Source organism: Nannobrachium achirus (genome assembly GCF_963921795.1).
Source record: "Nannobrachium achirus genome assembly, chromosome: 4".
Classification (NCBI taxonomy): Eukaryota; Metazoa; Chordata; class Actinopteri; order Myctophiformes; family Myctophidae; genus Nannobrachium; species Nannobrachium achirus.
Window position 1 is genome coordinate 8,638,810 of NC_137813.1, and position 72,089 is coordinate 8,710,898.

Genomic DNA, 72,089 nt, shown 5'->3' on the forward strand with positions numbered 1-72,089 from the left:
AAAACAAAGCATGTAAGCGTGATAAGAAGCTGCCACAAGCTCTCGCTTTGTGCTCCAAATAGTTTTGGACAGAGACTGACCGACTAGAGACTTATACGAGCTGCAAGGTCGCAGCTAAAAATAAATACAATATATTCTCTGACTCTGGTGGAATGCTCTTTTGAATACACAGTACTCAGTATCTATAAAAGCCACAATGTATACAAGGCACACTTAAACATCCTAACTCGTACACAAACTACGGCAAAACGGGTCGTGACATCTCGCCTACCTGCTGTGTCGCGAAATAGTCTTTAACCAGAGAACCCATCATCTGCTGTGGGGAGCGGGTGGAGCTGATGTACGGCAGGATGAAGTCACCGTGGGTCTTCTCAGCGTAGCAGATCCAACCTGAGAACACACACACACACACACACACACACACACACACACACACACACACACACACACACACACACACACACACACACACACACACACACACACACACACACACACACACACACACACACACACACACACACACACAATGAGAAAATGTTCAACAAAACATGCACTTGAGTTGTTTGTTGTCTAGAAATCTGGCCACTGACTCAAACGCTTCTGTGTTGTGATAATGTAGGCTCCTAGGGTGCTGCGTTGCCACCCGCCAGCGAGCCTGGCTCTTTGGCTGACTGGTTAACGTACACACGCCCTGTTATAGTAGTAACGGCCCGGGTTCGCCTCGCGGTTTGTTGCCTCGCGGTCACGCTACAATAAGGTCCTTTATGTGTGAGAACTAACTAGTTTAAAACCCATTTAGGCCTAGAGTTATTGAATGCTTTAACCAGTGACAAATAGCAGATATACATGCTCACAGCGCGGCACAGAGTGCCGAAAAAGTTGTGAAAACGTGTGCAACTCTTTGAATATATGTATTTTCAAAGCAAACGTTTGTAACTCAAATTTTGCTTCTGGGTGGTCCCTGGAACTAGATATTTTGAGATGGGGGTCCGTGGCCAAATAAATATCATTTTGGGGGTTCTTCACATGAAAAGGTTTGAGAACCACTGACATAGTAGTCTGACTAACTGAGCTCCAGTTAAGTGAAATGGACCTTTTCTTTGACGATGGCTGGCCAGATTGCTGAAATAGAAACATAGGTTTAAAAAAAAGAAAAAAACCTTAGAAGAATTCAAAAGACACTTATAGAATCGGGTCAAAATTCTTTAATTTCCACGATTTTTCAAAAATAGCAGATCTACAATCTCGCAGCGCAGCACTCTATTTTTCACTGGTTAGAACATTCAATAATTCTAGGCCTAAATGGGTTTACCAGGATGAAACCTAAGTGTCCATGTGGAGTACCTGGGCAGGCAGAGGTGAGCATGGGCAGGGCCTTCTTGTCCTGCTCCTTGCTGTGGAAGCGCTGGATGAACTCTCTCTGGCTCTCCAGCAGGCTGAAGGTGCGACTGAAGCCCGTGTCAAACACGTGGCGGACGCCTGGAACGGGAGCGTCCCGTTAAACCGCTGTCATTAATATTATCTCCTTACAGCAAAGCTTCCAAAAGCATTCATGTGACGTTCAGTAGTTCAAAACCAATGAAACAAGCCTTTCTCAGTCACAATTATGACATTTTACTTGACCATTAATTTGTCACGCAAATAACTGTGATTAACGATGTAATAGCGCTGTTGTTCCTTAAAGGAGTAGTTCACCCCCAAAATGACTTTTTTTCTATTGATTACTCCTGCTATGGAGAGTAGAGTTCAATAATATGTTTTGGTTTTTTGTCACATTCCTAAGACAATTATTTTATTCGAGTAAATTTACCCCCATTGATTCCGGATTGTGACCCGTTTCGAAACGGGTCCCCATCCGGAACGAATGGGGGTAAATTTATTGTCATCACATTTTTGTCTTAGGAATGCGACAAAAAACTAAAAATATTATTGAACTCTACTCTCCATTGCGTGAGTAATCAATAGAAAAAAAGTCATTTTGGGGGTGAACTACTCCTTTAACAATGGAACATTATGTTAATACAGATTACATTTGTTTGACTTTTAGGCTTTGAAATTGCACATGGCAGATATGACAAAAGACCCTAAATATACAAATAAATTACATAATACAAATAGTGGAAACAGCCGATCTACATAGCTCACGGGCCGGCGAGGATGCGTCGCTCGTATACCGACATGATGAGCGATTGATTGCGCATCCCCCCCAACTGTATCATGCTCTAATGATTTGCACCCACCCAGGCCTTTGAGGAAGGAAGCCAGCCTCCTGCCCGTCTCACTGCTGCTGAGGCCGTAGTGAGCAGCCAGAGAGGCTCTGGACTGAGGAGACACAGACACCACCACCACCTTCTGGTCTGAGGCTGTGGCCAGCTGGGAGGAGAGAAACACAATGAGATAAATACAGAGACACCACCTTCTGGTCTGAGGCTGTGGCCAGCTGGGAGGAGAGAGACACAATGAGATAAATACAGAGACACCACCTTCTGGTCTGAGGCCTTGGCCAGCTAGGAGGAGAGAGACACAATGAGATAAATACAGAGACACCACCTTCTGGTCTGAGGCCTTGGCCAGCTAGGAGGAGAGAGAGGCACAATGAGATAAATACAGAGACACCACCTTCTGGTCTGAAACTGTGGCCAGCTGGGAGGACTGAGAGGCACAAGGGCACAGAAACATGCAAATTCACTCTCAAAAGAAACACATCATGTTTAGCCATACATTACTAGAGCCAGACTCATCTCAACAAGCTTATGGGGCTTTTAAGCCGTGACATCATTTTGTAGTCACACCTCCTAGCAGATTTATTGTCAATATCTGTCCCTCGCTATTTCAACAGATCCGAGACAAAAATAACGACTAAAGTATAATTCTACCACTTTCCTTTCAACAACAAAGAGAAGAAAAAATAGCAAATAGTAAAAATAGTAAAAAGATTCGCTTTTTTGGGGGCAGAATTTCTCCTCTGCCTACAAAATGATGTCAGACTTAACAGCCCCATAGATCTGCTATTTGTGAGATGTTTTCTTATTTTTTTTACTTTTAAAAACTGAAAATGCTCACCTATAACAACATGCATGGAATGGGGACACATGGTTTAAAGGTAGGGACAGTGATTTTCTTTGGTTATAAAAATTAAGCTGATGAATGGATTGGATACTACTCTCTCCTGATTTTGAATTTTGAAACCCACCGGAAAATATATTTTCTGTTTATTTAAGAGCTGTGGAGATGGGTGGACCCGTTACTGAACAAACACTCATAGTATATAGCAATGATTATGATGATTATTACACCTTTAAAGTGATAAAAAAAAATCTTAACTGCCGATACAAATGTCAAGAAAGTCAGCTATCTTCCCAAGAGCACATTGACAATGTTTACTACATTTTGTGTATTATTTGGGACTATACCTTGTTGTTGAGCAGCACCCTGAGGATCTCCTCGTGGCTCTGCTGGGCGATCAGGACGCTCTCAGCGGAGGTGACGCAGCCACTGCAGGCCAGACAGTCGTTCAGGGTGATCTTTGCTTTCTCCAGCTTCTGCCTGGTACCGTCCTACACAACCAACATGAGTCATACAGTCACTCTGGTTCCATCCTACACAACCAACATGAGTCATACAGTCACACTACAGTAGCTCAAGGTTCCCACACATTTTTACCAATTAATTTCCCAAACTTTTCCAAAACCTTTCCAGAATATTTAACCCAATTTCCAGGACTATATAACAATAATTCAGCTCAATAACAGGTCGCTTACTCCTATGCGCAATGCCCAAAGAAAGGTAGTGTATGGCAGTGGTTCTCAACTTTTCAGGCCGTGACCGCCGAAATAATCATGTTTTAACTGGGGACCCGGCCGGCACCCTGACAAGCAGTAAGAGTTGAGAACACGGTTCTACGCGAGGCGTTGTGAGCATGTAGATCGGCTATTTTCACAATGTCTGCCTCTATATATTTGACAATTTGGCCCATGTTTAATTTCTCATTTTAGAGGTATTAACAAAATCAATAACCAAAACTTTTCCGGTACTGGAAAAATATTTTTCTATTTTCAAAATATTTCCAGGAATTTCATGACCGTGGGAACCCTGGTAGCTTCCGTCACAGAGACACCACCAACATGAGTCATACATACAGTCACACTACTGTAGCTCCCATCACAGAGACACCACCACAACCACAGGCCAACATGACATGAGTCACACATACTGCTTCAGCCCAAATGCATGTTACTTTTACCATTTATTTATGTTTTTGTCCAGTGACTCAACACAGTCTATGGAAGCCAGTTTACGCCAGGCAGTGAGTAGAAATAACTCTTGCTCACTGTCTGTCTTTATATCGCAGGATTCAATTCAAATTAGCTTTATTGGCATGAGAAAGCATACAATTACATTGTCAAAGCAAGTGTCAAAATAAAATAAAAACTGTGAAACATATACATATATACAGTTGGAGGGGGTGCAGCAGTGTAAACAGAGCTATGTCACATTGCATCATTAAATACATATATATATATATATATATATATATATATATATATATAGAGAGAGAGAGAGAGAGAGAGAGAGAGAGAGAGATAGAGAGAGAGAGAGAGAGGTATCAAGCTCACAACTGTGAGAAACTTCTAAACTTCTAAAGCAACGTATAAAGAATTTCTACGAGCTCACAATGGCCATTGCGAGCTCATCAACAGATAGTTACAGTTATGCTACAGTTTTTCAAATGATGAATTCAGTGATCCTTAGGTTATAGATCATAAACACACTAACCCACCTGTTCCACTTGGAAGTAGTTTCCATCTTCTATCTGAATCTTGGCCACAGATTTTCCAGCTTTCTTCTCTAATTTAACAGGTTTAACACATTCCTACGAGGAAGACACAGAGAACACAAACTTAAATATGGCATTTATGATTTAGGTTTGACTATAGATTTATGGTTTATTGGTTTTACAGATGTTTCAATGAATATGACCTAACCTAACCCTAACCTTTCAGGCTGGGACCCCCTAAAATAATCATATTTGAAGTTGAACTGGGGACCCCCCACCCTGACAAGCACTTGGAATGCAGGAGTTGATAGGCATTACATTAGTTTGACTCGGTTCCACAGACAAAATTGTGAAAATAGCAGATCTACAAGCTTGTAGATCAGCTAGTTTGACAATTTGGCCAATGTTTGTCAAGTTTTTATAGTGCAGTTTGTTGATTAATTTTGAATTTTGATGCAGTATAATGGTATTAAAAAGGTCTCATAAGTCCTTAAATTGTCACTTCACTGCCCCCAAAAATCACGTGGGTCGAGAACTACTGGCCTATCCAACCCTTAACGTTAAAACATTGTCTCAGTATAAAGGTATCCATTATTTGGATTAGATTTATTGGAAATGCAATGTTGCATCAGTTCAAGGATAAACAACGATAAAGTCCTTAAAGACTTATAATTTCCTTTGTGGTTCCTCTCACAAGCAACAATTAATATGTTAAAAACACTTTACAATACAAAATAAACGACAGTAACAAAATCATAAATGGGGTTCTTGAGGGGGGATATTTTCTTCAAATGAAGTCAAATTATGGGGGTCCCTGACTCCCTGCCTGGCACACATGGGTGTCCTCTGGCCAAATACACAATCAATAGTTACTCAACGTTAAAGGTAAGGTCAGTAGTAGCTAGAATAGATAGAGAAGTTATCTGGTCTGGTGATCTACATTTTGACCGATCGTCGCTGAAACGTGATGAATGGAGATGACAGTGACTCTGAAGGAAGACTGATGCTGTTGTTAATAAATATAATTCCATTCATAAACAGTTACTGGTGTCTCTGACCTGAGAAGGAGTGATGAAATCATCCAGGTCGGTCAGCTGCAACACACTGCTGAACCTAGACGCCATGTTCAGCACTACTGCCGGAAAGTAACGTGTAGTCTTGTTTGTTTACACTTGGTGTCGTAAAACTATACATATAGAGCCGTAAACCCGTGTGCTGCAAAGCAGAGTTCACTTCCTTCCCTGCTGCTGCTAACCTCTGCAAGACGCAGGTAAAGAAAATAAAAACGAATGAACGCAAATGTTCAACTAGCGGTTTGAATTTAGGCGTCAAACGCTCACAATATGCATCGTTTTAATCTTCTGTCTGTCCGCTGTTATCTCATGTAAGGTTTGGCTGTCGGCATGAAAAGGCAAGCCCTATATTGTGTTTGACAAAGAAACGTGATCACGGGGGGTAGGTTGTGCCGAGCCTTTAGACTAGAGGCTAGAGCAGTGGTTCTCAAACTTTTAAAATGTCATGGTCTCCCCTTAACTCTCACAGTGTACAAATGGAACCAAATGAACTGGTTCCATTTGTACACTCAGAGTTACAGACTTGTATGGGTCAATTAATTTAGAGTAGACCCCCCTAAGGTACCCAAAGAAGAGTCCCTGGAATCCACTTTGAGAACCACTGGACTAGAGCACTGGTTCCAAAACAGTGGGTCAGGACCTGTTTGTGGGTCTCTGACCAATTTTTATGGGTCACTAGTCACTACTCAAGTAAAAATCTAAATTTATTTTCCGACAAAAAATTAAGTATATTCAGTATTTCAAAAGATGGAAAATATATCATTTTATTTTTAAAGAACAAACAAGCAAACACATCTAATACATTCCATAATATCTATCTATAAATGCGAGAAGTCTCTGCGTGTGTGTTTGTAATCCGCGTATCTCGAGAACCGTTCGTCCCACCGGCTTCAGATTCGGCACGCGCGTTCCCCGCCGCGGCACGGAGTGCAGTGCCGGGCCTCGACCCGACCCGACGCGCGGTTTTCCCTAACCGGCGCGAAACGTTCGGAATCTCCTTATGCGGAAATCGGCGCAAAATCGGCGCAATCGCTGACTCATTGTGACATCACTGCAGTGCCGGGCGCAAGCGCTGAGTCATTGTGACATCACTGCAGGCAGATACAGGGGCCTAGCCTCGACCCGACAGATATCTCCGTATATGGGCATAAAAGGGACACAGACAGATATATGGGCATAAAAGGGACACAGACTGAGATCTCCATGACAGATATCTCCGTATATGGGCGCCTCGACCCGACAGATATCTCTGTATATGGACATAAAAGGGACACAGACAGATATATGGGCATAAAAGGGACACAGACTGAGATCTCCATGACAGATATCTCCGTATATGGGCATAAAAGGGACACAGACTGATACAGAGAATGGGCATATGGGCAGATACAGAGATCTCCATATATGGGCATATGGGCATAAAATGGACGCAGATATATGGGCATAAAAGGGACACAGACTGAGATCTCCATATATGGGCATATGGGCAGATACAGAGATCTCCATATATGGGCATATGGGCATAAAATATGGACACAGATAGAGTATATGGGCATAAAAGGGACACAGACAGATACAGAGATCTCCATATAATGGGGTTTGCATTAAAGGGTGGGGCATTCATTCCCTATTTACATCGTTCCCGAGTTGGCCAGGTCGCAAACTCCATATATGGGCATAAATGGGCACAGGCAAACAGATGGTCAAACCAGGTCCTACAGAGATCTCCATAATAATAATAATAGTAATAATAGATAATAATTCCTGCAATGCATGTGAAAATAAAACACAACTTAATACTTATATAAGGTTAATATGAGCATAAAAAAAGCACTTGATAGACCACACATCGACAAATATGGCATCATCAACTTGCGACAAGCATTTCCCCTATTGAGTGAAAGATTTGCTATTTATAGAATACGTAACATATTTATATTTACATTGTAGTTAAAAGGGGCAATTCCAATTATAATGTATTAAGGCATATTTGGCTTATTAAGGGTCATTCACACCAGGCAGGATAAAGATAAAGATAACAAATGTCTTGCCCGGGGGAATGACTCTTTAGCCAGGCATCCTTTTAGCAGAATGTTTCTTTTCAAACAGAAATGCCGCGAACAAGACCCAGGACGACGACGAGAGGCAGCGTCTCGGCGGAGGTCCTGGCCCGGGCCTCGGAGGAGGTGGAGCGTGGGGACAGCGTGAAGGCGGTGTCCCGGGCGTTTGGCGTCTGCCACATGACCCTGAGGAGGTTCCTGAAGAAGAAGCGTGCCCTGGAGGCGCTGGGCGCCACCCAGCTGCCCAGCATCGGGTACCGGAGCCACACGCAGGTCTTCTCCCAGGAACAGGAGGCCACGCTGGTCACCTACCTGGAGAGAGCAGCCCAGCTGCACTACGGCCTCAGTGGCACAGAGGTAAGACCGTTATGTTCAGACCCGAGTCCAGACCTGTAGTCGTGCGAACTGGAAGTCTGGAATGCTCGCCCCAAAACACACTCGCCCCCAGCGGTTAAGGTTAGGACTACGTTTTGTGTTAAGGTTGGGAATAAGTTTAGGGCTAGCCATAGTTTTACTGAGGTTTTTGCCTGGCGTTGCCAGCCTCTATCACACACTTCGTTTTGGGAAGAGAGTCTTGGATTTCAGGAAGAGTTTTCATTTCTGGGGTTTGCCCCAAACCACTTGCCCCAAACCTACAGAAACCACGTGCCCCAAGCATACAACCCTGATTGGCCAACCCTTGAAGCTGGTTGAGGAAATAGAATCTCAATGGATCGGTGCCAGACCGGACTACAACACCACTACCGCCAGGGGGTGTTGTTGTGTTCGGTCTGGTTTATTAACCAGGCAAGTATAGTTTAGGACTAAAGTTAGGTTTAAGCATAGTTTTTCTGTTGTTACGTTTAGGAATAAGGTTAGGTTTAAGCATAGTTTTACTGAGGTTACGTTTAGAAATAAGGTCAGGATAAGTTGAGCATCAGTGCCCACACCCTAGGACAGGTGGGGGTGGACACCCAGGGTTTGGAGTTTGCATGTTCTCCCCATGTCCCCTAGGGACTAGGGTAGGTAAAACGATGCAGTAATCCTGGTTTCTATACTGCCTCCCCCTGGTCAGCCGGGGCACCTGATGGAGAGGAAAGGAATAAAGTTAGGTTAAGGCATAGTTTTACTGAGGTTACGGTTAGGAGTTTAGGAGTTTGCAGGAATTGCACCCAGGGCGACTGTGTTTTGAGGTGAGTGTTTTGGTATTCAAAAAGTTCAGACCTGACCTGTAGTGTGAATCGGAACGCTTGCACCCAAAACACACTTTCCTTTTTTTTTGCTGACCACTCACCCCCAGCGGTTCTTATTCTTCTATTTGTTTTACTGTGGTTAGGAATAAGTGTTGGGCATAGTTTTACTGAGGTTACATTTAGGAATGGTTAGGCTAAGAGCCTTCAGCTGAGACCTGGTGAAGGCTCATAGCCAAAACGTGTAAGCGTTCATTTATTGGTGTGTGCCAATAAAATGTGAGTACTTTTTAAATCCCTACTTTTGACATGTACAGTATACTGGATTTTGGGGTCCTGCACTCCACTGAGAAGACCCATTTTTGATGAGCAACCTCTTTTTCTAAATATTTCATATCTCATTTATGTTTCAGATCCGCAGGCTGGCCTACGAACTGGCCAAAACACACAAACTGAAGTATCACAAGGCGTGGGATGAAGCCGGTCTGGCTGGCAAAGACTGGTTGACAGCATTCCTGAAGCGCCATCCTGCCCTGTCCTTAAGGACACTTCAACAAGCCTCCAGAAGACAGCCTGCCCTGTGTGTGAGCACACCCCAACAACCTGCCCTGTGTGTGAGCACACCCCAACAACCTGCCCTGTCTGTGAGGACACCCCAACAACCTGCCCTGTCTGTGAGGTAGGGATCACAGGACGCTAATCGTTACTATCGTTTATCGTGATAAAAATAAATTTAAAAAATGCTCGCAATAATCATAATTGTGGACTCTTTACTAAAGAGTCCACAATTATGATTATTGCGAGCATTTTTAGAGTCTTTAGTGTATGGTGAAATTGTCCTCCATCATATACTAGGATGAATTAGCTTTTGTTGAGCTGCAAATTCAGCACCACTTGAACCCTCTCTACCTGCATTGTACTGTAATAAAAGGGACCTGTAAAGAGTGCATTTGGTACGCTCTTTTTACACAAATTGATTCGGCAAAAATAGCCGATCTACAAGCTGAGCTTGTAGATCTACTGGCCCCCATAAGTCACACTTGTCCATGAAAGATTGCAGTGCATCTAAAAAGACATATTTAGCCACTTGTACGCATGCCCCCCTCCACTGAAATCCAAATCATTTAACGCTCATCTTTTCTTTTCTCTCATTACAATCTAAAATATGAACCCTTGTTGTAAAAAAAAAAAAGGTTGTCCATTTAATATCGTTAATCACAATAATTTCTGTCGCAATTATCGTGACATGTAATCTTCATATCTTCCCATCCCTAGTGTGAGGACACCCCACCAACCCACCAGCCATGCCAGAGCTGAGGCATCCAACGAGAGCGACGTTGGCGACTTCTTTGCCAATTTGGCCTGTGTGTTGCAGAGTTACGTGCTGACCGCAGACCGCATCTATTGCATGGATGAAATCACCATCTCCACGGTGCAGGTATTGACATGTCATTTTAGCGTAACACCCTGAATTTCCCCTGGGGGCGATTAATGAACTGTTATCCATGGATTGAAGGTCTCAGTCGCCACAACTGATTTCAGTCATTTGAATTCTATAGAAGCCAGCATGTCTTTGATTGTCTTCTATGGAAGCATATTGTTGCGCAGGGAAAATAGCCTCATCTACAAGCTCTCAATGCATCTTACATGTGTTAATTGTTTAGGGAAGAGCACTAGTGAGGGGAGGCTCCCTTTACTTTTTATACAAATCACACTTTAGGACTTGGTCATACAAATAGTGTATTTACAGCCATGAGATGTTATTTTGCTTTAATCCAGGGGTCAGCAACCTTTTTGAAATGAAGTGCCATGTTTTCATTTTCTAGATAGTCCGAGTGCCATGTCAACATTGTTATAACAATCATTATACTCTCCCCCCCGACTCCCTCCCCAGTCAAAGTTCAGAATTTTAATGAATGTAGAATTATGTGCAGGATGAAATCTCTCTCTCTCACACTTCTGCCAGTGTGCCTGTGATCACACTCCCCTGTGCCCCCGTGTGAAAGGTTGCCTACCCCTGCTTTAATCCAGGCATTATCCTATCCTATCCTAGGAACCAGAAGATGGGGTAGCGGGGCGTGGAGTGAAGCAGGTGCATGCTGTGACCTCGGCTACACATGACCACAACACGGTAACCATGGCCTTGGCCGTCAGTGCCGCGGGTGCCAGCGTCCCCCCGCATTTCATCTTCCCGCGGAAGAAGTTCCACCCGTACTTCCTTCGCGGCGGGCCTCCCGGCTGCGTGGGCACGGCTAACGCCGGCGGACGGATGCGAGAGGACGACTTCCTCTTCTTCCTGCGTCACTTCGCCGAAACCGCCCGGCCGGCGCCCAAGAGGAACGTGTTGCTCCTGTTGGACAACCACAGCTCCCACGTCTCCTTGAGGTCCATGGACTACTGCAGCCAGAACCACATGGTTCTGCTCACCTTCCCCCCCCACGGCACACACCGGCTGCAGCCACTGGACACTAGTGTGTTTGGGCCTTTCAAGAGGTATTCATTTCATTGTTTAAAATTCACAATAAATGTATTGCACCAGAGCTCATTTATATCCGTCATCCATAGGGTGGGCATTGTTGGCAGCACATACATTCTGAGCATACTGTATTTTCAAATTGACTAGAAAGTCATTAACTCATGAAGATCAGAGGTTGATTCTACAAATGAGTTCGCAAATATTTTGTGTCAAGGACCCCCAAAATATGTATTTGGCCACTGTAGCCCCATCTGAAAGTGTTTTGTTCTAGGGACCCCCCTGAGAAGAGAAGATTTGTGTTGTTAAAATCTTTTCAATCACACAATAAAATTCAATTGTATACACACTGTTCCTCGGTAGGTTCTATGCTACCAGGCTGGCTGAGTGGCTGAAGGCCAACCCTGGCCATGCAGCGACCATCTACGACGTCCCCGGGTTGGTGACAGAGTCCCTGCCTCTGGCTGCCACGCCCTCAAACATCCTGGCTGGCTTTCTGTGCACAGGGGTGTGGCCTCTGCGTTCAGGGGTGTGGCCTCTGCCTACAGGGGTGTGGCCTCTGCCTACAGGGGTGTGGCCTCTGCCTACAGGGCCGAGCAACGCAGCTCAACAGCTCCCAGCCGAGGTCACTGTCACGGTCACGCCTGCTTTGACTTCCGAGGAACATGCTGCACAGGTAGGAGACATTAGCACACAGTTAAATCCTGAAGTGTTAGGTTTTACCCTTTTCCACCAGGGTCGAAGCGCTTCCGTTCTTTCCTTCCGCCTAATGTTGCACCAGTTCAGAGTGTTTCCACTAAAAAAGAATTGGTTCAGACCCCTAAAAGTTCTAAAAGTTGGTTAGGAACTAGCGTGGAAACCTGACCTGGCTGAAACAATTGCCCAGGGGGAACCTCAGTTTTCAGCTTCTAGTTAGGGGAAGTTTGCTGAGAAATGCTTACCAATAGCTTTATTCACAAATTTGTTCATAATCACCTCTGAACTCTTTCAAACCCAACTCCCTTGGGACTTGGGTTTTTCATGATTCTGAATCCAATGCAAGCCTTTGTTTTGCTCGAAAAACATTCCTTGGGCTAAAGATGTCCCCCACAAAAATGTGAATCACTAAACCAGTTTTGTGCCGGCCATTTTTTGCCCAAGGAAATGTTTTTTGTGCAAAACAAAACCCCTATTTTGAGTTGACTCCTCAAACGCTACTCAAAGCAGATTCATTGTTTGTGTTACTTTCCTGTCATTCTCTCGAGACAGTCACGAGTGGTCGTTCCCCTTTCTTTGACGATGGCTTGCCAGATTGCTTTCCTGTATATTAAAGTCAACGAGACCCTAACTTTGATTGGCTCCCACAAAGTGTCCCAAGAGAGTTGGGTGATAGTAGACACCTTTATGAACACATTTGTGAAGAAAGCTATTGGTAAGCATTTAGTTCCCAGATTGGTCAAAGACTTGGCTAACTTTCCCTAACTATTCAGCCAGCTGAGTGCTGCCCACAGAGGAATGCGGAGGGGGGAGCAATTAGGAGTTATATAGGTGTCTTGCTCAGGGACACTTCCACACATTGCTGGCCTGGCCTGGAATCAAATCTTCAACAACGAGGGGCTCTGGTTCCCCAGGCCAGCTCACTAACCATTCTCCTGGTTTTCAGGGAGATGACTCTTCTCCAGAGACCACTTCATCCAGCACACAAGGCCCCACAGACACCACTCAAACTAGGCATGGAAGAGAGGTCAAAAAACCAAAGAGATGGGGTCGGTGAATGCTATTCTGTCTGAGGAAAGTAGGGGTTTCGTTATTATTATTGACTGCACTTTTGACACTTCATAAGACAAGTTACTTATTGATCTTTATTTTTGTATGAATGTTTTCCTTACTTTTTTTCATTGATGTTTTTGTAACTCCCTGCAATTCTAGTGAAGAATGTGAAAACGTCTAAAGATACGTGTGCCTTTTTGTATAAGGTGAGTGTAAATGTCCCTGAAGTGGAAAACAATTAAAGAATGTTTCTAAGTTTGTCTCTCGTTCTCTTGCTCTCTCTCTCTGTTAATCAATGCAGAAAAAAAACGACCCAGGCAACTCCTGTACAGTATGTTATCTAGTTATAAACTATCATTCAGCTGGGGACCCCCTGGAACCCCCTCAAGGACCCCTGGGGATCCCCAGAACCACTGATCTACACAAATTCTATTTACTGTACATGCCAACATAAGAACTAACGAGAGATACCAAATATGGAGATATGCATCTGGTGACAGTATTGTTAGCCTAAGCAGTATTTGCACAGCGTCTGCACAAAATGTTGCACTGAATATCGTATTAATATATTGTTGAACTTAAATGAGCATGAGTTTAATTCTTGACCTACTGTATTTTACAGACCAGGAGAGCATCTGTATCAGTTTACATTTATTTTGCCATTCAAAAATAGCAGATATACAAGCTCATAGCTTGTAGATCTTAAAGCGAACATGTTTTATTAAAATCTTTCTTCTTGGGGTCCCTCCCTGGAACAAAAGATGTTGACATGGGGCTCTGCACATTGGGGGTCCTTGTCCTTGAAGTGAAAAAGTTTGACCACCTGTCCACCTCTGATATAAAACTGTCAATAGCCGATCTACAAGCTCACTCGATGCCTGTCATTGTGAGCTTTATTCCAAAGGGCCTCCGAACACAATTTAATTTGTGGGTCCTTGGCATGAAAATGTTTGATTACCACCTTGAATAGAATACAAAGTGTGACAAAATATGTCCATACAGTTAGGCTGCTATGGTTAAAGTGGATTAAAGGCTGGTGTCGATTGCAGAATTGTGCAGTTTTTAATTTGGAAAATAATGTTCTATTGTGCTACTGATCCAAAGATATTCTTCATATTTTCAAAAATATAAATATAATATAAATATATATACATATTAACATCCAACAGTGCCTAGTGTGCCTACATATCTACCAGTCTTGATATGAAGGCCAAGTACTGTATGCCAACTCTGATATGTGCAAATAAGGATTGCTTCTTTTTTGACTTTCTTCTTTTTTGACAGGTTATAACATAGTTAACTTTTTCTCTGCCATTTTAAACATAGCTGTAGTAAGCAGCTGCCAAATTGTCCTTACCTTTTAACGTGGGCACGCACACGCATCGTGCACAATCTGTGCGCGACTCATCTAGTAGACGTGTAGACTCGGTGACAAGCTTTCGAATACAAAAAACCCCATTGAAAAAGACATATCCGTTGCCACGCTGTATCTCTGCTTATCAGCCAGTGTTTACATGAAAAAGCATTGAAAAAAGCCAACTGTGCGCTATGGTAACACGTGGACACGTTCGCGCACAAAACGCACGATATGTGCGGGGATCATAATCCAGGCGTGTAGAGACTGGATCAAAGTTTCCAAACGCAAAATTCAGATTGAAAAACGAGCGTTCCATCGCCCAGTAGCTTCCACTTCTGTTACACAGTAAACCAATGGAGGCGGGACTATGGCCCAGGCTCAGACTGGATACGGAAAGCTGGATCCGGTCCAGACCGGAAATGACCGGATACAGTTAGGGGGGCGGGCCTAAAGAGCCAGAATCAGCGAAAATCTGCGCTAATACTTTTAATCCTTTCATAATGATTAAAGCTAATTAAACTATGCGGGCTCTACGGGCATGGCAGCGCGGTACAGCGGGAAATCTACGGGCTCTACGGGGATCGCGAGGTATGAGTTAAGTACCGGTACATAACGTTCTGGACCATAAACATGCTTTATCTCACACTATGTGCGGAGCATGGGTTTATATCCAATGTACAGTTAGTTACTCAAGTACTGTACTCTGCTAAAATGTAGTTACTTAGTCTTGTACTGATTATTTCCCTTTCATGCTACTTTATACGTAGCTTGTATTCCACTGTACAGAGAGAAGTATTGTGGTTGTACATCTGTACATTATTTGATACTTTTAGTTACTAGTCATTTGCAGGATTACATTAATAGATATTTAAATGAACAAGTACATTATTACATCTTTTATAGGTTAAGCTCCCCTGCAGTTATACTCTGTGTCATTGGTATCAGTTTTGTATGGTTTAATCATATCATTTATACATTTCTTGATGATACATGACCCCCATGCCAGTCCTGTTCCTTAAAATAAATCATAAACTGTGTTTTTCAAATCCAGATGTTCTTTATTAACCACGATTCAAACCGTAATACAAGTCACATCATCTGGGATTTACCTCCCCTGACTGCCATGTTGCACATCTTTACCTCCCCTGAATTGTGCATCTTTAAAGATGCACAATTGCTGACAGCTTGTGGCCAAAGGTAATAATACCATCCAATCATCATTAACTCCCTCTCTTTGAGACACAAGTTAAGTAAACAAATGATCACATAAAAGCTTATCACATAAGAACATCATTCATTCAGTATAATAATAGACAGCATAAAGTTATATCAAATTAAAAAAATAAACATCCTCAACCCTTTTTTAATTTAGTTCTTTCAATGAGAAACGAAATAAAGACTAAACTATGATGAAGCCATGTGTTTGGGGGAGGGAAGCCGGGTGGGGAGGAGGTTGTCCCTGCATGTATAGAGGGTATGCATGTGACATCATACCCGGAAGTTATGAGGGAGCACCTACTGAGTGGGAAAAACGAATTTCTGGCCTTGACAGTCAGTCCACACATCCAAACAAAAGTCCTATCTGATTGCGTTAAACAACGTTAAACTCAATTTGCCACTGGATTTGCCATTCACTTTATGCATGCCCTCTATTCCTACGCAGCTGGGCCCTGGGTACAAGGATTCACTGTGGGCCCCCTATGAATGTTCTTCAAAAGGGGAAGGGGGTTCCAAGAACCCTAGTAACTCAGTCCCACTTTTCAACCCCTTGTGACGTCCCTGTTCCTACAGGGGGGGGGGACCTGTCAGCTGGGAGTGTTGGGCGGGAGGAGTGTGTCGAAGCAAGGCTCTACGTCCTCCCGGTGGGGGCTCCTCACTGGCAGGTGATTCAGTAAAGGATACGACAGCAGCGACAACACACACGTGTATGGGGAGGAATCAACTGGCATAACGAACACATTGTGGACAAAAAAGGGGTAAAATATTTTTATAACAATAACAAAATAAAATCAACACTGTCCTGGGCTGTGGAAAGTGGTCAGACATAGGTTATCGGGCATGGTATCGATGTACCAGGTTTCTCTGTGTTCATCGTCCAGATAGTTCTGGTTCCACCCGCCTTGGGCCACCATGGTTCTGTCTTCACGCTGGTCCTCAGGGTCCTCCGCTGCGTCCTCGCCCACCTCTACAGCTTCCTGCGTCCTCCGTCTCTTGGCGTTCCCTCCCGAGGAGCCGGGCTGTGTCACCGTTATGACATGTGATTGAAAACCATTAATTGTCACACAAATAATTGCGAATAACGACTTACACTTCTTAAAGGAGTAGTTCTTTCTATCAAATGGTCCATTTGGTTTCATTTTACGCTCCCAAGAGTTAAATTATTGTTAAACATCTGCATTGCTTAATTTACAAGAAGTCTAGACAATAAGGGAATGTAGAAGAATTGTTATTTTGATTGAACTGTTATCTCTCCTATGGCACCAACATCAATACGGCATGGAATTGTGGACAAGATCTTATCCAACAATAACAAAATGTTCTACGTTTTTGGGTTCTGAGAGGCTAAATCTCATCAAATGGTGGACTGTGGCTCAAATGCAGAATAAATAATGGACCTTGATGATGAAAAGGGTTGAAAACCACCGTTGTGAATGACTGCGACGGGCCTTACCGAGACAGAGCAGCAGCGTTGGGCGGGGTGGTGGTGGTCGTCGCATTTCGTGCACTGCTGCTCGTGCTCGTTGGAGGCGGGACACTCGCCAACTGACGGCGCGTGCAGCGAGCCGCAGCGCGTGCAGTCGCCGCCGTCAGCGGAGTCGCGGCTGCCATTTGTCGCCGCTGCCAGCTTAGCCGCTGCCCGCTTCTCCGCCTCCCTCTCGCGCTGACGCAGTCGTTTCCTCTTCCCCTTTGTGAGCGGAATCTCCGCCGCGGCGCTATTGACCGCTCCCCCTGCTGCCGCTATCTTTCTGGATGTCGTGTTCACCCCCTACACAGGGTTAGATTTGTAAAAGGGAAAAAAAGGCAGGGACATTATCGTAACCATAATAGTATATAATACAGTGGTTCTCGTTCCGACCACCAGTGGTCCTTGAGGGGGTTCCAGTTGGTTCCCAGAGTTGGTAACCAAATGGACCCTTATAGATCTTTAACTCTTAAGAGTGTAAAATGAAACCAACGATCTTCCACCCCATGTTAGAACTTCTAAAACCCTGTGTTTAAATCACTTTTGAAAACGCGATGATTTTTTAGTTTTTGCTTGCTTGGCTTTTATGAAAATTATCCAAGACGATTAGGGTTTTAGATGCTTCTGAATGTAATTGATAGTTTGACAACATCAAATGCTCTACAAAAATAGCCAATGGGGCTTTTAAGCCGTGACATCATTTTGTAGTCAGACCTCCAAGCAGATTTATTGTCAATATCTGTCCCTCCCTATTTCAACAGATCCGAGACAAAAATAACGACTAAAGTATAATTCTACCACTTTCCTTTCAACAACAAAGAGAAGAAAAATGTGTAAATAGTAAAAAAGATTCGCTTTTTTGGGGGGCAAAAGTTCTCCTCTGCCTACAAAATGATGTCAGACTTAACAGCTGCTCTCTCCCCTAGACAGTGCTCACCTGCTGCTGCCCGCCACAGATCCTCACGGCTGCCTCCAGCGTCAGCTCCTCCGCCCTCAGCAGAGCCTCCCTGGCGGCCTGGTCCAGTACGCCGAACACCACCTGGTCGCGCACCATGGAGTCCCTCTGGGCGCCGTAGTCGCACGCCTGCACTTTGAGCCGCAGGTCGGCCAGGAAGCTGTCGAAGGACTCGCCGGGCTGCTGAGTCCGGGAGAGGAACACGTACCTCCAGTACGCCTGGTTCTCTTGCAGCGAGCAGTGGGAGTCGAACTTGGCCAGGACCACGTCCAGGGACCACCTGTCTTCTGGACGGTCAAACATGAAGGTGTTGAACACATTCACGGCCTGCAGGGGAGGTGGGTAGGGTAAGGGTTGTCAGTCACCATCATCATATTATTAGTTATTAGTTGCGATTAATGATTCTTTTTACTTTTTCACACATTAATAAAAAACAAGTGCATTTCAGTTTGCCAAATGGAACCTCTTTATGTCCAAAAGTGTGAAATGGCTGACGATGACCGGTACCAATAATCCAAATACTGTACATACATCTCAACATTGAAGCTACCTTCCAGTGGTCTGGCTGCCTGATTACGATTAATAAAGTGCCCACTCTTCCGAGGTCTGGTGGTGCCCACTCCGTTTTGGTGCCCATGTTTCCCTAGGCAAGTAGTGCAGTGTGCCCACTCCATTTTGGTGCCCAGAATCCAGATTTCCCTAGTGCCCAGTATTATGGGTTTGATTGATTGATTGGATACTTTATTAACAGTTTGCACTGGAAAGCACAGGACAGAACAGTTCAGACACAAGGTCTACCAGTACCAATATGATTCCCAACATTGGGATCCTTTTGTACTCAATTGATAGTAGCCTAGGTGCCCAGATTTCTCTATTGCCCAGTGCCCACTCTGTTTTGGTGCCCAGATTTCCCTAGTGCCCACTCTTCCTCCATAGCTGGCTAACCAGTTTTCCCTAGTGGTCAGAATGTTTTGATGCCCACTCGTCCTGTTACCATTTTAGTCCAGTATATTATTATCATGTTGTACCTGTGGTCCAGCGATCTTGAGCAGCTTGGTGACCTCTCCACGGCCCACGTTCCCCTGCACGGCCCGATAATAGAGCAGGAACTGCTGCTTGAAGCGCTGCCAGTTGCTCTCCACGTCCCCCGACAGCTGCAGCCTCTCCGGGGCTTTCAGCTGGAGATGCATCGTTAAATTTAAAGAACAAAGAACGTAGACTAGTACGTTTCTCACTATTGTTCTGTTGGTTTAAATTTAAAATTAAAACAATGGTTTCCTTTAGGCTAGACTGAGAGACAAGAACAAGTTACTGCGGAGTGCGGTGGTGTTGTTAAATGTTGAGTGGCTGAAACTGAACGAGACTTCCTCTCTTTCCTTATTGGACTGAACGAGAGTCTTGTCCGTGTGTGAGCCGATCATATCCGGTCTAAAGCGGATACGGAAACAGCCCGCGTGATTGCATGTGTATGTGGTGAATATACTCTATGGAAATGACCGGATACGGTAGGCGGGCTCTAAGCGCTGAACAGTAAATAGGAACTATAGTTGCAGCGGCTGATCCTGGCGGTGTGTATCTATTCTGCATCTAGCTTGAGGCAAGAGTGAAATTTCAGGCAAATCTTTGTTTCTGGCTGGGGGGTCCCTGGAACAGAATATTATATGGCTAAATACATATCATTTTGGGGGTCCTTGACATGACAAAGTTTGAGAATCACTGAATCAACATATCCTGCCAGAAAACTGTTGGGATTCAGAAAACATTTGTAGAACTTTTTCACGTCAAGGAAAGGACCCGAAAAATTATATCATGTATTTTGCCGCGGACCCCCATCTCAAAACATTTTGTTCCGGGGACCCCCATGCCAGAAGCAAAGATTTACATTCGGTGAACACTTTTAAGTTAACTCAATTGAGTTCAAAGTGTTCACCGAATGAGGGTCTTGCCTCATGCTAGATGCAGAATAGATACACGCCTTCACCAGCAGTCTTATGGTGAAGTTGAGCGGGCCAACAGCGCCATCTTCTGGAACATTAAAGCAGCAACACCCATGTCAAGCCAGCAGCTAACCAGCAGCCAGCAGCACGCGCCTCTGTAGTTGTTATGACGACCAGGTCGTAAATCCGCCATGTTTTCCTCTACACTCTTGGAGCAGTGTGCAGTGTAAAACGCTGCTGAGGGCTTCGCGGCGTCGTTGCGACACAGACGGAGAACTTTAAACGACATGAATGTAGAAAATAATCATACGGCAGAACGGCAGAACAACGGCAGCAGCGTCCTGATCAGCAGCATCCACACCTCGCTGCCAGATGAAGGTCCACACATCACACATAAACACTCTGCACAATGCTTTAAACTGCGCTTTATGTGCGAGTTTTGGCGAAAACATTGGGGCCTATAACAACCCTAACGTCCAGGCTCCATCATGTGTGTGTTGGCTAGCCTTTTAGCCACTGCTGGCTAATGGTTGTTGTTATGATTGATTGATTGATTGATTGATTGATTGATTGATTGAAGACTTTATTAGAAGTTTGCATAGGAAAAGGTACAGTTTCATGACGGTACAGTTCACTGGTACAAGGTCAACTAAAAGGAGGTCCTAGAAAAGACTAAGCTTATTTCCACAGGAAACCATTTAAGTATCTCGTATAACATTGAATGACAGACGAAGCAATTAACTAGCTGGAACTATAAAGGACTACATATAGGCTTCATTAAAGGAGCTATAGTCAACTTTTTGATTGTAGGGCCGACACTTTGTTTACATCCTAGTCTATAGACTAGAATGTAAACAAAGTGTCGGTCTGACAATGGCCAAAATGATTATTTTATCATTATTTTACGCTTTTTGTGGTCATTTTTGAATAGAAACACATATATGAAGCTTATTTTTTTATAAAATATTTTCGAAACATTATTTTTATTTTAGTATATTTTAGACTATAGCTCCTTTAAACGTCACTCATAAGACTAGTTTTGTAGTCCTTTATGTAGTTGCTTCTCGACGTCTGAGCTTGTTTAGATTCTGTTCTTGTAGGTTCTAAAACATGTTCAAGTCTGTCATTCAATGTTATATGAGATTCTTCAATGGTGTCCTATGGAAATTAGCTTAGTCTTTTCTAGGATCTCCTTTTAGTAGACCTTGTACCAGTGAACTGTACCGTCATGAAACTGTACCTTTTCCTATGCAAACTTCTAATAAAGTCTTCAATCAGACAATCAATCAATCAATCAATCAAAGAAGGAGGGAGTGGGACCCCTTCTTATGGACCCCAATATTTGATATGTATTTTTGGTGTCCACGGACCCTCTTCTGAAAATATGTAGTGTCACACCCTGGGGGGCGACCCCCATAAGATAACATATGTGTCTATTAAGTTATTCTATTATTTATTCAAATATATGGCAGATCTTCAAGCTCACAAACGCTTTACGTCATGCTAAAACCGATTTTGTAATTTATAAATTAACACATTTTCCTGGGGACCCCTTCCAAGCCAAGGACCCCAACGGTGGGTCTTGATGAACTGAATACATGGGACCACAATGGAAACAATTATTGAGTCCTTGTGTACCAGTGGTCCGGGGACCACCAGTGGGCAGTGGCCCTTAGGGGTTCCAGCCTGGTCCCCAGCTAAATGATAGAGTTGTTAATAGACCCTTTATAGATCTTTAACTCTTGAGAGTGTAAACTCAGGTCCATTTGGTTTCATTATATTTTTAAGCATCTGAATTATTAATTTACAAGAAGTCTACACAATAAGGGAATATGGAAGAATTGTTATTGACCTGCTATCTCCTCCTGTTAATCCTCCTTTGAGGACGTGTATGAAGTGCTACTTATTAATGTTGTGATTTAATGAACACTGTTGCATGTGTACAGATGAGAACGTGTATTATTTAGGTTTTAGAGGTTTAATAATGTTTTTTCTAGATTGATATTCCTATGCATTTGTTATATTGTTGTTAATGTACTGACATTATATTATCTTGCTTATTATAGTGACGTGTATTACCTGCTTATTGTAAATCGCTTTGGATTAAAAGCGTCTGCTAAATGCCTAAACTGTAAACTGTAAGTGCTAATCATTAATGTTGTGATTTAATGAACATGGCTGCATGTGTACAGATGAGGATGTGCATACATGCTAATCATTAATGTTGTGATTTAATGAACACGGTTGCATGTGTACAGATGAGGACGTGTATTATTTAGGTTTTAGAGGTTTAATAATGTTTTTTCTAGATTGATATTCCTATGCATTTGTTATATTGTTGTTAATGTACTGACATTATATTATCTTGCTTATTATAGTGACGTGTATTACCTGCTTATTGTAAATCGCTTTGGATTAAAAGCGTCTGCTAAATGCCTAAACTGTAAACTGTAAGTGCTAATCATTAATGTTGTGATTTAATGAACATGGCTGCATGTGTACAGATGAGGATGTGCATACATGCTAATCATTAATGTTGTGATTTAATGAACACTGTTGCATGTGTACAGATGAGGACTTGCATAAGTGCGGCCGCTGCCAGACGGAGTTCTCCACCCTGGACAGCTTCATCCAGCACAAGCTGCAGCAGCACGGCTGCGGCGCCAGCAGACCAGCTAACAGAGCACCACCCGCCCGCGGCAAGGTGCCCGCAGCGGGGGGGCCGGGGGCGCCGCCACCACCGCTGCAGGGGGTCACCAAATCAGAAGAAGATGCCACCGTCGTCAGCCAGGAGGACCATGGCGCCCAGGTGAACACATTATTTTACACACACACGCACGCACACACACACACACACACACACACACACACACTTGATTGATTGATTACTTTATTAGCAGTTTGCATTCGTATAGGAAAAGCACAGGACCGTACATTTCAGAGTCTACTAATAGGATTTAAACCCAAAAAAGCACTGTGGCTTGTTTACATTGGGGTTCTCCGTACTCATTTCATTGAGACATTAAATGACAAATATACACAGCACTATGATGAAAAAAAACACAACACACACACACACACACACACACACACACACACACACACAGGCGCAGACAACATCAGCATTGAGTTTGTGAGAAAGATCCAATCAAGAGAGAGTAAGATCATTTGTCAGCGTACATATTGTATAGGGTTCCATTTCCAAATTTGTCAGCTCATTCATTTGTTTCATGTCTTCCAATTTCACTTGTTTAAATCATTCTGTCTTCTGATTGGGATCAGATTGCTACTGGGCTGTGGGTCAAGCCCGGTGGTGGTATACAGTATTACAACAGTGTGTCAGTTCTCAACTGTAAATGTTTGCACCTTTTTTTTTAACAGGCATCTGCTGCCAGTGGAGACCCTGCCTCCGTGAAGAAAGAGCAGTCAGTGCTGCCGGACGAGTCAAAGAAAGCTGTCAATAACGGTGGGTTCCAGTGAATGAAAACCTAAAGTTGTGAGTGAGACTGTTGTTCTAAGTGCGTCATGGAGTTTATTCCTTAGTTTGGGGGCATCCCTGTGTTAGCTGATCTGAGTGAACGGGTTGGGATGTAGGGTTTGGAGGGGGCTTTGGAGGTGCCATACCTTTGGCTGCTTTTAAGCCAGCATCAGTGTTTTGTATTCAGTGCGGGCTGCAACCGGGAGCCAGTGTCTGTCTGAGTGAGTGTCTGTCTGTCACAGCGTTTCTCCTCAGTTGTCCGGCCTGTTACAGATGTTGTCCAAAAATCATGCAGATGGGTACACAGTATCTCTATAGCCATTAAACGAAACGGGTATTTCTTACATTGATGCTCCTACATATTATAATGCAAGCACCAGTTAAAGTTACTTTCCATCCCTCATATACTGTGTGCACAGTGCACATCCCATAACCCACGCACTGCACATCATTTCGGAGCTCATATCTTTGAACGGGTAAGGGCTAGTCATCATGATAATATCGTAAATCTTTGGTCACAATAATCGTGATATGAAATGTTCATGTCGTCCCATCCCTGTCCCTCAGATAAGCTGGCTGAGGGCGTGCTGGGCGTGCTGGGCCGGGGGTGCAGGAAGAGGGCGGCGGCGGCGAGGGTGGCCCCGCCCCCACCCCAGGAGGAGGAGGAGGAAGAGGCGGCGGCGTCCGACGAGCCCGCGGAGACGCCCGGCGACGCCAAGAAGGACCGGCCCTACGAGATCAAAGATGGCCGCTACATGTGCCATTTATGCAAAAAGACTTTCAAAACCGTGAGTGTTTCATCCATGATGGGTGTTTTTGTGGGTCCACAAAGTGGGGGTCCAGGGAGAGACCCTTCAGGTGTTCCTTGAGAGTTATGGGGGGGTAGGGGTCCTTGAAAATAATGTTTGAGAACCACTGTTTTTTGGTAAAGCTCTAAAAGAAAAAAAGTCTTTATGTATGGTAAGATGCTTGAGCTGGTTTTAATGCATTTACACATAACTATTCCAAATGTTTTGCAGCAAACTGAAAGCAAACTCGGCCTGCCCAAAGGTGTTATTTCCCTGCCAGGGGCAGGTGGGCAACCCTCGGTGTCGACGCCTGCTTACGGGTCCATTAGGTTCTATTTGTACTCTCTCAGAGTTATGGTGATCCATGACATTTAAAGCTTTGAGAACCACTGGTATTGTAATTATACAGCAGACATGAAGTCCACACACCAGCTGTGACAGTGTGATCAAACCTCTTCCTGAAACGGTTCCAAATGTGATGTAACCAATCCGTTTCTGTTCTGTTCTTCTAGTCCAGTGGTTCTCAACCTTTTCAGGTTGCGACCCCCAAAATAATCATATTTTAACTGGGGACCCCCCCACCCTGACGAGCACTAAGAGTTGAAGCATTACATTTTGTTTGGTTGTGAAAATAGCAGATCTACATGCTCACAACGCCTTGTGAGTATGTAGATTGGCTATTTTCACAATTTCTGCCTCTAATATTTGACAATTTGTCCAATGTTTAATTTGTCATTTTAGAGGTATTAAAAAGTCCTTAAATTGTGACTTTAGAAATGTGCAGATAGCCTCTATACACTTAAACTTAATGTTGGTTTGTTTACTGTTGAGTGAGAAAACAATGCTGCACATTAAGTTAATCATCTGGGGACCCACCAAAATCATTTGGGGATCCTTTTTTGTATTCTTCCAGACTAACATCCTGAGTCCCCACAGTGAGCATAAGGTTGTGTTGTGTTCCAGACTAACATCCTGAGGACTCACATGCACACCCACAGTGAGCAGAAGAAGTACTCCTGTGAGCTGTGTGGAACCTCCTTCCGTACCAAAGGCTCTCTGATTCGCCACAGCCGGCGTCACACAGGTACAGGCCACGCCCCTCAGGGGGGTAGTTCCATGCCCAGGACCCCCTCAGGACAGGTAGTTCCATGCCCAGGACCCCCTCAGGGCAGGTAGTTCCATGCCCAGGACCCCCTCAGGACAGGTAGTTCCATGCCCAGGACCCCCTCAGGGCAGGTAGTTCCATGCCCAGGACCCCCAAATTGATGATGGATTTGGGCCATCTGCCAGGGAACCCCCAGAAGAGAGGATTTGTTTCAAACACTCTCAAGATTTTCCACGCATGTTTAAAGGAGTAGTTCACCCCCAAAATGACGTTAATTTTTTTCTATTGATTACTCACGCCATGGAGACTTGAGTTCAATAATATGTTTTGTTTTTTGTCGCATTCCAAAGACAATAATTTGATTACAATACATTTACCCCTGTTGATTCCGGATGGGGATGCAAATGCAATGCCGCGCACTCCCATTTCAAAGTATGTTGTTCCAGAACAGAGATTAGAGAAAGTTTGCTTTGAAAAATAATATATATCCAAAGATTTGCCGTGCTGTGAGCTTGTATATCTGGTATTTTTCAATAGTTATACAAGCTCTACAAGCTCAACGCCTTGCGACGCGAGGCGTTGTGAGCTTGTAGATCGACTATTTTCGGCAAAGAGGTTTGGTGTAGTGGGAAAAAAGAGCAGACTAAGTACAGAGTGAAAGGTCAACTTAATTACCGGTAAGTATTGACAGTTCAAGTGGTTAAATATCTGAAAACACAAATTGACATGAATTCAAAATACACTGACGATTGCGCTGTCAAACAATGCAACTACCATGGAATCTCTGAAAAGGTTGTGGGGGTCCCTGCTTCATCTCTCTCTCTCAACTAAGGGGTCCTTGGGCTGAAAACGTTGAAGACCCCTGAGTTAAAGCATAAAATAACTCCAGGTCATAATGGGCTAGTGACCATGTGTGCTGCTGTGTCCCCTCCAGATGAGCGTCCGTACCGCTGCACGCTGTGGTCTTAATGGTCTGGTAACCATGTGTGCTGCTGTCTCCCCTCCAGATGAGCGTCCGTACCGCTGCACGCTGTGCGGCCTCTCCTTCAGGGAGTCAGGAGCTCTGACCAGACACCTGAAGTCCATCACTCCCTGCACAGAGAAGATCCGCTTCAACCAGTACAAGGAGATCCTGGTCAGCAGGGACGGGCTGCAGAAAGGTCAGCTACATTCACCCCGTCCTCTCTTATAACCCATTTAGGCCTATGATTATTGAATGCTTTAACCAGTGAAAAATAGCAGATATACAAGCTCACAGCGCAGCACCGAGTGCCGCGCTGCGAGCTTGTAGATCTGCTATTTTTTGAAAAAAGTCGTGAAAATGTGTGCAAATCTTTGACGGTATATGCATTTTCAAAGCGAAAGTTTTGTAACTCAAATTTTGCTTCTGAGGGGTCCCCGGAACTAAATATTTTGAAATGGGGGTCTGTGGCCAAATAAATATCATTTTGGGGGTCCTTGACATGAAAAGGTTTGAGCACCACTGACATAGTAGTCTCTCAAGAACAGACTAACTGAGCTCCAGTTAAGTGAAAAGGACCTTTTCTTTGACGATGGCTGGCCAGATTGCTGACATAGAAACACGGGTTTTCAAAAAACCTTAGAAGGATCCAAAAGACACTTATAGAATCGGGTCAAAATTCTAATTTTCACGATTCTTCAAAAATAGCAGATCTACAAGCTCGCAGCGCGGCACCGAGTGCCGCGCTGTGAGCTTATATATCTGCTATTTTTCAATAGTTAAATCATAAAATAACGATACACAACATGTGTACCCGTCCTGAATGGGTTATTTTAGGGAGGATGAACTCCATCCTCCAGGGTTCCCACGGTCATGAAATTCGTGGAAATATTTTGAAATTAGAAAAATATTTTTCCAGTACTGGAAAAGTTTTGGAATTTATCAAGGGTCCTGGAAGGTCCTGGGAAAAATAGCTATGCATTGTCTTTGGTTATTGATTTTGTTAATACCTCTGAAATGACAAATTAAACATTGGCCAAATTGTCAAATATTAGAGGCAGAAATTGTGAAAGTAGCCGGCGTTGTGAGCATGTAGATCTGCTATTTTCACAATAAAACCGTGTTATACAAAATTCCTCTACTCTTAGTGCTCGTCAGGGTGGGGTGGGGTCCCCAGTAAAAACATGATTATTTTGGGGGTCACGGCCTGAAAAGGTTGAGAACCACTGGCATATACACTACCTGTCTTTGGGCATTGCACATAAGAGTAGTGACCTGTTATTGAGCTGAATTATTGTTATATAGTCCTGGAAATCGGGTTAAATATTCTGGAAAGGTTTTGGAAAAGTTTTGGAAATTAATTGGTAAAAAATGTGTGGGAACCCTGTAGGGAGGATGAACTCTTCATCCTCCCTGGTTTTTGGGGAAACATAAACGGGCTCATAACGTGTCGCATCACCAACATGTGAGCTTTTAGATCTATTTTGCCCAATTGTCTTTCGGACCAAGTGCAGTAAATAAGGCTTAAACCTTTGCCACTAAGATACAGTATACAGTCTCGGCACCCACTTTGAGAAACTCTTTTGTGGACGAGATTTCGTCCACTAAAACCGACGAAAAATGACTGACAAAAACAAGATAAAAACTAAGCTATGATGACTACAACAAAGACTAAATATGCTGTCAATTTCTTCAACGGATAAAAACTAGACTGAAATCCTAGTGAGGAACTAGTGGAGAAGAGAGCCAGTAGAACTAAAAGCCATTTTATATTTGGTTACGCTCGGGTGTTGGGCCGTGAAAATTGCAGATCTACAAGCTACAAGCTTGCAAATATGCATTTTTGTCGACAAAATAAACTGTAGATTTAGTCTACGAAAATATTATATTTAGTCAGCTAAAACTAGACTAAAAGTAAAACATTTCAGGTGAATAAAACTAAACCGAATTTTATTCTGTATAAGGACTATGACTAAAATGCTGGTGTTTCGGGCCATAACGCGAATAATCTCCTGTTGAAAATGTGTCGGTGGACGTAGGGCTGTCACAATTATTACATAATCGTCTAATCGCGATTATTTGACATAATCGCGATTATTTTTCATAATCGTCATAATCGTGAATGTTGAAAATGTTTCATATACATATTTTTTTTTAAGTAAAAAATTGTGGAAATAGCAGATCTACAAGCTCACAACGCGTCGCGACGCGTTGTGAGCTTGTAGATCGGCTATTCCACTATCAATGTTATTTTTTTAAGTAGAAAGTTGTCAAATATGTCCATAATGTCTTTGGGTATTTAGGTTACGTGTCATATCTGCCATGTGCAACTTCAAAGCCTAAAAGCCAAACGGAAATGTAATTATCAACGACAAAAACACAATTAAATCGTTAATCGCAATTATTTGAGTGACAATTAACAATTAATCGTCATGTAAAATGTCATATCGTGACAGCCCTAGGTGGACGGACACAGCCCCTGAGTTGCTGTTGTTGACGAGGCCGTTTGGTTTGTCCATGCAGGAATGGACACTGCAGCAGCAGCAGCTGTTGTAGCTCCTCTGACGGAGCACCAGGAGGCGCTGGTGGAGCACCACCAGCACCAGCACCATCAGGTGGAGGTGGAGGTGGCGCAGGCGGAGGGCCACCAGCTCATCAGTGTGGTGGAGGCTGGGGGTCAGGAGGTCATCCACCGGGTCCACTTCACCATGGAGGTGGACGGAACCCTGCAGGAGCAGCAGGTGAGGACAGCCTCAACCCCACATCCTTTTTTCATCCCATTAAGCCTAGAATTATTGACTGCTTTAACCAGTGAAAAATAGCAGATATACAAGCTCACAGCGCGGCACCGAGTGCCGTGCTGCGAGCTTGTAGGTCTGCTATTTTTGAAAAAGTCTTTTAACACATATGGTGCCAACCCCGAGTTTCCCGTTTTTTTTTTTTTTTTTTTCAAAACTTTTTTTTCTTAAAATTTTTTTGGACCTCCAGAAATGTATTAGGCATGATCGCGATCGCGAAATTGCATGTTTAACCCCCATACCAACTTATTCTTTCAAACATGGCAGCCATGTTTGTTTACATCTGAAGAAAACATAATGGCTGATAAATCATGAATGCCTGAACGGATTTCCAAGCGGATTTTTTTGTTTGAAAGCTGTGAACAGCATCTACACACGTGGTGCATCATCTAGGCATGGGCGTGCACTTTTTACACAATTGCACAATTACATGGAAGTCTATGGTAACCATGGCAACGCGAGACATTGAAGAGAAAAAATCATTGCAACATAAGTGTTAATATATGTATTTTTAAAGCGAACGTTTGTAACTCAAATTTTGCTTCTGGGTGGTCCCTGGAACTAGATATTTTGAGATGCGGGTCCGTGGCCAAATAAATATCATTTTGGGGGTCCTTCACATGAAAAAGTTTGAGAACCACTGACATAGCAGTCTCTTTGAAGAACAGGCTAACTGAGCCCCAGTTAAGTGAAAAGGACCTTTTCTTTGACGATGGCTGGCCAGATTGCTGACCTAGAAACATAGGTTTTTTCCAAAAATCTTAGAAGGATACAAAAGACACTTATAGAATTGGGTCAAAATTCTAATTTTCACGATTTTTCAAAAATAGCAGATCTACAAGCTGAGTGCCTTGCTGCGAGCTTGTAGATCTGCTATTTTTTTTTTATTTAAAGCATAAAATATTGCGTCATAATGTGCTTTAGTTTTTTACAACAGGGGTTCATATTTTAGATTGTAATTAAAGGAGCTATAGTCAACTTTTTCATTGTAGGGCCGGCACTTTGTTTACATCCTAGTCTATAGACTAGAATGTAAACAAAGTGTCGGTCTGACAATGGCCAAAATGATTATTTTATCATTATTTTACGCTTTTTGTGGTCATTTTTGAATAGAAACATATATGAAGCTTATTTTTTTATAAAATATTTTCGAAACATAATTTTTATTTTAGCATCCGTTTTTCAAGAAAAAGTTGACTATAGCTCCTTTAAAGAATATACAAGATGAGTGTTAAAATTATTTCATTTACTTCTTTCTATTGTGTTAGAGATTCTTATTTCAGTAATGTACAAGTGGCTAAATATGTCATTTTACACAGAATAAGCCCATTCCCAAGATACAACACAACCTTTCATGGTTGGATGTGACTTATGGCGGCTAGAAGTGTTACTGTAAATAGCAATAAAGAAACTGCTGGCTTATTGTGTCTAAAAAGACATAGTTAGCCACTTGTACGCATGCCCCCATGCGTACGCATGCCCCACATTTTAGCACGGTAAACGCGATGAAACAATAGAACGAAGCAAATGAAAACATTTTAACACTCACTTTTTCGCAATTTTTTTTTTACAATCTAAAATATGAACACTTGTTGTAAAAAAAACAAAGTTGTCCTTTAATGGTCACTATTTGTCATGCTAAACACCATTTTTTCTATTTAGGTTTAATCCTTTCTGAGGCGTTGAATTCAATGCACTTTTTTTATTGCCATGAGGTGGCAGGTGGGCTCCGGAAGTGCAGTGGCTGTTTGGGACAAGGATCTGTGCATAGATGCAGTCTTGGGGTTTCAGAAGGTGGCGCACCCGCTACGTTTCCTATTCCGGCTCGTTTTGCTATATTGCTTTGTTTGATTGGCTCTGCAGCAGAACTGAATGACACACACACACGTGTTTCCCGTTCAAATTAAGCCAATCAAATGAAGCTATAGGAAAATGAACAGGGAATGGGTAATGGGTCTACACAAGTAGAGAATGTAGAATAATTGTTATTTTGATAAAGGTTTGCCTGTTACAGTATCTCTCCTATGGTACCATCGTCAATGCAGCGTAGACTTGTGGGAAAAAGTCCTATCTGAGAATGTCTTGGGTCTGAGAGGTTATGTCATCACATGGTGGTCCGTGGCTCAAATGCTGAATGAACTAGAACTGCACTCTGTCGAGGTGCCAACTTGCACCTAGTGCGCCAGCAGGGCGCTCCATGAGGGGCGCTCACCACTGGCATCACCACTGGCGATGCCAGTGACGTCACCACTGGCATCACCAGAAATGCTGGCCCCTGATTAGGGATGGAGATCGTTAATTTTTATTGATAATGAGCACCTTAACGATCCTGCTTATTGAGCCGGGCTTTTATCAAGCCTGCTATTGAGCATTTTCTAATATTTTGTGAGACGACAAATTCTGAACAGAACTGGTATCTTTTGGGGCGCCTGCTGGCCTGGTAGTTGGGTCAAAAGGGGCAGTTCCGTGACCGTCGAGAGCGAAGGTCCGTTTCTCAATGGATTTGTCATCTAGGAGGGTTATTAAACAAATTTGGCCGGGGTGTATTTTTCAAAATGGTTGGGAAAATGTTTGACAGCTAGGGTAATTTTCAGTCTCATTCACCTACACTATAAAGGAAAAAATGCCTACCCAAAAATCTGCTTTAAGTGGGATGTGAGGGGTCAAACTAGGGGTTTTTAATTATTCTTAATCCATTGCAAGCATTTGTTTTGCATGAAAAACATTCCTTGGGCTAAAAAACGGACCCTAAAAGACTGAAAATTGATGACTCATCACTAAACCATAGTGTTGTTGGCCGTTTTTTAGCCCAAGGAATGTTTTTCATGCAAAACAAATGCTTGCAATGGATTAAGAATAATTAAAAACCCCTAGTTTGACCCCTCACATCTTTTTCTCATTTTAAAGAATACACCCCGGCCAAATTTGTTTAATAACCCTCCTAGATGACAAATCCATTGAGAAACGGACCTTCGCTCTCCACGGTCACGGAACTGCCCCTTTTGACCCAACTATGGTGGTCAAGGCACGTGCCACGTGCTGGGCTGTGATGCCTGCTGGCGTCGCCGGTTCGATTCCCGATCCGGACGACCTTTGCCACATGTCATTCCCTGTCTCTCTCCCTGTTCCTGTCGGTCTGCTGTCCTATCAAATAAAGGCATAAAAAGCAAAAAATAAAAAATCTTAAAAAAAAGAAGAAAAAAAAGAAAAGAACTGGTATCTTTTTTTATTGGCCAGTTGATGCGACTGAGTTTGTGGCTGACCACCATCTATGAAGATATTGACAAAAGTAACACATATCATTAAATATCATTAAAACAATCATTCATTATAGTGTGCAATACGTGTTAAATGGCTTTATATTATGGATAGTACTGTAATAATCTATTGACCGCCTCTTGTCTTGATTGTTTAAACATGACATCATGGGCTGCTATGCTCGATAACAAGCTTGATAAGCCCAAAGCTTAACGCAGCTGACGGCTAGTCATTGATTTCTTTTTTTTTTTTTTTTTTTTTTTTCATTTTCATTTTTTCATTTCATTTGAAAGCTGGGAATCATAGCTACAAAATGATATATTGGTTGTGGAGATTGACCCAACAGTTTTGAAGATATGGCTTATAGAATGATGCCATGCTGAAATACTACCTTTGAGATATTCAAGTTCTAAATTTGGGAGGACCAACAGAATTATGTCCCGATCTCTCACATTAATTAAAAAAAGTCTTATTTACATGCAGAGTTAAGCTCTGGCGTTTAAGTGAAACACGTAGCCTGATATTTATGACATGCTTTTGTGGCTTTATCACATTTTAGAAAAAAAAAAAAAAAAGTAATTTCAGCCCTGGTCTAAAGTAGTGGCTTCCGAAATGACTGCCCCAGTGTCATGCTCAGTCACTTATTGATAGCGGGTACTCAATAAATCTGTTATCGGGTTATCAAGCTACCCTTATTTAGCGCTCCATCCCTACCCTTGATTGGGCTTACCTACATACGCAGCTGAACGCAGTACTTGCGCGCTCTGCTGGTGCAAGTACTAATAATGTAAAAGTGTTGAAAACGGCTGGTCTAACCTGCAGTTCCTCCCTGTGGCCACCAGGTGATGGTAGAGCAGTCTCAGGCGGAGGCCCTGGCTGCGGCGGCGGCGGCGGGCGACAGCGTGATCTGTCAGGCCATCATCAACTCTGGCATCGCCCTGAAGACCCAGCAGGAGGAGGAGCCCACAGCGCCCCTAGTGGTGGAGGTGGTGCAGGAGGAGGAGAGCAGCCAGGCGGCTGAGGAGATCCGCAAGGTGGTGTTCGGGGGTCCCGACGGCGAGGGGCGCCTGACGGAGATCCAGGTGACGGAGGAGTGCGTGGAGATGGAGGCAGAGGTGAGAGAGAGAAACGTCTTATCCATGGCTTTGTCAGCGTGTTGTTGTCTCGTATGTTGAACTGCTTTGATGAAGAACGTGATTGTGTGCATCTAAGTGTTGCTGATTATTTTTTGGATATAATGCATTGCATTTGGACACTTGACCCCTAGCAGCTCCCTGGGTGCTGTATTAAAAGTGCCCACTGCTCCTAATAGTTAGGATGGGTAAATGTATTAATATCAAGGTGAAAGAGAAGCAGAAAAACAGCCAAAAGACACCGCACATACTACCACACCTACTAGGTTGGGTGTGCCAAACGTACGGTTACTAGTGGTAACGTTTTGAGCCGAGAAGGCTCTTCCTCAGACCAAACCGGAAAGGTCTGTGGAAGTTGGCTCGAAACGTTGCCACTCGTAAACGTACATTTGGGAGCAGTAAATAGTGCATTTATATAGCACCTTTTATCCAAGGCGCTTTACAACAATGATACACGACTGATGATTACATTCAGCACACATTCATACACCGATGGCGGAGGAAACCATGCAAGGCATCGGGATCGAACTGGGAACCTTCCGCTTCCCAAGTGGCCGCTCTTCCTGAGCCACTGCAGCCCCCAATTGATGTGCGGACTCTTTGTTCATTCTTATCTAAATGTGTTAACAACACCCACTGCTTCTAACTTTGGTGAGGTAAAGGCAGAGGGTGAATTCTTCACATGTGCTAATGTACAGTGATAAACAATTCACCACCAACTAAAGAGCTCTCATTATTATAATAGTTTTGCTGTCCATGTTGTGTCTCAGTAGTGTCCTCTCTCTGTCCCCAGGAGGAACAGGATCTCATGTCCATGTTGTGTCTCAGTAGCGTCCTCTCTCTGTCCCCATTAGGACACAGGATCTCATGTCCATGTTGTGTCTCAGTAGTGTCTTCCCTCTGTCCCCATTAGGACACAGGATCTCATGTCCATGTTGTGTCTCAGTAGCGTCCTCTCTCTGTCCCCATTAGGACACAGGATCTCATGTCCATGTTGTGTCTCAGTAGCGTCCTCTCTCTGTCCCCATTAGGACACAGGATCTCATGTCCATGTTGTGTCTCAGTAGTGTCTTCCCTCTGTCCCCATTAGGACACAGGATCTGATGTCCATATTGTGTCTCAGTACGTCTTCTCTCTGTCCCCATTAGGACACAGGATCTCATGTCCATGTTGTGTCTCAGTAGTGTCTTCCCTCTGTCCCCAGGAGGACACAGGATCTCATGTTCATGTTGTGTCTCAGTAGTGTCTTCCCTCTGTCCCCAGGAGGACACAGGATCAGATGGACAGGAGGAGCAGCCTGCGTCTCCAAAGCTCCATAAATGTCCTCACTGCAACCGCTCCTTCAAGGCCCTCAACTACCTGCGCTTCCACGTCAAAGGACACCTGGGTGAGCTCATATCTGTTATAATAATATACAGTATGTACCAGAGGACACCTGGGTGAGCTTATGTATCTGTTATTATAATAATATACAGTATGTACCAGAGGACACCTGGGTGAGCTTATATATCTGTTATAATAATATACAGTATGTACCAGAGGACACCTGGGTGAGCTTATGTATCTGTTATTATAATAATATACAGTATGTACCAGAGGACACCTGGGTGAGCTCATATACTGTATCTGTTATTATAATAATATACAGTATAGACCAAAGGACACCTGGGTGAGCTCATATACTGTATCTGTTATTATAATAATAAGAGGACACCTGGGTGAGCTCATATCTCTGTTATTATAATAATATACGGGAGAGTGTTTTCTGCTGGTGTTTCAGTCCGATTGTATCAAAGGGTGCGTTCGGAAATGCGCACCGGGTGTGTGCTCAGTGTAGTGAGTGCCTAAACTCAACCCTAATCCTAACCCTAACCTCAGTAAAACTATGCCTAAACCTAACCCTAACCCTAACCTTAACCTCAGTAAAACTATGCCTAAAACTAACCCTAACCCCTAACCCTAACCACACCCGGTGCGCATTTCCGAACGCACCCTTTGATACACTCGGACTGAAACACCAGCAGAAAACACTCTCCCAATAATGTACTGTATGTTCCAGAGGACACCTGGGTGAGCTCATATCTCTGTTATTATAATATACTAGAAGCTGGGCCGCCCTTCGGGCGGCCCAGCGTCTAGTCGGCGACCTGGCCAACTCGGAACAATGTAAATAGGGAATGAATGCCCCGCCCTTCAATGCAAACCCCATTATACCTGTTTTCATAGGACCCGTTTTGACCATTTGTCTGCCTGTGTCCATTTATGCCCATATATGGAGATATCTGTATCTGTCTGTCTGTCGGTGTCCATTTTATGTCCATATATGGAGATCACTGCAGTTATAGTTCTGGGTCCATTTTATGCCCATATATGCCCATATATGGAGATATCTGTCTATCTGCGTCCATTTTATGCCCATATATGGAGATCTCTGTATCTGTCTGTCTGTGTCCCTTTTATGCCCGTATATGGAGATCTTTGTGATTCTGCATCCATTGTATGCCCATATATGCCATATATGGAGATATCTGTTTATCTGCGTCCATTTTATGCCCATATATGAGATTTCTGTCGCTTTTTCAAACAGATGGTCAAAACGGGTCCTATGACAACAGGTATAATGGGGTTTGCATTAAAGGGGGAACCGGCACTGTGTCTGCAACACAGTCGGTGGCACAGACAGATACAGAGATCTCCATAATGGGAATAAAGGGACACAGACAAACAGATGGAGGAGGAGACAAACTTAATGCAAACCCCATTATACCTGTTGTCATAGGACCCGTTTTGACCATCTGTTTGCCTGTGTCCATTTATGCCCATATATGGAGATATCTGTATCTGTCTGTCTGCGTCCACTTTATGCCCATATATGGAGATCTTTGACCATCTGTTTGCCTGTGTCCATTTATGCCCATATATGGAGATATCTGTATTTGTCTGTCTGCATCCATTTTATGCCCATATATGGAGATCTATGCAGACACAGTGCCAGTTCCGGAAAATCCTGATGTCAGACATCAGAATCCGAACCTTTCGTGCTGGTTCCAGAAAATCGTGTATCGGGTCGGGTCGAGGCCGAGCACTGCACTACCTGCTGCGGTGGGGAACGCACGTGCCGAATTTGAAATAGGGAATGAATGCCCCACCCTTTAATGCAAACCCCATGAATGCCCCACCCTTTAATGCAAACCCCAATATACCTGTCATAGGACCCGTTTTGACCATCTGTTTGTCTTTGTCCACTTATGCCCATATATGAAGATCTCTGCACACACAGTACCGGTTGCAGAAAACTCTGATGTCAGACTTTATGCCCATATCTGGAGAACGCACGTGCCGGTGGGAAGAAGGGTTCTCGAGATACGCGGATTACATACATACATACACATTCACAGAGATTTTGTGTTGACTCATGTGGCGTACGTGATGTCAGAGCCTTTTATGAAGTGATGTCACAATGACTCAACCCCATGAATGCCCCACCCTTTAATGCAAACCCCAATATACCTGTATATGGAGATATCTGTTTATCTGCGTCCATTTTATGCCCATATATGAGATTTCTGTCGCTTTTTCAAACAATCGTGGGTCGGGTCGGGTTGAGGCCGAGCACTGCACTACCTGCTGCGGTGGGGAACGCACGTGCCGAATTTGAAATAGGGAATGAATGCCCCACCCTTTAATGCAAACCCCATGAATGCCCCACCCTTTAATGCAAACCCCAATATACCTGTTGTCATAGGACCCGTTTTGACCATCTGTTTGTCTTTGTCCACTTATGCCCATATATGAAGATCTCTGCACACACAGTACCGGTTGCGGAAAACTCTGATGTCAGACTTTATGCCCATATCTGGAGAACGCGCGTGCCGGTGGGAAGAAGGGTTCTCGAGATACGCGGATTACATACATACATACACATTCACAGAGATTTTGTGTTGACTCATGTGGCGTCACTTATGCCCATATATGAAGATCTCTGCACACACAGTACCGGTTGCGGAAAACTCTGATGTCAGACTTTATGCCCATATCTGGAGAACGCGCGTGCCGGTGGGAAGAAGGGTTCTCGAGATGCCATATATGGAGATATCTGTTTATCTGCGTCCATTTTATGCCCATATATGAGATTTCTGTCGCTTTTTCAAACAATCGTGGGTCGGGTCGGGTTGAGGCCGAGCACTGCACTACCTGCTGCGGTGGGGAACGCACGTGCCGAATTTGAAATAGGGAATGAATGCCCCACCCTTTAATGCAAACCCCATGAATGCCCCACCCTTTAATGCAAACCCCAATATACCTGTTGTCATAGGACCCGTTTTGACCATCTGTTTGTCTTTGTCCACTTATGCCCATATATGAAGATCTCTGCACACACAGTACCGGTTGCGGAAAACTCTGATGTCAGACTTTATGCCCATATCTGGAGAACGCGCGTGCCGGTGGGAAGAAGGGTTCTCGAGATACGCGGATTACATACATACATACACATTCACAGAGATTTTGTGTTGACTCATGTGGCGTACGTGATGTCAGAGCCTTTTATGAAGTGATGTCACAATGACTCAGCGCTTGCGCCGATTTCCTCCGGAACAGCCTGATGTCAACAATCAGCTCCGCATAAGGAGATTCCGAACGTTTCGCGCCGGTTTCGGAAAACCGCGAGTCGGGTCGGGTCGAGGCCTGGCACTGCACTCCGCGCGGCTGCGGGGAACGCGCGTGCCGAATCTGAAGCCGGTGGGACGAACGGTTCTCGAGATACGCGGATTACAAACACACACGCAGAGACTTCTCGCATTTATAGATAGATAGTACTGTATAAACCAGAGCTCATATCTCTGGATGATGATGATGATGATGATGATGATTTGATCCATTGTCTGAAAAGTGGCAGAACAATCTACAATCCCTAGAGCTCGGCTCCACCATTGGCTCGAGCCCGGTTGAACACCTGTCCGCAGGCAAAGATTGAATTAATAATAGTTTCCAGGAAAACAAGATGTGCTTATTTAACCCATTTAGATGGGTTACATCTACAGTATATAGCTTTCAACCCAGGACAGCATCTGTGTCATTTTAGATATTGCTATCTTTTTTGAATGATGACTGATGAAGGTCCGAGTGACGATATGTTGTGTCTTATGTGAACAATAATCTTCCTCTAAGTAAAGACGGTGAGCGGGACTTCACCCTTTTTTCTGCTATTCAGGTTTGTTGCGCAGACGCACCTGTCCATCTCCGTAGGTGTGCAAAAATACTTTTTGAATGAAAACAACCTAGGTTAGGTTTAGAAGGCGTTTTTTAGAGTCGTCCTCAGGTCTTGATGGCAGTCAAGCAAACGTTGAAATGACATGCGGATGTAAATGGCGACGAGCGACGTCCAAAGACATCCAGTCGCAGAAAGATTGAATCTAGGGGTGGGCGATTTGGTGATAAATATATCGTTGAGACCATACAATATCTCCACGATATTCCTTTTCAGAGATATCATATATATTGTGATACAATGAGGGAGCCTTGTAAAAGAAATCCTGTTGGATTGTTACTACGGAGATTCATTGCAGAATTAATTTAAACCTGCATTTTGGTCTAAATCAGTAGTTCTCAAACTTTAAAATATCAAGGTGTCCCCTTAACTCTGACAGTATACGGGTCCATTTGGTTTCATTTGTATACTGTCAGAGTTACATACTTGTAAGGATCAATTTAGACCTCCCAAAAGGACCCCACTTTCAGGACCACTGGTCTAAATGGTCTGTTACTCCTTTTTCTTTTGGTTTCTGTTACCTTGTAGGTGGTTGTACTGATAAGTAACTTGAAAAGTAAGTAACCATAAAAACACGAAAAAGAATCGTGATAAGATTGTGTATCGGCTTGGGAAAATATTGTGATATTGTATTTTTTCATATCGCCCAGCCCTAATTGAATCCTCTCATCATCGTGTTGTGGCATTTCCTCTCCCCAGGCTACAAGCCCTTCAAGTGCAGCCTGTGCGAGAAGGAGTTTGTGACGGGCTACCTGCTGAAGAAGCACATGGAGATCCACGTCAGCGAGAGGAGGTACAAGTGTGGCGAGTGCGGCAAGCTCTACAAGACCATCGGCCACGTGAGGGAGCACATGAGAGCACACTCTGACGAGAGACCATACCACTGTGCCCACTGCAACAAGGCCTACAAGACCAAGGTGAGAGAAACACTACCACTGTGCACACTGCAACAAGGCCTACAAGACCAAGGTGAGAGACCCTACCCTACCAATGGCAGACACCCGCCCCTCCCCCTGTGCTCAGTCTGGACAGCATTCTCTCATCTTGGAGTTCATCTTTTCCACCTCAAGGGCCTGCAAATTAATATGTATTTGCACTGTCCCCCATCTGGAAATGTTTTGTTCCAGGCATGCAATTAGCCAGTAGCTATGCCCCTCCCCTAAAAGCTTTTGTCCAATGCTAGCTTAGCAACCGGCAGCTTGCCAAGGCTGTTGCCAAGGCAAACCTTGGCAAGCAGGAAGTTATTCTAAGCTAGCATTGGACAAAAGCTCTTTGGGAGGGGCATAGCTACTGGCTAATTGCGATCTGATTTTGATGGTATTCACTCATTTTGCTGCCGAACCCCCTCAGGGACCCCTACCCAGATCCCAATTTGAGAACCACTGATCTTAGGTGTCATGGTTTTACTGTTTTTTTTTATATCGTCTGCATAGTACTGTGTTCTGTCTGTCTGTCATTCAATGTTATGTGTTAAAAAAAAAAGTATCTCAATTGAAACGAGGCATAGGCTTTTTTGGGTGTATCCTTTTAGTTTACCTTTTCCTTCTAATACAGTAGTTTTCAATCAATCAGTCAATAATATTGCTAACAGTCTGTGGTTCCTCTGCCTCCTCTTCCCTGCAGAACGCCCTGCAGGTGCACCAGCGGACCCACGGCCAGGAGAAACCCTACGTGTGTCAGTTCTGTTCGCGAGGCTTCAGGGAGAAGGGCTCTCTGGTGCGCCACATCCGCCACCACACCGGAGAGAAACCCTTCAAGTGTCCAAAGTGCGAGCGCGGCTTCGCTGAGCACGGCACCCTCAACCGACATCTACGTGCCAAAGGTCAGACTTCTGCACATTTCAAAAATAGATGGCTTTTAACATTTTATTTAACTTCACCTTTAGCTAGCCAGCCATTACAGAGGTTTTTGCCTCAAATATCTTTTTTCATCCACGGCACACATGAATTCCAACACTCTACTAATTTACAGCACCTTACATTCTTGTCATATCACGGCAAGATATGGTACATGTTCTCCCCTAAGATACATTATGTCAAGGAAAACTTGAGAGAATATCCGTTTCCATTAGGACAGATTGAAAATGACCTTTATGCTTTTAACCACTTGAACAACCCCATCCTCCCTATTCTGGGGGGGGGGACATTCACCAAAAATCCACAATCTTACTTAAAGGGGCACTCCACCACTTTTCAACCTATGATTTTGATTGATTGATTTTTCTTTATATGTTCATATAATTGGTACTCACTCAAAAATAGCTTTTCTTTTTTTTTTTTCTCTCAGAGGAGGGCTGTGGGCAGGTCAGAAACCCATCGTCTTGTGACATCATCGATTGCCAATCCAGCTTATAGAAACTGCAGGCTTTCTATTCCTGAAAAGTTGCAATTTTAAAGTGGAAGCCATTGTTCTTAATTAATTAAAATCTAAATATTTTTTTCAAAAATATTGATAACATTTTTTTTTTTGGAAAATGATGATGTCACAAGACGATAGATTCTGAACTTCCCACAGCTCTCCTAGGAGACTTGGACTGAGTAGAAAAAAATGGTGATATTTTATCATGAACATTAGTGAGGACCTATTATATGAAGACAGGTTGAAAAGTGGTGAACTACTCCTTTAAGCTTGTACATCGTCTATTTTTGGCGAAGATATTTGGCGTAGATTGAAAAAGAAACGAACCAAGTACAGTGCAACTCAGGTCTATTTTACTCGGTATAGACTCTAGAGCAGGGGTGCCCAAAAGGTAGATTGTGATCTACCAGTAGATCACAAAGGCTGTGCAGGTAGATCACATTACATGCCCCTAAAAATATATAATTAAAATATAAAGAAAAAATATAAACAAGTTCACAAAACCCCTCTTTTTGGAATTAAGGTGACTTGATAGATTTAAATCAAGAAGGGCCTGTCAACTCCCTTCATGGTTTCTAAAGTCGGCAAACCCCCAATACAATGTTTTGTTTTCAAGAGTCAGTAGTATAACAAAGAACCTGAAAACCTACCACATCCATGCAGAACGGAATGAAGATGTTTACCTCCACTATTTCCATTTCCAAGTGAGTTTGTCTTTTTTGGGCTGGGTAGATCATGTTGAACTGGTCGTTTTAAAAGTAGCTCTCAAGTCAAAAAAGTGTGGGCACCCCTGCTCTAGAGGTAATATTGATGAATTCCAAATGTTATAAAACTATCCTGTGTTCACCCCTGGACTGTAATAATAATAATAATAATAAAACTTTATTTGTATAGCACCTTTCATGACATGAAATGCAGCTCAAAGCGCTTTACAGAGCAGAAAATGAAGCGCTTAACAGAGAAAAAGTAAAATAAAAATAAAAAATACAGAATAAAAAGAAATAATTAAAATGATTACAATTAAGCAGAGAAATAACAATTTCAGAACAGTGCGGACGTCAATTAGCAGCACAGGGATTTAAACATTTAGCTAAAAGCAAGAGTAAAGAAATAGGTCTTGAGCTGTGCTTTAAAGCTATCCACAGAGGCCCTGTCTTAGGTGTAGTGGGAGTTTATTCCAAGCTGCCGGTCCGTAGAAGCAGAAAGCTGCTTCACCATATTTTTTATATGTCATTGTTGGCGTCTCAAGTAGGTCTGCACTAGAGGACCTGAGTGGGCGGGTTGGAACATATCTATGCAGGCAGTCATAGAGGTACGAACGTCATAGAGGTACGACGTCACAGCTCCACTTTGAGAAAGCCTGCAGCAGCAGATGATGATGACCCTGTTAGTTTCCTCTAGCATCGCTACAGAGAACTGCTGTCCTAAAACCAGTGGCGTCAGTTCAGCAAAAGCTATCGTATGGCAAAGATGGGAGTCCTCGTGGAAAAGAGGCATTACATTTTGTATAACACGGTTCTATTGTGAAAATAGCAGATCTACATGCTCACAACGCCTCGCGCTGCGAGGCGTTGTGAGCATGTAGATCGGCTATTTTCACAATGTCTGAAAAAAACAAGTTTTGACAGTTTTTTACTCAGTTTTCTACGGTTTCTTGGGCTGGATATGGCAGCCTGGAACGGTTGTTCAAGTGCAGCTATGTTAGTAAATGTGCTACAATTAACAATAATGCATTGCACCTGTGCAGCTGACCTGCGGAACCTGGGAATATACCATTCTGTCAAGATGGGGAGAATATAATTATAATACCTGGTTAAAGTGACCATCTTGTTAAATTCTGCATTTGTAGTTTATATTTTACTGTAATTTAACAACATAATAACCAGTGCAGATAGACAAAGAGACATTCATGGATTTATATTTAAAAGTAACTTTTATTTTCCTCCCTGGACCCTGGGTATGGCAGCTGCATACCCCCCTGCCATACCCAATTGACGACGCCCCTGCCTAAAACCTTGATGTGCTCACAAGCATAGTAATACAAACCTGTGTGTGTGTGTGTGTGTGCGTGTGTGTGCGTGTGCGTGTGTGTGTGTGTGTGTGCGTGTGTGTGTGTCAGGGGGCTGCCATAAGGACGACGGTGTGGAGCAGCCAGAGGAGGAGGAGGTGGAGGAGGAGGTGACGGAGGAGACGGAGGAGACGGAGGAGCAGGCCTCGGTGGACAGCCTGGCCACGGCCACCATCATCTCTGAGGACCCCCACGCCGTCCTGGTGGAGTTCTCCTCTGTGGTGGCCGACACACAAGAGTACATCATAGGGGTGAGTTAGTAGATCTATAGACCCTCTGTGGTGGCCGACACACAGGAGTACATCATAGGGGTTAGTAGATATATAGACTAGGGTTGCAACGGTATGAGATTTTTAACCCAGAAAATATTGTCTGTGTCAACACCCTGCGTTTTCTTGTTTGGCTAATCGTTGTTTTTCCGCCTACTGCGCGCTGACATTATAAAGCCTCAACTAGTCTCCTGGAACGTGCCCTGCGAGTGGGGACGAGACATTGTGCAGTCTGATGGGCTGTGCCTTGCCCCGTGGATGATCCTTTGATTCTGGATCTGTTCTCGACACTCCCACACAAGGAACAGCTCCCGGCCTCCCGCGATTGAGAACCGAATCCCATCGTTCATTTAAAAGAGCTGTTCAAAAGAGCGGAATCGTTGGCGAACGTCACATCTCCACTGCACAGAGCAGCGGATGCGTTTTCTTTTTATTTAACGGTGTTATCGGTGTGCAAGTAAAGTACTCGGTGCTGTGCTCGTTCACCGGTAACACCGGTAACACCGAGTACCGTTGCAACCCTAATATAGACCCTCTGACACCCAGGAGCACATCATAGGTTTTAATAATGTTTGGTGTAAAATGCTGCCAGGTGTCTTGTTCTCATTGTGTCTCCTGTCTCCTCCAGACTACAACCCAGGACGCTGTGGAGGGAGGAGAGGTTACACTCATCCAAGACACACACAATCACGTCAGTGCTGCTGCACACACATGCACGCACACACACATGCACGCACACACGCACGCACACACACACACGTGCACGCACACACACACACACGCGCGCACATGCACACAAGCGAGCGGGAGCATGAACGAGCCCAAGCATGAAATAAGAACAAATAAATCCACGTTGAGACAGTTTGGGCGGAGAGCTTTTGGTCTCAAGTCTTATTAGCGCTGCATTGTTTCTCAAATCCCCATGAGATGTTTTTAGACGTATGATGTGTCTGATCGCTATGCAAATATTATGCAACACCTGGTGGTTCCGGTCGCATAAGGGACTTCGTTCCATGAGTGATGATTTTGTGCAGTGCTGGAAGTTTGTACTCCACTTTATGATTAAAACCATGCCAGAGTAAGGTTGACCTTTTTATTCATCTGGTGAGGCCCCAGGCCACGGGTTCAGAATCACTGACCATAGTCAGCTGCTCATTAAAACCGTGCCAGAGTAAGGTTGACCTTTTTATTCATCTGGTGAGGTAAATTCAGTCCCGCCCCCAGGGCCACGGGTTCAGAATCACTGACCAGAGTCAACAGCTCATTAAAGTGTGTCGTGGACCGTGGTCAGCCTCGTAGCACTGTAGCACTGTAATGGTGCATTCAAACCTGAAGAGATATATACAAATATGATTATTTCGGGGGTCACGAAAAGGTTGAGAACCACTGGCATACACTGGGCATTGCGCATAGGACTCGTTATTGAGCTGAATTATTGTTACAGTATATAGTCTTGGGAATTGGGTTAAATATTCTGGAAAAGTTTTGGAAATTAATTGGTAAAAATGTGTGCGAACCCTGGATATAGGACGGTTGGGCTGTGAAAGTGTTAACTCATACCCTGCCAAAAAATCGACTTCTATAATACTTTTTAACTATGGCCTTCCCTGCCAATCGACTTTTATCGACTTAAAAAAATATGTACTAGGCATGATGGCGATCGCGAAATTGCATGTTTAACCCATACCAACCCCATCTTTCAAACATGGCAGCCATGTGTGTTTACATTTGAAGAAAACATAAGGGCTGCTATCTCCTGAATGCCTGAACGGATTTCCAAGCGGATTTTTTTGTTTGAAAGCTGTGAAAAGCGTGTACATGCATAGTGCATCATCTGTGCACAAATTCGTACACCAGCGTGCACACTTATTTTTTTAACCCTTTGGTGGCGAACCGGCAATATAAGAGGTCCCACTTTACATATGGCACCGAAGAAGTTAACATGCCCCAGAGGCTGCGGCAGGTGCGGCACTCCATGGGGGGGGGGGGGGGGGGAATCGTTATCATGTGTGTGGGACGTGGTAGGCATCCCCTGTGTTAACTGCAGCGGCGGTTTTGGTACCTAGCTTTTCATATATCTTCTGGTTCCCGGTGTGTCTCAGCTCCAGATGGGCGACCACATCATGAAGGTGGTGCAGCAGATGGTGAGCCAGGCGCGTGGCTGCGGCGCCGCGTCGCACCCCCAGATCATCGTGCGCAACATGTCCCTGGAAGAGGAGGGGGCGGGGGCCGCCTCCATCTCGGACTGTGGCGACACCATCACCATCGCTACGCCCGAGAGCCTGACGGAGCAGGTGGCCATGACGCTGGCCTCGGCCATCAGCGACGGCACGCTGCTGGCCACCGCCAGCGTGGGGACCCCCGGGGAAGGGGAAGGAGGAGGAGGAGGAGGACCCCTGGTGGAGAGCATGGAGGGAGGGGTGGTTACCGTGGTTACTGCCACGCAGGAGGAGGAGCCGGTGGAGGAGGAGGAGGTGCAGCAGCAGCAGGAGGAGGAGTATGTGATGACCTCGACTGAGGAGGTGGAGATTCAGACCGTGGTGGTATGAGAGAGAGAGAGGGAGAGAGAGAGAGGGAGGCTGGGAGGCTGGGCCGTATAGACCAGGGGTCTTCAACGTTTTCATAGCCGGAATTTAGATTCTGCGCTGGAGCTTGAGTCTGACATTGTCCCATTGACAAGAGATTTCAAAGGGGAGGGGATTTAAAATTTGAAATTCCCAATCACAAGAGATCTGGTGGAAGGGGTTGTGTTTGACTGTGTTTGGTCAAACAGGTCATTGTCTTTGATGTTTCATTGATTAGAGAGAATCACTAACGAGCTATTGACACTTGTATGGCTCAATCAATTACTGCAGTTCAGAACCCTTTTGAAGTTCAAAGGGAGCAATTAAGAGCTCTGGTGAGCCACCCCTCCCTCCACTGTTTCTGTTGATTTTCAGAAGTTAGACCCACCCCTCCTCCGTCTTGCATTGATTTCATTGGCTGGTAAGCCAAAATACCATAGAAAGAAGCGCGTCATATGCCAATTCCAGACCAAGAGAAGCAGTCCACTCAGAGAGTGGGCGGGTCTATTGGCTGGAGCCAGGCAAACGTTTTCAGGCCAAGGACCCCTTAGTTGTGAGAGAGATGAAGCAGGGACCCCCCACAACATGTTCATAGATTCCATATAGTTTCATTGTTTGACAGCAGTGTGTTTTGGTTTCATGTCAGTTTGTGTTTTATTTAACCACTTGAACCGTCAATACTTAATAAACTTGACCTTTCACTCAGTTCTTTTCCCCCTCTGCACCAAACCTCTTTGTCAAAAATAGATGATCTATAAGCTCGTGAGCTTGTAGATCGGCTATTTTTGGCCAAAGTTATCCGAATATGGACACTAAGGTTCAAGTGGTTAATATATAAAACATTTGGAGGCCCCCCTGTAGTAACTCTTGAGGACCCCCTAGGGGTCCCGGACCCCCTGTTGAAGACAACATGAAGCATCATGGTATTTTATCACCCAATAGAACACCCAAGTCCTGACATCACTCCCTCATCCCCTGGTTCATTCATGGAAGTCATTTCTCTATGGAGAATAATATTAATTTTGGGTCATCGTAACATTTTGACTGCCATATTGTAGTTTTGCCATAACTAATGTAGATTAACTGCCAAGGCTTTTTCCTGTTGTTTTTACCAGGTTTTCGAGGGTTCAGTGTGCACAGTGTTTGTCCATTATGTAAACGCGGGGTCCCGGTCACAAACGTCTTTCACGCAGAGAAGAAAAAATACAACCGTGATGAATATGATCCATGTGTATAAGTTATGGTCCATAGAAAACAGGCCGTTTTGACCAAACTCGTGAATCTGTGATGTATGAATATTTCTGCAGCCATGATGAATACAGGGTTCCCACGGTCATTAAATTCCTGGAAATATTTTGAAATTAGAAAAATGTTTTTCCAGTAGTGGAAAAGTTTTGGAATTTATCAAGGGTCCTAGAAGGTCCTGGAAAAAATAGCTATGCATTGTCGTTGGTTATTGACTTTGTTTATACCTCTGAAATTACAAATTAATAATCGGCCAAATGTCAAATATTAGAGGCAGAAATTGTGAAAATAACCGCTGCTATTTCCACAATAGAACCGTGTTATACAAAATTCCTCAACTCTTAGTGCTTGTCAGGGTGCCGGGGTCTCCAGTTCAAATATGATTTCGGGGGTCACGGCCTGAAAAGGTTGAGAACCACAGGCATACACTACCTGTTAATTGGTAAAAATGTGTGGGAACCCTTTGAATACAAGTCAATGATTGTCCGGATGTCCTGACTACTGTACATTATTTTGCGAGGCGTCATGGGAAACCGAGTGGGAACGTGTTCAAATCCAAAAGTAAACTGTCTCTGCGATATTGTCGGGGAAGTGGCTCTGCATCGTTTACAATAGTCAGTCACACATGTTTGATACAGTCTTGTTTCTGGGAAATGTTTTACTTATTTTGCCAACACTAACATTAGCGTTTTCTCACAGTCAGTTCATTATTTATATCCATATAAGTCAAACCACCGAGATCATTGGAACACAGTTATTATTTACACAATATGAAAAAAAAAGTCTATGGCAATTAAGAAAACCCAGGTAGGATGTGTAAATGATGTCAGACTTCGGTGCTCTTTATGGACAACATGACTATCATGGTATTTTATGACCAAATACCTCCTGTTAATAACATTATAGTAATATCACATTGGGAAGAAAAACTATTTGGAAAAATGTTCTAAAATAACTGCTCTACAAGTTCCACAACGTGTCGCGTCCCGCTATATATTCTTTTTAACAATCGTCTTAGTATTCAAATAGGCCTTAAAAGACAACTGCACCCATTTTCAACCTAGCTTCTTAACCCATTTAGGCCTAGGATTATTGAATGCTTTAACTTATTGAAAAATAGCAGATATACAAGCTCACAGCTTGTAGATCCGCTATTTTTGAAAAGTCGTGAAAATTTGAATTTTGACCCGATTCTATAAGTGTCTTTTGAATCCTTCTAAGATTTTTTGAAAAACCCATGTTTCTATGTCAGCAATCTGGCCAGCCATCGTCAAAGAAAAGGTCCTTTTCACTTAACTGGAGCTCAGTTAGTCGGTTCTTGAGACTACTATGTCAGTTGTTCTCAAACCTTTACATGTGAAGGACCCCCAAAATGATATGTATTTGGCCACGGACCCCATCACAAAATATTTAGTTCCAGGGACCCCCCCAGAAGCAAAATCTGAGTTACAAACGTTTGCTTTGAAAATACATATATTCAAAGATTTGCACACATTTTTCAAAAATAGCAGATCTACAAGCTCGCAGCGCGGCACTCGGTGCCGCGCTGTGAGCTTGTATATCTGCTATTATTTTTTTTAAGTTGAAGCATCCAATAATTTTAGGCCTAAATGGGTAATTTGTCCTCACTGATAATGCTCATGGTAATCTGGTAATGGTGTGTTTCTGAACTGTCCACAGCCCTCCTCTGAGACACAGAGTGAGTAGACAGGTTTCTGAACTGTCCACAGCCCTCCTCTGAGACACAGAGTGAGTAGACAGGTTTCTGAACTGTCCACAGCCCTCCTCTGAGACACAGAGTGAGTAGACAGGTTTCTGAACTGTCCACAGCCCTCCTCTGAGACACAGAGTGAGTAGACAGGTTTCTGAACTGTCCACGGCCCTCCTCTGAGACACAGAGTGAGTAGACAGGTTTCTGACCTGTCCACAGCCCTCCTCTGAGACACAGAGTAGACCAACATGGTGCCCTCTTATCATGGAGGTTAGCCAGGACCAAGTATATGACGATAAGGTTGAAGATGGCCGAAGTGGTCCTTTTATAAGTGATTAAAAATGGCAAAAGAAAATACTTAAATATCAGACCCAGACCATATCTAGTCTAATCATGATATTATATATCATGATTAGATATTAGATATTGATATTGATATCACATGGATATATTGATATCATATGGATATATTGATTGCGACCGTAGGTCGCAGTTACTTGCACACTATCCAAACCTCCACCGGCTGTCCCTCCGTCACTCCCTCCGTCACTCCCTCTGTCACACGTCACACGTCACACTTTTGCCCTGCTCATATCTCTGCAACCGTTGCCCCGATCCATGCCAGATTTTGCACACACACTCCTTGCCTGCCAAACTACAACCTCCAAGGACCCCCGGAGTTTCGGGGACCCCCAGGTCCCTGGGGGACCCCCAGGTGTAAAAAATTACCAAATGTGCAAAAATGACCAAATGACCACCCCAACGGGGCTGCTCACGGGGCATTCCCGGGGACCACCCACTCCTGGTGCTCCAGAACGGATGCAAAAGTGGTGGCGCCCCCAGTGGAGGACCCCCTGCCACTGCAGCTCACATAAAATGCCGTAACTCGGGCTAGGAGCGACCGGGAGAGCCGGGGCCGGTACCTATTCGTCCGCCTTGGCGGCGAGGAGACCCCACCCCTCATTTCTCACATGGCCCTCTAGCGCCACCATGAGGCCGATTCAGATTTTGCCCTAAAATCACGAAAATCACTACACAGTATGTCTACACTCATGTCAACAACATGGATCAGGAAGATTTTGGAAAAACACATTTTTGCTCTATTTATGGAGATAAGCGACCAACGGTCGCTTATCTCCCGATTAGGGAGTCTTACTGGTATCATATGGATATATTGCCCAGCCCTTCCTCCATAGGATGAGGAACGACTTTATGTTTATGCCTTTATTGATAGGATCGTAGGTTGACAGGAAATGGGGAGACAGATGGGGAGTGACACGCAGGAAAGGGCCGGTCGGCATCGGGACTCGAACCCGCGACACGCTGTCGGACTGCTTTTGGAGCCAAAGTGCCCGGACGACGGCTAGCGGCCAGCGGTCCGGGGCGGAGGAATGACTTTAAACGACAGAAATGGGCACCGTGAGGAGGAGAACTTGTGGAAGGAACGGGACAACGACCGTGAAGATGAGCTGTAGGTTCTCTTTTCCGAGTTCTTGAACCTGGTGTTTTCATTTGAAAAGGACAAAGGCCAAAAGTGTGTATGATGATGATGACTTTTATAGAACAACCTCATAAAGAAGCTTATTTTTTTGTGTGAAATGTCGGGGAATGTGTGTGTATGATTGAGGGGTGTGTGTGTGTGTGTGTGTGTGTGTGTGTGTGTGTGTGTGTGTGTGTGTGTGTGTGTGTGTGTGTGTGTGTGTGTGTGTGTGTGTGTGTGTGTGTGTGTGTGTGTGTGTGTGTGTGTGTGTGTGTGCGCGCGCGTTTCACTGCAGAGTTAACGGATTATAGTTGCGTACTGCTGAAGAGTCCAATACTGACTGACGCATACATTATTTACATGATGTTGGATATTTAGTTCTGGACAGTTTATGGATGCACAGGGTTCTCACGGTCATGAAATCCTACTGGATTTATTCTTTTTTTTATTTATTTTTTGGTTAATTAGAAGAAAGAAAAAAACGATTTCTAGGCCTGGAAAAGGTTTGGAATTAATCAAATGTTTTGGAAACTGTTTGGATATTCATAGTTTTGTCTGTAGATTTTGTTCATAAAAAAAAACATTTCCCAAAAACATGTCTAACATTTACGTGACAGTAAGAGCGAGCGGCCTAATACATCGTCGTTGTCGGGTGGAAACCTTGTATGTCCAAGACCGTTCGTTTTGCATTTATCATTTTAAAAATGATTAAACTAGTGAAAACAGCCGATCTACAAGCACACAACGCCTCGCACCGCGAGGCGTTGTGTGCTTGTAGATCTGCTGTTTTCACTACTTTTGTGTGACGACCTTGTATGATGAAGCAAGGCTTTACTTTGCGAAAGAACGTACAAATTTGAAACTTGGAGATACAAGGTTTCCACCCGACAACGACGATAACACAGGATGTCACGTGACAAAAATAATAGAACTGCAAACACGTTGCACCGCAATACGTTGTTGGCTTGTAGATCTGTGACTTTAGTCACGCAACGGCCTTCGCTGGAGTCTGTCTTGGGGCGATGATGGCACACTGAAGAGTCATGTGGCCGATCTGGCATTTCTGGCCGATATCGATTTCAACATTGCTGTTCTGGTCGACAACTGATATTATGTTGAATATCTGTATGAAAGTTCAAGTTTTATCCTTTCTGAAATGGGCATATAAACACTGAATTATTTATTCCAAAACTATCGATGCACCGTTATTGAAATGTTGGCCCATATCCACAACAATAACTGCTTGAATGTAGTGTCTTTTTATTTAAAAATGTCCAACTTGTTGACTTGATGCATTCACACAGCGACGGTGGAGGAAAGCAACGCACCAACCTGCTCATCACAACCTTGCTCATGGGCACTTTGACACTAAGCCAGTCGGGGCCTGGGAATCGAACTGGCAACCTTCCTGGGTCCCAGGTAGACACTCTAAAGCAGGGTTCCCCAATTAGTTTTCCCCAAGGGCCAGATTATGTCTAGGGTACCAAGCCAAGGGCCACAACATTGCAGGGGGCGACGGCGGCGCTCCCGCTACTCCAGCGACAGTTCAGATATCGTCGTTGTCGGGTGAAAATCTTGTATGTCCAAAACGGTTCGTTTTGAATTTATAATTTTTAAAATGATTTAAACTAGTGAAAACAGGCGATCTACAAGCACACAACGCCTCGCGGTGCGAGGCGTTGTGTGCTTGTAGATCGGCTGTTTTCACTACTTTTGTGCGACGGCCTTGTATGATTTGCGAAAGAACGTACAAATTTGGAGATACAAGATTTCCAGCCGACAACGACGATATACTAGTGTTGTTGCTGCTCTTATACCACCATTATTACTGGGGTTGGTGTGGGCCAGACAGTAGCCCCCCGTGGGCCGCAAATGGCCCGTGGGCCACCTATTGGGGAACCCTGCTCTAAAGTCTTCTTTTTTTGTGTGCATCTTAATTGACCCATTAAGACCTGAGGCCAATTCCACAAACGCCTTCTAAATTCCTCAAAGTTACATGTATTTGGCCGCCATCTGAACATGTTCCTGCCGGGGACCTGTCATGTTTCAAACCTTTCAAGGTTTTACAGAAAATGTCCAAAAATAGCAGATGTGCAAGCTTGCAGCTTGTGTGTGTGTGTGTGTGTGTGTGTGTGTGTGTGTGTGTGTGTGTGTGTGTGTGTGTGTGTGTGTGTGTGTGTGTGTGTGTGTGTGTGTGTGTGTGTGTGTGTGTGTGTGTGTGTGTTTGCCTGGGCGCTGTGTTGTCATTCTGAGCTAACATGGGTGTCCCACTGTTCCAGGCAGCTTTACAAAGTAGGCCAACACAACAAGTACACTTACTGCAGCGCTCTGTTATTCACCCTGACCAGTTTGCAGCAAATAAATACTATTTTCTAATGACTCCACTGGTCTCGTGTGAAATCTGTGTAAAAATAATTTACTTAAAGGACAACTTTGTTTTTTTACAACAGGGTTCATATTTTAGATTGTAATTAGAGGAAAGAAAAAGTGAGTGTTAAAATGTTTTCATTTGCTTTGTTCTATTGTTTTATCGCATTTACCGTGCTAAAATGTGGGGCATGCGTACGCATGGGGGCATGCGTACAAGTGGCTAAATATGTATTTTTAGACACAATAAGCCAGCAGTTTCTTTATTGCTATTTACAGTAACACTTCTAGCCCCCATAAGTCACATCCAACCATGAAAGGTTGCGTTGTATCTTGGGAATGGGCTTATTAAGTGTGCCTGCCATGCAACGCAATGGCAAAACACTTATTGTAATCCGCCATAAGTAAGTAAGTTCCTTGCAAATTTCGGCCGTACAATTTACGCCACCGCCGCAATATATACATCAAAACGTGCGGCTCGGCCGGGAATGGTGTGCTATTACTTTTCTTTCCGATCCGCGTTACCATTGCGACGTAATTCGCAAAAAACGACGCCCAAAAACCCCATTGACTTTGAATGGGGGACTGAAAAAAACCCAGAAACTTTGGCGCCACATAACTCTGCCATACTTTTGCCTAGTAACGTCATTTAAAATGTAAAATGCTCACACAACTTTGGTCTTTTTCCGGCCAATAGGGATGAGCTGTAATTGATTAAGCCCCGCCCCCTCTGTATTCCTATTGGCTGGGCTTTAAACAGCCAATACTCCAGTTCACAGCATGGTACTGACTTGAAACTTGGTGTCTGGACTTAAACGGCCAATAGGGACGTATTACTTAAGCCCCGCCCCTATTAAGCCCCACCCCTATCTTCCTATTGGCTGAGCTTTAAACGGCTATATCTCCAGTTTGCAGCATGGTACCGTCTCGAAACTTGCTGTGTGTACTTAGATGGCCAATAGGAATGAGCTGTAATTGTTTAAGCCCCGCCCCCTCTGTCTTCCAATTGGCTGGGCTTTAAACAGCCATAACTCCACTTCCCAACACATTACTGGTCTCAAACTCAGTGGGTGGTCCCACAGTCCCAACCGCTACACAAGGTTGCACACAAATAGTGAGCTGCAGGCACACTTAAAATTTATTCGAAATTTTCTTTTCTAGTTCTGTGTAAAATTACATATTTAGCCACTTGTACGCATGCCCCCCCAACCACTGAAATAAGAATCTCTAAAACAATAGAAAGACGTAAATGAAATAGTTTTAACACTCATCTTTTATATTCTTTAATTACAATCTAAAATATGAACCCTTGTTGTAAAAAACTAAAGTTGTCCTTTAAGGGTTGGAGACACTCGGCTGCGCCTCGTGTCTCCCTATGCCTCTCAGCCAGTGTAAAATACCAGGTAACCACAAGCCTCGCGTGGCTTATTGCTTCAATCTAAGCATGCTGTGATGTACAGTAGGCTATCCACAACTTTCCCACGTCCCGTCGTGCATTGCGCAGAAGGTGTGCAGCGGTTTCCGCAGCTGAGGATGATCTACAAGCTCACAACGGTTGCATCTGCGACGCGACGCGAGCTTGTATGTCTGCTGTTAACCGGAAGTGTCCCACAGATAATGCTACGGTAAATTCTCGCGGAAACAGGTGGATATGCCTAATTTATACTCACAAAATGACAGATTTTCAACAAAAAGAAATGCGCTGCATCTTCGACTGCCACCGATCTGCGACAAATTCTACATTTGATTGTAAAGCCTGTGTACTTTGTTGCCCAGGGTTCCACAGGTCTGTATACTTTGTTATTTTTCCCCGCTACACGCCAATCTACTAAAGGGAGTCATTGGCTGGTTGAGCCAACACTACCAGGATGTTGTTTTGTCTTTAATGAGAACACTTGGGTTCATGTGGTTAACGTGTAGGCTCATCCTCATATCGTCTGCCGGGTGGAAACCTGAAAACAAACAAATTCCAAAATAGCAAAAGTAGGCAGATCTACAAGCTCAAAACGTGTCGCTTGGTGCTGCATCTCAGAACTTATGGATCTGCTATCACGATTTTGTAACACATTTTTCACCCAGTGCCAATTGCCTAAGCTGTAATCCTGGGCTCTGCTCTCCCTCTGCCAACCTGGGGAGAGCCCTGAACTGAGCTGATGCTTCCTTCAGTGCATGAGGAGTGTGCAGACTGCTTCTTATCACCTGACAGGGGGAGATTCCCCGGTTAGACGTAGCGCGTGGAAGGAACACGTTATTCCAACCAGTTCCTTTCCCCTCCACAGGCGCCCCGGCTGACCATGTGGAGGCAGTATAGACACCAGGATTACTGCATGTTTTTGTGAGAGTACCTACCCTATGAGAGACGGGGAGAACATGCAAACTCCACACAGAAAGTCCCTTTCGCCAAACCCACCTAGGGTGTGGGCACTGATGACGAGGATGAGAGACGCCCACAGCGTCCCCCGGTGGGAATCGAACCCAGGACCTTCTAGCTGTGAGGCGACCGCACCACCGTGCCCCCTGGATGTGCTGCTTTTGATGCTTTTCAGGTAAGTTGTTAATTTATGACAAAACAAAAGAAGTTGGAATATGGAGACAGTGACAATATAGTAAAGTAGTGATACTCAAACTCGGGGCCCGCTGGCCATTTCCGGCACGTGGCACAATTTGGACTGGCCCACCAATCAATAAATAAGATATATGAAACTATTTTTTCTTAGACAGAAGGAAGGTATTATCTTATCTTTAGCATTATAGTCTACTTGCCAGCCCATAGAGCCCCATTGTGAACCCGGACATATTGAGTACACCAATGTTTTATGTTAGAAATGTTGAGTATGGGTCCCCAGCATGTAGAAACTGCCGGATGCTAACTTGCATATGTTGAGCAATTTTCATAATTTGCATAATTCGATTTATTTAGCATAATCCCCCATAATAATGGATAATATGTCAAAAACTGATTGGCCGATTTGAACAATATTCTAGTGGTTTTGGGGGTTATTGAGGATGCTGAATCCATTTTCTAAATTCAAAATGGCCGTTTTAAGCCGGAAATGGCCTTATAATGGCCTTAAGTGGGGTGATTTTGATACTTTTTGTTAATTTTCCAGTTGGTATATGGCCATTTCCGGTTTAAAACGGCCATTTTGAATTTAGAAAATGTCAGAAATGGATTCAGCATCCTCAATAACCCCCAAAACCACTCCAATATTGTTCAAATCGGCCAATCAGTTTTTGACGTATCCATTATTATGGGGGATCAGGGTTCGAGTTATGTGGGGGCCAATGGGGGCTTAGCCCCCATAGATAAAGTCTGGGACCCCATAGTCAAAAACCCCTATGGGGTCTCTTTTTTTTCCCCAAGTGTTTTTTTTTTTTTTTTTTCTTTTTTCTCCCCTGCTCTCTCTGGCTCTCATCAACACAAACGTAACCTCTCAGTGGCATGTAGGTGCTATTTTGCTACTATTTTCCAGGACAATTTAAAAATAAACATGTTGAATGATCGATTGTATATGAAAAAAATAAAATAAAGACTCTTGTTTTGAAATGCGCTTCTGTGCAGAGAGGAAATGGCTTTCATAGGACGAGCCTTTAACGGTCGTCCACTCTGTCGTCAGTGCGTATCTTGCGCCCTGATGGACTCGTGGTGAAATTAACAACACAGGCATAAAGGAATATAACAGAACACCAAGACAAGACCATGTAGGCTATAAAGGCATTAAACATCGTCCTGCTCGTCTCATCGTCACTCAGTCAACAATTGGTGAGTGAGTCGTGGCTATTAGAGTTGGAGTAATGATGGATGCTATGCTGCTAGCTAACACTGTTTTGGCTAGCGTTGTGGACACATTGTATGGGTCCTGAAAATAGCAGATCTAGAAGTTCACAACGCAGCGCGAAGCGACTCATTGTGAGCTTGTAGATCGGCTATTTTCACTTCTACTTGTTTGGGTTTAGTTTCTCTTGGTTCACGGGCTAAAACGTTTGGGAAGCAATGCCATAATGCTTGCTGTAGTAGAACAGTGGTGTAAAATTAAGTAGATAACTGAGGCTTTTGGAACTGAATGATTATATGATACTGGTGTTGTCTGTCTGTTGGAGTGTTGGTACCAAGAATTCCATCTACTATAACTATATAGACTATCTTGCTGGCTGGTGCATGTGGAAAGGGGCAAAGGGAAAGTGTAGTGTGCCGTTCCCGATTGTTTAGCAAAAAACCCCCCCGCGGAAACCCGAATAAAATGCGATAAAAACGCGATCAAAACCGCGAAAAACCGCCAATTCGCGTGTGTGCATGACCCCCCCCCCCCAAGTAGGGCCCCCATAGCTCTGGGAGTATAACTCGAACACTGTGGGGGATTATGCTAAATAAATCGAATTATGCAAATTATGAAAATTGCTCAACATATGCAAGTTAGCATCTGGCAGTTTCTACATGCTGGGGACCCTTACTCAACATTTCTAACATAAAACCTTGGTGTACTCAATATGCCAGGGTTCAGATTCTTGCAAGTGGACTATTACTATACATGAAATCATCCAGGAAGGGGAAACCGTGTGCACTCATTCAGAGCAGCAGCAAAGATGAGCCTCAGCAAGCGGTGAAAAGTTGATGCAGAAAACCGTCACTTTAACCCAAAATGTGGCGGATGCTTTCGCTTCCATTTTACCATCCCATGCAAAAGTTCTACTGGCCCCCGGCCCCTTGACATTTTTGTAATGTGGCCCACAGGTCCCGCTATTTGAGTAGGCCTATATCCCTGTACTAAAGTATATACCCTAACCCGGCATGCGCAGATGTACACAAAACGTCTTGAAGACAGTTGGCAACCTGTGTTAGAGCAAAGTGGTCCTTTAAGTGTGTGTGGGGGAGGGGGGGTTGGGTAGCACAGTTGAGTGGTCGTGTGGGGGGCAGGGGCGTCACAAGGGGTAGGAAAGTGGGACTGAGTTACTGGGGCCCTAATAACTTTATCTATTGAAAAATAGCAGATATACAAGCTCACAGCGCGGCACCGAGTGCCGCGCTGCGAGCTTGTAGATCTGCTATTTTTGAAAAGTTGTGAAAATCTTTGAATATATGTATTTTTTAAGCGGACATTTCTAACTCAAATTTTGCTTCTGGGGGTCCCTGGAACTAAATATTTTGAGATCGGGGTCCGTGGCCAAATACATATCATCTTGGGGGTCCTTGACATAGGTTTCTTGCACACATTTTCACGATTTTTCAAAAATAGCAGATCTACAAGCTCGCAGCCGCGCTGTGAGCTTGTATATCTGCTATTTTTCAATAGTTAACATTCATGGGGGGGCCCGCAGTGAATCCTTGTACCCAGGGCCCAGAATTTGGTGTGACGCCCCTGGTGGGGGGGTGTAGCTACAGATGGAGTGGAGGAGGATTCATCACCAGCCTGCCTGGTGGCACATTCAGGTCAACGCTCACCTTGAGCACCTTAAGCTGCTCTCCTCCTCTCTTCCTGTGAGTGAACGGTCCAACACACACACACACACACACACACACACACACACACACACACACACACACACACACATCATGAGCCCTGTAGCTCTGCTAGCAATGACCAGGCCTTGTGTGTGGAACCATCTCACACATTGTTTACACAGTACAGTACTTCGAAGTGAAAGCTTGATGTGAATTGTGAACACACAATTTGTCATTTAACACTCCCCAAGAGACCCCATGCCCTTTAGAGATGTGGGTCAAGTGGGCATGTGTCTAAAATGAAAAGAGACCGAATTCAATATATTCCTTTGATTTATTTGAACTAAAGAGCCTTTATCCGAGCGTTGAAGGTCAACCCGATCACTGGTTGACCAGAATCAAAATGATGTAAACCCTATTTTGTGATTGTGCCAACCAGTGGTGATTGGTTTCAGGCTAGTGATGGAAGTTCAGCAGAATATCTTCATGCTGTATGCCCACATTCATTTGGGTGTGTGCATGTGCATGTCTGCATTCGTGTTTGTAGTTATTATCTCCAGTTGGGATGGTGCTAGTGCCGGTTTGCATCATGGTGGTTTTGTGTACAGACAAAATTTAATCGTCAGGCTCCAGCTGGTATAAAACACACATAGGAAGTTAGTAACAGGAAGCAGTCACTCACAATTTACAATGTAAGCATTTACTGTTGCAGACACTCTTATCCAGAGTGATTTACAGTAAGCTGGGTAAACACATAGAATGTCTGCAGAGAGACAGTGTAGTGCCTCGAGATAATATGATCCCAGGTAAACCAGCATCAAAATTATTATTTTCAATTTTTGTTGTAAAATTACAATCTAAATCTCTACCTGCAAAACCCAAATGGGTTAAAACAAATAATTTAAATAATATGTACATTGAAACCGAAGGATATGCCAAATAAACGGTGAACCTAGCATCTGTTGAAATACCAATACCAAATATCCAAATTACATGGTTGGCAGTTTCCCTGTGTTTAGCTGATCTGAGTGAGCCTCAGGGCTTGTAGGGTTGGATCAGGCTTTGAAGATAATGAGGTTTCCTTATGCCTTGTAGGCCAACATCAGAGTGTTGTACTGTGTTCCTTATGCCTTGTAGGCCAACATCAGAGTGTTGTACTGTGTTCCTTATGCCTTGTAGGCCGACATCAGAGTGTTGTACTGTGTTCCTTATGCCTTGTAGGCCGACATCAGAGTGTTGTACTGTGTTCCTTATGCCTTGTAGGCCAACATCAGAGTGTTGTACTGTGTTCCTTATGCCTTGTAGGCCAACATCAGAGTGTTGTACTGTGTTCCTTATGCCTTGTAGGCTGACATCAGACTGTTGTACTGTGTTCCTTATGCCTTGTAGGCTGACATCAGAGTGTTGTACTGTGTTCCTTATGCCTTGTAGGCTGACATCAGACTGTTGTACTGTGTTCCTTATGCCTTGTAGGCTGACATCAGAGTGTTGTACTGTGTTCCTTATGCCTTGTAGGCCAACATCAGAGTGTTGTACTCGGTGCCGGCAATGGCCAGGAGCCAATGGAGGGAGCGGAAAAGGGTGGGGGGAGGGGGGACATGTATGACATTTGGCTGGTTGAAGAGCAGGCGTGCTGCGGCATTCTGCTTGATTTGGAGGGGAAGTGGAGGTGAGGTGAACATGCTGGGAGGCCACAAAGGAGGGAGTTTACAGTAGTCATGTTTTGATATGGGGCTTTTAAGCCGTGACATCATTTTGTAGGCAGAGGAGAATCTGCCCCCAGAGCATTTTCTGTCCGTCGCTATTTTCAACAGATCCGAGACAAACATAACGACTAAAGTATAATTCTAACACTTTCCTTTCAACAACAAAGAGAAGAAAAATGTGTAAATAGTAAAAATAGTAAAAAGATTCACGGAAACTGGGGGCAGAAATTGTCCTCTGCCTACAAAATGATGTCATACTTAACAGCCCCATGGCAGCGGTCTTCAACGTTTACAGGCCAAGGTCCCCTTAGATGAGGGAGAGATGAAGCAGGGACCCCCACATACTTTTTTTCATAGATTCCATATAGTTTCTTCGTTTGACAGCACAATCATCAGCGTATTTTGGATTCATGTCAATTTGTGTTTTCAGATATTTAACCACTTGAGTCATTACCTAATAAACCTGACCTTTTACTCTGTACTTAGTCTGCTCTTTTTCCCCTCTACACCAAACCTCTTTGCTGAAAATAGCCGATCTACAAGCTGCTTGTAGATCTGCTATTTGTTGGCTACAGTTCACAGAATATGGACACTAGGGTTCAAGTTGTTGAATTGGAAGATTTGGAGGGCCCCCTGTAGTAACTCTGAGGACCCCTTCCTTGGGGTCCCGGACCCCCTGTTGAATACCCCTGCTTTTGGGTGAGGAAGGGTCTGATCTTTTCAAATGCTATGGAAGAGTAAACCAGTGTGCTGTAATGTGTGCCTCAGTGCCTGTGCCTTGAATGAGAGCTGGCTGTCCAGGACAGGACAACAGCTCCTGGCAGTTGGAACAGAAGCCACCAGGGAGATGTGTGTTGAAACGGTGACATCCTGCATGGGACAGGAAGGACTTACATTCACTTAGGGCAGGGGTGGTTAACTTTGATGATGGAGAGGGCCACTATATTTCCACCTTCACTCCAGAGGGCCACATTGCATATTGCTATGTCCTACTTTGTCATTCTAGTATCTCATACAAAAGAAGCAAAAATAGCAGATCTACAAGCTCAAAACGCATCGCGCTGCGATGCGTTTTGAGCTTGTAGACCGGCTATTTTTGCTTCTTTTGAATTGGAATCCTGAATTATTTTTTGTTCTTTTTTAATTGGAATCCTGAAATGCAACAATTTGATTTAATTTCAAACACATTTAGTTGTACTCATGTTAACTTCATGAACCTAAATACAAATACATCGGACAAAAAATACATTTTATTACTACTATACTAGTCATTAAGCTACTAATTTAGACTGACGTAATTAAAGCAGGTCATGTTTGGAATTCTAACAGCTGAAATCAATAATATATCAGTATTCCAGTATTAACCTGCGGGCCGCATTTAGTGAAGGTGGGGGCCGCATGTGGCCCCCGGGCCGCCAGTTGCCCATGTATGACTTAGGGTGACATACATTTTAGAATACAGTGCAGGTCAATACTGTTAGACAAAGAGTATAATAGAAACATCTTACTTTACAAAACCATGGTGGGCCATGCGGTTTGATGCTACACACTATGCCAGCACACTTGTGCAACATGAACCCTAGCGACCCTATTGTGGGGCAAACATTTAGCAGAAAAGCTGATCTACAAACTCACAGCGTGCCACATTGAGAGCTTGTTGATTGTCTATTTCCTGCAGAGATTTGGTGTTGAGAGAGCGGACCTATAGGGGATCACAGGCAAAGAAGTGTATAGTGTTTAAGTTGTTAAATCCAGTAAATTAAATGTTGCTTTTATAAATAGTGATATAAATGGTGCTTTTATAAATAGTGATATAAATGGTGCTTTTCTATAGTGCCTTTATCCAAGGTGCTTTACAGTGTGCATTACATTCACTCAGCCACAGCAGAGTAGACCATGCATGGCACCAGCCTGCAGCAGTAAGGGGTTGGAACGAAGGGGTGTGTAACGATATAGTAACTGTAATTTGCAATGATCTACTATGTCGATATGCAAAAGTATATACCGTTTGGCTTTGTATCGTATCGCTATCGTTTTACAATGCAGATAATCGGTAACGAAACGTTTAGCAGTGCAAATAATTGATTGTATGGAAACTAAGTATTTGTGCCTTGTATTTAGCAATTTTAAGAGGGAAAATGAAAAAGAGGGGTTTAATTACTTACTACTCTTGGTCTATCGATAAATGTGCGTAATCTCTGTGTTTAGATGTCAAGGTGCGGGTTTGTACATATGTGTTGTAATATAATGTCCATGTATTTGCTAGAGAATCACAGTGAGTGGTTACTTATTTACATCCATAATAATAGATCTTTCTCTTAAAAACATGCACTATTGACACGTTTCACACAGATTTAATTTGTTTGCTATAATACTATGTCGATTTAAATCATTGAATCGAATCGTATCGCCATGAATGAACCAATACCGTCCATGTATCGTATCGTCAACCATGTATCGTGATGCGTAGCGTATCGTTGTTAAAATGTATCGTTACACCCCTAGTTGGAAGTGACTTTGTCAAGGACACGTCACTTCCACACATACCCAGGGGGAGTCGCCGGGCGGGAATCAAACCCGGGAACCTTCCGGTTCCCAGGCGCCCGCTCTGCCCCATGAGCCACTGCCACCCCGTTTAATAATAGTCTCACTCAACACTCACTGCCTGAGGCACGGTAGAGAGACCACCCTTAGGCCTGTGTGTGTATGTACTGTATATGTTGACTGGATGGAATCAACTTGTGCCGTTACTTCTATTATTTGACATTCTGGTGCTAAATTCACCTCCGTAGGAATCTCTTCCCTCAGCTGAAATGATGCTGTGAGCGTGTGTAATGTCATGTAACCTTGAGTGTATCCGCGGGGCTCTGTGTGTGTGTGTGTGTGTCTCTCTATAACTGGTTCGCCTTGCAGGGCTGAAGGAGGATCACAGGCAGGCTCTATATTCAGAGTTTGCGTCCCCATGGCTGGTGCTGCACACTCCTCAGTTTCTGGGTCATGTCAGAATGAGGGCCCTATCCAGAAGAGCAACAGAGGGAGAGGGAGAGAGAGGGTGGGAGAGAGAGAGAGAGAGAGTGGGAGAGAGGTATTTATAGAAAAATGGGGCTTCGCAGTACCTTTTTCTTGCGAAAGAATCATTAAAGGACCAAGCGAGCCTGTCCCAGTTTTTGTGATCATCGCGTGGCGATAAGGGCTGCTGGGGCTGGGCCGTCTTTTTAACCAGGATGGGGAGTCTGATTTTCAGACGTTATCTCATCCCCGCTCCGCTCTGGTCCACAGCAGACCTCTGGTTCTCTGACGCGGGACAGCAGGGTACGACGAGGAGGAGGAAGACACACGTCGTCCACCCCACAGATGTGACCCGCTGAGCAGGCTTGGGGTCACCGTGCCGTCGTCGTGTGTTCCGGGGGGGGTTTCTCTCTCGGAGCCATTCTAGGCCCTTTAAAAGGGGCAAGTGCCGGCGAGGCGAGGCGTGGCAGCGGAGGGGTGTCGCCTGGCACTCCTTTGGCTGCACGGGGCGTTAGGGAGGGAGACTGGCGGGGACGTGCCCCGCTGCCAACCGGGCGAGGATGAGGAGGTTCCTGAGCAGGAAGGGGCGCTTCTCCCTGCGGCAGAGCAAGTCTGGCACCCGGAGCGCCGCCAAGGACTTCTGTGAGTTCTCTCTCTCTCTCTCTGCGGCTTTGTTTGTTGAATGCACTTTTGATCTGATATTTGATGACTAGGGATGGGTATCGTCTGCGATACTTTTAATTGTATCGATCGCATGACGTGGATACTATCGGGTATCGGTTCACGTAAAAACGAACGATACCTCGTTTCGATACTCTGGAACGCACCTCTGGCCTGTCGCATCTGTAACAGTTGGGCTACTGAGAGTTTAATGACTGCTTTAGTAGGCTACACTCGTTACTGTGGAAAATAGCCGACAATAGCCTAGATAATGTTTATTATTATGATGATTATCCAACATCTATACTCTCCGCTCCGCCACACTGTGTGATCATCATCATCACCTCTGCTCTACCGCAGCAGCGAGTCACCACTCGTTCTGTGTTGAAGTTAAACTTAAATAAAAAGTATCAAAAATGGTATCGAAAAGGGTATCGTATCGATTCCCAGGTATCGAAAAAGGTATCGTATCGATTCAAAGTTGAACGATACCCATCCCTATTGATGACCTTCTCAGAGGCTGTGTTCATTCAGACTGCTGAAAATCTGAATGTTGGCCTACAGGGGGTCCTCCAAATCTTTGTCTCCTTTTTTATATTAACCACTTGAACCCTAGCGTCCATTTTCGAGAGAACTTTGGCCAACAATAGCAGATCTACAAGCTCACGACACCTCGCAGCGCGAGAGCTTTTGGATCGGCTATTTCTGGCAACAAGGTTTGGTGTAGAGGGGGACAATAGCAGACTAAGTACAGAGTGAAAGGTCAAGTTTATTAAGTATTGACGTTTCAAGTGGTTAAATATCTGAAAACAAATTGACATGAATCCAAAACACACTGATGATTGTGCTGTCAAACTATGGAACTATATGGAATCTATGAAAAGGTTGTGGGGGTCCCACAACTAAGGGGTCCTTGGCCTGAAAACGTTGAAGACCCCTGATCTAAACAGCTAAATAAGTAGAAAAAAACACATGAAAACAGATTTTTGTAAATCCGTTTTCCACCATTCCTTGGTATTTTGATTCAAATGTGATTTCTGGCGTTGCGTCTGGTTCTGGGTCGCTCTGAAGCCTGACCTACCGTACACGTCATCATCCCAACGGTGTCGCTCGCCAGAAACAGCAGATCTACAAGTGGAGCCGTCGTAGGAACAGAGCATGAGTTAAGCATCGCTCGCATCTTACAGTATTGTCCTTAAAGTGATCCCTGACTAATACGACAAATATGTCTTAATACATTATAATCTTCCTCTATAACTACAATGTAAAATTAAAAACACCTTAAATATTTTATTTATTATAGAAATAGCTAATCTTTCACTCAGTAGGGGAAATGCCTGTCGCAAGTTGATTATGTCATAAATGTCATGTGTCATTTTTATGGCATGCATGTGCAAAAAAACAAAACACAAACACATTTGAAATATTGATTTGATGCTCATATTAACCATAGGAAGTATTAAGTTTGTTTTTATTTTCACATGCATGCCATAAATTCCATAGGGAATAGATCACACTTGACATTTATGACATCATCAACTTGCGACGGGCATTTCCCCTATTGAGTGAAAGATTAGCTATTTCTAGAATAAATAAAATAATTGAGGTGTTTTTAATTTTACATTGTAGTTATAGAGGACAATTATAATGTATTAAGGCATATTTGTCAGATTAGTCAGGGATCACTTTAAGTCGTTGTTACCACAGCAACCAAGTGCAGCTACTGTAGGTCGATTGTTCCAATACACACATCTTATCTGATTATGTGCAAATAACACTGATTGGCGTTAGATGAACATTCAGATCAAAATGCGAGCTTGTTTTGAGCTTGTAGATTTTCTATTTCCACTATTCATTAATTTCCAAAGGTATGAAATATGTCAGTAATTGCGACCGTCAGGTTGCAGTTACTATCAAAACCTCCACCGTCTGTCAGTCACACGTCACGTCACATGTTTGCCCAACTCATATCTCCGCCACCGTTGCCCTATCCATGCCAAACTTTGCACACACACTCCTCGGCTGCCACATCTTTCATTTCTCACATGGCCCTCTTCTAGTGCCACCATGAGGCTGATTCTTGCAAAACACATTTCTGGACACTGCTCCTACAGATTTTGCCCTAAAATCACGCAAAGTGGTACGTACACATTATCTCTAAAGTCATGTCATCAACATGGATCTGTCCCATTTCCCATATTCCCTCCTGATTGTCTACCATTGCCTTTTAAAGTTTGCATACGTGACCTGGCAGTCGCTTGTTTCCCGATTAGGGGAGTCTTACTGGTTTTATTGTACATTCACGTTACCTGTCATACCTGCCCCGTGCAACCTTTGCTTCCCAAGTTTTAATTTAGTAACGTTCCAATGTTCAACCACAGAAACGTAATTATTTGCGTGACAGTTAATAAAAGAAACTTCACTATGGTGACAGAGCTGTTTGCCTGCGGTCTGAACAGAGCTGAGATGTTCTGTCATGGAGGAAAAAGAACTAAAAGGAGGCTGAAGGTGTGGGTTGGCATCTGGGTCACAGCGTTCTGGAGTGTCTTTATAGGCTGGTTATGAGCAGAGGAGAGGAGCTGTACAGCAACCTGATATCATGTCTCTGTCCAGTGGAAACCTCATATTTCCAAAACTGTTACTTTTCAGAGTTCAAATTCAAAAGTATAGCGGGCCGACGAGCTCAAAACACGCCACGCTCTTACGTGTGACGCTGAAGTGTGATCGAGTTGGGCAGGGGTCTTCAATGTTTTCAGGCCAAGGACCCCTTAGTTGAGAGAGAGATGAAGCAGGGACCCCCACAACCTTTTCATAGATTCAATATAGTTTCATCGTTTGACAGCACAATCCTCAGTGTATATTAGATTGTGTTCTCAGATATTTAACCACTTGAACCGTCAATACTTAATAAACTTGGCCTTTCACTCTGTACTTAGTCTGCTCTTTTTCCACTCTACACCAAACCTCTTTGCCGAAAATAGCCGATCTACAAGCTCACGACGCCTCACACCGCAAGGCGTTGTGAGCTTGTAGATCTGCTATTTTTGGATACAGCTCTCAGAATATGGACACTAGGGTTCAAGTGGTTAATATAAAAAGGATTGGAAGATTTGGAAGACCCCCTGTAGTAACTCTGAGGACCCCCTAGGGGTCCCGGACCCCCTGTTGAGGACCCCTGGAGTAGGGCGTTAGTTTACAAAGAAACACACAACAGCCATTTGGCTCAGTGCTCAAGACCTTTTTACCTGACCACTCCACGGTGTCTTGATTTGACCCAATTCCTCTTTTGTTTTGTTTTTTTCTCCAGTTGACTTCATGACGTAATCTTTCCCCAAGTGACTTACTGATACGTCATTTCTGTAGGGGGCTCTTGGGAGTTTGATTGTTGGATTTATTTTTATTATTTTTTTTGCCACCTTTTTGCCTCTGCCACTAATAATTTATACTGATGTGTATATATAGGAATATAACAACGGTATATTCTGTTGTTTGATCCTCAGTGTTTTAGGGCAGTTAAAGGTGCTATAGTCAACTTTTTCTTGAAAGACGGATACTAAAATAAAAATAATGCTTCAATGCAAAACCAATATTAAAGCTGCAATAGTCAAGATCTGGAGCTCTTTTCTTTTGTTATATTAAATATTTACCTTTTGTGACTATATAGACTAGGATATAAAAAAAAGTGTCAGCCTGACAACGGCCAAAATGATTATTTGATCATTATTTTACGCTTTTGTGGACATTTTTGAATAGAAACACATAATGAAGCTTAAATCTTTTTAGAAAATCTGCATGGTGCCACGCTGCTGTCACATGATGCCGCTGTCACAGCCCCCCAGGCTCAGGGCCTCTCCCCACACACACCTGATTGTAACTTCAAACTCCATTTTAACCCTGATAGATTCATTAAAAACACCCATTATTTTTTCTGGTGACTCACACTACCCTCCTAATACGTGAGCAGGCCATGTTTTTTCCATAACCCTTTTCATTTATTTTTAATAATTCTTTGAGAAAATTTGAAAAATGAAATGCAAAACAAAATTATTAAAAATAAATGAAAAAGGTTATGGAAAAAAACACGGCCTGCTCAGGTGTTAGGAGGGTAATATGAGTCACCAGAAAAAATGGGTGTTTTTAATGAATCTATCATGGTTAAAATGGAGTTTGAAGTTACAATGGGTGTGTGTGGGGAGGCCCTGAGCCTGGGGAGGCAGACCCATGCAAGGCAGAGTTTAATGCGGGCTGGGAGCGTGCTCTGGCAGCCCGGGTTCCAAAAAGATACATATTTATAAATTAAAGATGGGGTGCCATGATTTCTACCCCCCCCCCCCCCCCCCCCCCCCCAAGGCATGATGAGAAAATTTTTAGAACATGTTAAAATTATGTTTTTTTTCATCAGGTGGGTGGTGACCCAGCTGAAGTTAGCCACACCCCCAGTGCTGAGTGTATGGTAAAAGGGGAGGGGATGATTTTATGATGACATTAAATCTGTGTTTTTTCGATCGGGCCTTTTGACTCAGTGGCTTTCAGCTTTCAGGAAGAAACCAAAAATACACAGGGAAGGCAAATGTACACATTATGACACCACCTCTTTCATAATTTACACTCCAGACGCTTAGCTGGTGATACCAACCAGAGGGAAATATCCTAGGATAAGTACAAATAGTAGTACAATAAGTGAAGGTCAGGGGCGAAATTAAATCTTATTCTGCATGGGTTTTCAGATCAAAAGGGCCCTGTACTACTGTAAGGGGGGCCCATAGATTAGGAGATTAGAGACCCCTAATATATTGGAAATGACAAAATACATATCGTCCTTGTCGGGTGTAAACCTTGTATCTCCAAGTTTCAAATTTGTACGTTCTTTCGCAAAGCAAAGCCCTGCTTTCGTCAGACAAGGCCCAAAAGTAGTGAAAACAGCAGATCTACAAGCACACAACGCCTCGCGGTGCGAGGCGTTGTGTGCTTGTAGATCGGCTGTTTTCACTAGTTTAATTTTTAAAATGAAAAATGAAAAATGCAAAATGAACGGTTTTGGACATACAAGTTTTCACCCGACAACGGCGATATAATAGCCTATGAATTTATAATACTGTCACCAGTAGGGGGGCCCTTGGGTTTATTAAACCCATCAACCCTATACAAATTACGCTTGTGGTGAAGGTTCATCTGTGAAAACCATAATCTCACGAGGCCTGTTAGCGTGCGAAGGGCCACGGGCGCTCAGAGAAATTATGTAATTATTGTTGTATTATATTTAGAAGAGGAGGAGAATTTGCAAAACGAAGAGGCTGGATTTTTTTACAAAAGGAGTTTCTATAGCACTTGTCTTGTTGGAAATTACATCATTACATGATTCTATTATGTATAAACTGACCCAGCTAATAGTACATTTTCTCACTGTCATACAAAGTTTCCAGAACGATTACAATGTCATTGTATCAGTGTATTTCAATTTGGCCTTGTGAGGCTTTCAGTTTGATGTCTTTAATTTTTTTTATTGCAGTTTGTATATTATATATATTAATACTTTTCTGTTACCCATTTTTGTGTAAACTCAATAAAAATGTGATTATAAAAAAAAAAATGTGCACATTATAACCCCGCTCATTTTCCTACTTATATTGATCCCAAAAGACTGTTCATTGGGTCTATGAGCAGTATATCGCTTTTACGCTATTTGTTGCGGTTAAAGGTGTTTTTTTAACTCACTGGTTACTAGTTGTCATTACAAACACATCCATGCCTTAGTTGTCCCACGCAAGCCACCACAGTCTCATAAATTATGTTTTGTGGTGAGCATTCTGCACATCTGCCAATCAAAGTGACTGTACTGGCCAATCACAAGTCTTTTCCAGTACTTGGCAAAACACAGATAGCATAACATCTGTTTAGCAGAGTGTGGCGGCTCGTGTGCGACAACGATGGCATGGATGTGTGTGTAATGACAACTAATAAGAGATTGATAAAAGTAAAAAAAAAAACACTTTTGACCACAACAAATAGTGTAAAAGCGATATAGGCATATGGGCTCCACTCTAAGCTATGAGGGCTGCTGGCTTCTGCTGGGGAAACTGGACAAGGGCATTTCTGCCTAATAGACAGGACAATAATTTAATAATAATCTTTATTGTCCCCAAGGGGACATTTGTCTTCACAGTCTGTTCAACACAAAAACAACACAAAACCATATAACACAGGACAGATCATCAGGTCCCTACTAGTCACAGAAAACCATCCTAGCGACGGGGGCGCTTGCTTAGCAGATTGTTTAGTGCAGCGATGGCTGAGGGGGCAACACTCCTACTAAACCATTCCTTGTGCCACGTCAAGGTTCTATATCTACGCCCCGAAGGCAAGAGGTCGAAGTAGCGATACAGAGGATGATCAGTGTCACTTGTTATTGACAGTGCTAAGCGTGTGATGGCTTTATCATTCATCTCCGCAAGTGTGGGTGTGGGAAGTCCGATGATCTTGGACGCAATACGGGTAATACTGTAAAGTTTGTTTCTGTTAGGCATGGACAGTATAGTGAAGAAACATGCTGAGCAATACGACAATAGGTTGAATGATACTTTTGTATAGTAATAACAGAAGCTGGGGGGCAATAGACAGTGATCTTAATTTACGGATTACATAAAGTCTTGAGATCTTTTTGGGAATTTGGGATCAATATAAGAAGTTGAATGAGCCTAGATGTTATTTAGGGCGGGTGTTATCCTTTAAACACTTTCAACCTGGTGTCCCTGTCTTGGATATGGTCTGTCGGGTGGAAACCTCAAAACTGCTTTTGATGCTTCTGTTTGACACCGTAGTGTGATCTGGGGGCGGCAGTACTGGCTCAGGGCAGGGTAGAGTGGCCGGATGGAGAACCGCAAGGTTCCCAGTTCGATCCCGGGCTCCCCCAGGGTTTTATCGAAGTGTCCTTGAGACTCTGAACCCCTAGTTGCTCCTGATGAGCAGATTGGTGCCTTGCATGGTTTCCTCCGACATTGGTGTGTGAATGGGTGAATGTAATGCAAAATCTACGTAACGTGCTTTGGAATAAAGCACTATGTCAATGCACCATTTACCATTTAAGTAGGATGTTACAATAAGCATAAAAAAAGTTAAAATATGGAGATGAGAGGTTTCCTTCTGCCCCAACAACATCGACATGTTATGTGTTGATGTAGGGAGCGTTTCGCTGTTTCTACATGTCATCCTTTCGACAACCAAACCTAACCCTAAAGCCTCTATCAGAGTCCAGGGTGAAGTGCTATACACTTCACCGCGTTGTAGTTTCCTAGCTATCACCTACAATAGGCTTTGTTATGTATTTTTAGGTGATAGCTAGAAAACTACACTGCGGTGAAGTGAATAGCTCTTCACCCTGGACTCTGATAGAGGCTTTACCCTAACCTCCGTGGGGTGAGTCGCTATCCTGCCGACGCTACGTTGTCGAAATGTTGCGTCGTTGATGTATATCGTCGTTGTTGGGCGGAAACCTCGTATCTCCAAGTTTCAAATTTGTATGTTCTTTCACAAAGCAAAGCCCTGCTTCATCAGACAAGGCCATCGCACAAAAATAGATACATAATACCTCTAAAAAAATGATACATACAAAACAAACAGTTTTGGACATACTGTACAAGGTTTCCACCCGACAACGTCAACGACGATATACTTTATAAAGAAACAAATGACTTTAGTGCTGATGATGAAATAAGGAGATGCAGTAGGTTTCAGTGAGGGTAGGATCTGCATGGCAGTGAGATGTGTGTGCAGTAGGTTTCAGTGAGGGTAGGATCTGCATGGCAGTGAGATGTGTGTGCAGTAGGTTTCAGTGAGGGTAGGTAGGATCTGCATGGCAGTGAGATGTGTGTGCAGTAGGTTTCAGTGAGGGTAGGATCTGCATGGCAGTGAGATGTGTGTGCAGTAGGTTTCAGTGAGGGTAGGATCTGCATGGCAGTGAGATGTGTGTGCAGTAGGTTTCAGTGAGGGTAGGATCTGCATGGCAGTGAGATGTGTGTGCAGTAGGTTTCAGTGAGGGTAGGATCTGCATGGCAGTGAGATGTGTGTGCAGTAGGTTTCAGTGAGGGTAGGATCTGCGTGGCAGTGAGATGTGTGTGCAGTAGGTTTCAGTGAGGGTAGGATCTGCATGGCAGTGAGATGTGTGTGCAGTAGGTTTCAGTGAGGGTAGG

The 72,089-nt window shown here is 43.8% G+C and overlaps 5 protein-coding genes across 5 annotated transcripts in view; 3 read left to right on the top strand and 2 right to left on the bottom strand.

The window, feature by feature from the left end:
- The window catches only part of narfl (nuclear prelamin A recognition factor-like), a gene marked incomplete at its 5' end in the record, with an annotated part of 10,255 nt that extends 4,351 nt beyond the window's left edge, over positions 1-5,904 (bottom strand). Inside the window, 6 exons of the mRNA XM_080724181.1 lie at positions 272-390; positions 1,348-1,482; positions 2,244-2,376; positions 3,417-3,560; positions 4,784-4,876; positions 5,839-5,904. Of these exons, the coding sequence (XP_080580307.1) occupies positions 272-390; positions 1,348-1,482; positions 2,244-2,376; positions 3,417-3,560; positions 4,784-4,876; positions 5,839-5,904 (690 nt within the window). The remainder of the gene's footprint in view (positions 1-271; positions 391-1,347; positions 1,483-2,243; positions 2,377-3,416; positions 3,561-4,783; positions 4,877-5,838) is intronic.
- A 5,315-nt stretch (positions 5,905-11,219) lies between these two features.
- Positions 11,220-13,308, top strand: LOC308282620 (uncharacterized protein; the record flags this gene model as incomplete). Its single annotated transcript, XM_080723005.1, has 3 exons — positions 11,220-11,575; positions 11,919-12,231; positions 13,198-13,308. 3 exons carry the CDS (start codon positions 11,220-11,222, stop codon positions 13,306-13,308), a joined length of 780 nt encoding a protein of 259 aa, XP_080579131.1.
- Positions 13,309-15,740: 2,432 nt separating this feature from the next.
- On the bottom strand, positions 15,741-19,608 carry LOC308283851 (uncharacterized protein). The gene is made up of 4 exons (XM_080724353.1): positions 19,328-19,608; positions 18,282-18,626; positions 17,333-17,647; positions 15,741-16,898 (listed from the first exon to the last, which is right to left on the bottom strand). Exons 1-4 carry the CDS (start codon positions 19,487-19,489, stop codon positions 16,671-16,673), a joined length of 1,050 nt encoding a protein of 349 aa, XP_080580479.1. The 5' UTR covers positions 19,490-19,608; the 3' UTR covers positions 15,741-16,670.
- An 889-nt stretch (positions 19,609-20,497) lies between these two features.
- LOC308282621 (transcription factor E4F1-like) lies at positions 20,498-46,270 on the top strand (the record flags this gene model as incomplete). Its single annotated transcript, XM_080723006.1, has 14 exons — positions 20,498-20,614; positions 22,807-23,045; positions 23,618-23,702; positions 24,282-24,502; positions 25,466-25,586; positions 26,615-26,767; positions 29,092-29,309; positions 33,467-33,739; positions 35,021-35,144; positions 39,726-39,943; positions 40,650-40,848; positions 43,504-43,703; positions 44,350-44,412; positions 45,824-46,270. The coding sequence occupies exons 1-14, from the start codon at positions 20,524-20,526 to the stop codon at positions 46,268-46,270; spliced, it is 2,652 nt and encodes an 883-aa protein (XP_080579132.1). The 5' UTR covers positions 20,498-20,523.
- A 17,533-nt stretch (positions 46,271-63,803) lies between these two features.
- Positions 63,804-72,089, top strand: part of grid2ipa (glutamate receptor, ionotropic, delta 2 (Grid2) interacting protein, a) — a gene marked incomplete at both ends in the record, with an annotated part of 93,902 nt that continues 85,616 nt past the window's right edge. The window contains one exon of the mRNA XM_080723007.1: positions 63,804-63,885. Within this exon, the coding sequence (XP_080579133.1) occupies positions 63,804-63,885 (82 nt within the window). The remainder of the gene's footprint in view (positions 63,886-72,089) is intronic.

Bases quoted from the DNA above. Each gene is read 5' to 3' on its own strand.
- LOC308283851 (XM_080724353.1), bottom strand. From the start codon at position 19,489: ATGCATCTCCAGCTGAAAGCCCCGGAGAGGCTGCAGCTGTCGGGGGAC. The intron at 18,627-19,327 runs GTACAACATGAT...CCTCCCCTGCAG, and splicing joins TCAAGATCGCTGGACCACAG to GCCGTGAATGTGTTCAACAC. The intron at 16,899-17,332 runs GTAAGGCCCGTC...ACGGTGACACAG, and splicing joins AACGCTGCTGCTCTGTCTCG to CCCGGCTCCTCGGGAGGGAA.